This window comes from Hyaena hyaena, unplaced genomic scaffold (genome assembly GCF_003009895.1).
Source record: "Hyaena hyaena isolate Hyena2069 unplaced genomic scaffold, ASM300989v1 scaffold_429, whole genome shotgun sequence".
Lineage (NCBI taxonomy): Eukaryota > Metazoa > Chordata > Mammalia > Carnivora > Hyaenidae > Hyaena > Hyaena hyaena.
The window spans coordinates 372,001-442,594 of record NW_024081060.1 but is presented as its reverse complement, the minus strand read 5'-3'; the positions used below and the strand labels follow the sequence as shown (position 1 = coordinate 442,594).

The window sequence follows — 70,594 nt, the reverse complement described above, 5'->3', positions numbered from 1 at the left end:
GTGTGTCTTTGTTGGTGTCTGAGAAAGCCATGATTTTTTTTTAAATGTTTTATTTATTTCTAGGAGAGAGAGAGAGAGAGACAGTGTGAGCAAGGGAGAGTCAGAGAGAGAGGGAGTCACAGACCGAAACAGGTTCCAGGCTCTGAGCTGGCAGTCAGCACAGAGCCTGACGCAGGGCTCAAACCCACGAACTGCGAGATCATGACCTAAGCGAAAGTCGGACACTCAACCGACTAAGCCACCCAGGCGCCCTGAGAAAGCCATGATTTTAAAAATTCAGTTAATTAAGAGTTCTCTCAGTTTTCCCCCCTTTTTCTGCCCTTTTTGTTCATATTAAAGCAACACTTTTTTAAAGTTTATTTATTTTGAGAAAGAGGGGGAGAGAGAGCATAAACGGGGGAGGAGCAGAGCAAGAGAATCCCAAGTAGGCTCTGTGCTGTCAGCACGGAGCCCAACGCAGGGCTCAACACAGGACTCAAACTCACTAACCAAACTGTGACATCATGACCTGAGATGGACACTTAACTGCTTAACCGACTGAGCCACCCAGGTGCCCCTAAAAACGACTCTTGAGTTACTTGCTTTCTCCCTCCCTGGATCTCAAGGAAGATTATGTCACTGTTGTTATCAAGATAACAGCTCCTTCCCGCACTTCTCTCCACTCCCATCTGAGCCTGAGAGCCTATAAAATGTACAAACTTTGTCCTCTGGAGTGCAGCTCTTGACTGGTGGTAAAAAATTAAAACACTGGCCTGACACCTCGATTCCATGAGCGCTTTTCCGATCTAAGTCTGAAAGCTGTTCCTTCTACCCCTCCTAATCTTAGAAGTTCCCAAAGTGTTCTCCGTAAGAGGGAACTCTCTCCTATTTTCCTAGGGTTTCAAGTCTGCAGGGACACGTTTTTCCCTTAGCTGAAATAGTTGTGGTTCTTCCTAAAAACTTTGCAAGTTTCCTGTAGACTTGGAAATTCCCTTCTTGATTACAGCTCTTAATGGATGCAGAAGCGGCCTGGCCTGGTCCTGTCTTTCCTACTGATATGCTCGCTGTGTGACGCTAGGAGGTCAGCCTAAACTCTCTGGGCCTCGATTCACAAGGATTTCCTTAACTGGGGCAGATTGGAGAATAGAAAGGTTTTGGGAGGATTTATTTTTGGAGGACCTTGGAAGAAGAGATTTATAAATGTCTCTATGGTAAGAATAGCCATTTGGGGAGCTAACAACCCATTTATATTCCTCCTCTTGAAAAAAAAAAGAGTTTAATAATTTCCACTGCTAATTACTATTCCCCACCCTCACCTCCATGCCTGCCTCCACTCCCAGCTGTTGATTGATGGAGTAGATAAGCTGTAGTCTCCTTCTGCCAGCTATGCACACACTTCTGACAGGCCCTAAATAAATAGGAGGCAGAGGCAAGTCTGCAGAATTATTATTATCATTATGATGATTATTATGCTTTCAGCATGAGAAACAGGAAGTGAAACTGACTAAGGCATCCAATGATAAATGCCTAGCCCCATCTCCTCTGCCAGACCTAAAGGCAAAGAAGAAGCCAGCCAAAGAAAACTGTGGGCCCCTCCACAGACTCTGTCAACCCCCAGCGTGCGTGTGTGTGTGTGTGTGTGTGTGTGTGTGTGTGTGTATTACAAGGACTGTCTTTAAATAACTAGTTTCCAGGACTTGTGATCTTTTACCCTATTCTAATACCCATGCTTCCTTCTTCACGTAATACCCTCAGGGGCCTTTCTGACTACTTCCTTCCCCATTTCCTAGAGAGAACTTCCCATGGCTGTCAGAAGATGTTAAAAGGATAAGCCCAGTGAGTAATTGGTGCATCTGTACACACCTTGCCTGCTGAGGTCAGGTCTGAGCCCTACACCTTTCTCTGTAGCCTGATTTGTCCCCACAGCAGACACATTTCCTGTGCCAGAGGCCTTTCTTCCCTCACCCTTCGGGGCAGCTCTGTTTTCTCTTCTGACCTGGCCACCTGACACTCCATCTGCTTGGCTGATTATTCACATCCTTTGTCTTTTTTAGTAATCGATTGTGGACAAATGATAGTCAGAAAACAGGGCATCAGGGCCAATGTAATTATCCCAGGTTGACATTTCCATTTGCAGCACCGTGGCCTCTGGAAACTCTGAAGAATAGTGAACATGGCCTGATTTTCATACTACCTTGTTAGCTCAACTTCCCAGGGAGGAAAGAGCAGACAGCTGTGTGGGGAAGAAACGAACCAAGCTGGTGTTTCAGAAATACCTTCTCATTTGGGCACTGCATAGCGAACAGATGAGGAAGATGCCTCAAGGGGAGGTAGCAAAGACAGAGAAAGAGTGGGCAGTGCTCTTGTGCTAGTCCTGGGGCCCATGTCTTTTTAATGGCTTTTGTACCAATATCTTGAGCCAGATTAATAGAGTGTTGGAATTTTGGTTTGGGAAAAACGTAACCATCTTAGTCTCCTTACGATTTAATAAGGGCCCAATGACGCCTAACCAGGCGGTGGGTTAGCAATGAGGTCATGGCAGGGTAACTGATAGAAGAAGAAAACTCCAGGATAGAGCTCTATACCCCAAGCTGTGACAGTTGTCTGCCCCTGGATGGTCCCTTTCAAGCTGGCCTGGACACCGTGGTGCCTAGAAAGACAGTGTTGGGTCCTGGCTTCCTGTTCAAACCCCCATTCCAGTCATTCCTATAAGTCCCTAAAATTCACTGGGCCTCAGTGTCCTCATCTGGACCCCTGGAAGGATATTAGTAACACCAACCTTATAAAGCTGTTGTGGAAACTGATTGAATTAACACATGGAGAGCTTTAGAAACCCCATCAGGAAGGTACTAAACACTCAATAAATGGGAGCCGTTATCATGATTTTGTCTCCATGTGTCATTCTCCAGTCCATCCATCCAGCAAAAATGTAAGTGTCACATTCTGTGACAAGCATTGGGTGAGTCACTACGGATGGAAAGCTTGCAGAACATAAATCTCCTTGGAGTCTTCAATCCCTCTGCGGGTTTCTGTTACTTCTTAACACAAAATAGGTGGTTGCCACACTGACTCCGATTCTTCCTGGTTTCTTGACCCTGTTCGTTGTCTGTTTGCCTTCATTTGCTGCCTCTGCTCCCCTGCTCCTTCTCTTCCCAACTCTGTAGAAGATAGGTCCCAGATGTCTCGGCCAAGGAAGTCCCCCAGGGTCCCCACAGGCTCTTCTCTGACTTGTTCTGGTGAGGGAGCCCTGGGAGGGGCAGGGCCCCAGGGAGTGTGCTGGTCTTTCCATTCAGCGGCTCCCCCTTCCCAGGCCCTGGGCTCCTCCGCACACTCTCTGGAGAAGCTGGAGGAGGGCCACCAGGCTCTGTAATAACCACACTTCTTCATGGTAAACAAGAACCAGATTCCTGGGGAGTGACGCGGGTGGGAGCTCTGTGGCCGATCAAGGCAGCTGTGTGACTTGAAGGAACACCTCTGCTTGGCCCTGACCTGTCTGGGGGAAGGTCCAGGGGAAGGCTGCCCACATGCCCCTCTTTACTACCTTCGCAGCCGTACTCTGAATTATGGGGGCCTTCACACCAAATGGCTCTACCGACTTGGCCCTGGCATCCTGACTCACTCTCCTAACCAGGCAGCATCTGCCCCGTGTCTCCTTTGTCCCGATTTGTCTCACTCTTTTCCCTACTCCTGTACCTAGCTCCTACCCTGGCTGCCACCCCCTCCCCCCTCCCCCTGCCTGAGGAATTGTACTCTTCCCTCACTGATGTCAGAAGACTCCCACGCTCCCGGGAGGATGGCTTGATCCCAGGAACCCAAGAATGAAGGTTGCAGTGGAGGCTGGGCCAGCCCCAGGGCTGCCTGGGCCTTCTGACTTTGGGTGGCTGGGCCAGGGCTTTCCTCTTAACAGCGTGACTTGGGAGTTTAGGATCCTATGTCTCAGGAATGGAGGCCAGACATGGTCCCTGCTAGCTCTAGTTCCTGGGTGGAAGGTTGGATTGGCTCAAATACCTCTAGAAAGGGCTCCATAAGAAACAGGGGGCAGAGAACTGGGAGGGGTCAGTTTATTATATGTCTTTTTGGGATTTTGCATTTTGTTCCATGTGAATGTATTAAAGGTTCCAAAATTAAAAAAAAAAAAAAAAAAAGAATTCTGTGAGTTGGTAAATCTTCTGTATGTTAAGTTATAGAGAAGCATCCCTTGACCCTCTCCTCACGGCAGAAGGGACTGTGAGACAGCCAGGTACACTGGGGAGACCTGATTTGGGTCTGACTTCAGGCTTAGAAGGAGCTGTCAGAGGTGGGTGGCTGCTCAGGTCTGAGATTTTCTGAGTGTCTGAATGACTTGCAAAGTTGCACTGAAAGGAGAGGCATTCTGAGTGCATTGTTCCAGGGGAGAAAGGATGGGCCTGCTGTGTACCCTCAATCCCTCCAGGTCTGGAAGGCCAGGACTCTTCCACCTAAAGGGCCGCAGGAGCCCCGCCTCACCCAGGGAGGACAGCCAGGGTAGGCCAGTTGTGCTGTCCTGTTACGTTGGTCCCTGGGGGCCCACAGGGAGGGGGTGGGCCAGTGCCAGCACCTTGGGGACCCAGTGTCTTCTCTGGCATGTGCCAGAAGCCACCTCAGTTTTCCAGGTGCTGTGTATTAGTCTTAGTACATTTGTTTCTTTAAAATCATTTCTCTCCTAGGGCCACCTGGGTGGCACAGAGAGTTAAGTTCTGACTTCGGCTCAGGTCATGATCTCATGGTTCATGGGTTCCAGCCCTACATCAGGCTCTGTGCTGACAGCTCAGAGCCTGGAGCCTCCTTCAGATTCTGTGTCTCCTCTCTCTGCCCCTCTCCTGCTTGTGCTCTGTCTCTCTCTGTCTCTCAAAAATAAATAATCATTAAAAATTTTTAAAAAACATTTCTCTCCTTTTTATTCTTAATCCTTACATTCATATAATGTGTTGAAATTTGCATAGCACTTTCTCATATATTACCGATGGCTCCCTACTGCCCCAAGTCCAAAGTCTTAGTAGAATTTCTAGTCTTTAGGGGCGCCTGGGTGGCTTAGTCGGTTAAGCGTCCGACTTTCGCTTAGGTCATGATCTCGCAGTTCGTGGGTTCGGGCCCCGCTTCGGGCTCTGTGCTGACTGCCAGCTCAGAGCCTGGAGCCTGTTTCAGAGTCTGTGACTCCCTCTCTCTCTGACCCTCCCCTGCTAACACTGTCTCTCTCTCTCTCCTAGAAATAAATAAAAAAACATTAAAAAAAAAAAAAGAATTTCTAGTCTTTATACTTGCCTCCTACCTCACATCTTGACACTTTCCCATATACATCCTATATTCCAGCTCAGGCTGACCACCTGCTGCTTCTACAAGTCACGCAATGTCACCTTTCTCTCCATTCCATCATTCAGTGCTACCTCTTTCTCCTCCTCTTCCTGGGGAACTCTTGCCAATCTTTAGATGCCTCAGTCAAATGTCACCTCCTCAGTGAGGACTTTCCGGATGAATCTGTCCTATTTATGAGCTCAGGAGTACCATGCATAAACCCCCTCAAGGGCACACCTGGTAAGGCGGCTATTACCAAAACCAAAACCAACAAAACCTACTCTAGAAAGTAACGAGTGTTAGTCAAACGGAGAGAAATAAGAACTCTTGGCACGGCTGGTGGGGATGTAGAAAGATGCAGCTGCTATGGAAACAGCACGGGAGGCAGTTCTTAAAAAGACTGAAGCAGAATCAGCCCATGATCTAGCAATTCTACTTCTGGGGACAGACCCCAAAGAATGGAAGGCAGAGGCTCCCACAGATATTTATACATGCGTGCTCACAGCATCATTATTCACAACAGCTGAGTGTGGAAGCAAACAGGTGTCCACTGAGAGAGGGATGGATAAACAAAAGGTGGTTTGTACATGTAACAGTGCATACCTACATAGAGCCTTATACAGAAGGACATTCTGACACACATGCTACAACATGGATGAATCTTGAAGACATTATGGTTGGGGAAATAAGCCAGTCACAAAAGAACAAATACTATATTTGTATATATCTTTGTGTGTGTGTGTGTGTGTGTGTGTGTGTGTGTGTGTGTGTGTATGTGTGTGTGTGTTTATACGCATTCTTCTCCAGGCACCCAAAGCCTGTCAGGGCCTTAGGGCATCCTCATTTCCAGCACAGTACTTGACCCTAATTGGTGCCCAGTCCGTCTTTATTGATGTGAGAAGGGGTACAAAGTTGATGACGGGGGTGGGGGGGCAATCGGCAGGCAGGTCTCACGCTGGCCCACATTCTAACTCACCTCTTCCAGCACATCCAAGCTTCCCCTGCACCTGCCGCTCCGCTGGAGGAGGGCTCTAGCTGTCTCTCCAGCACCGTGGGGAGACCCTGGCCATCCCTGTGAGCGACCGGGAGTGACAGGGACCGGGAGTGACATTGCACTTGGCCTGCAATGTGTGCCACGTGGGTCACACAAAAGGAAAAACTTACCCTCATGGTATACTGAGGTGCCGGAAGTTCTGAGAGTGTGAAGTTTTCAGGGTCACACACCTACCTCCCTGTATGATGCTATAGTTGTGATTTCTGGAGGAAGGAGACAAATGAGGTGATCGCCATATGTCCTTTTCATCTCTACAGTGTTACAAATTTCATAACCTAAGAAGATAGGTGGGGGGAAAAATTAGCTCCTACCTCTGTCGTGAAATGAGCAAAACCAAAATAAAACATAGTATATATACCTCATATATTTAGGTCCTCCCTCAAACGTTATACATGCTAGGATCCCAAACTCATTAATGCCTCAATGACTTTACTCAATGCCTTTACCTCTCTTAGAGGGAGGATCTTTGGAATGAGAGGAAATTGCAGGTTGCAGACAGTGTGTTTCCTTCTCTTGAGCCATGCACACAAGCTGGGATGGCTTCCTGGGAGAGGCCCACCAGGGGTCAGGGAGCTGGACCACTTACAAGAGCATTTTAGGAACACAGACTTTGACGTATGTGAGGACAGCATGAGTTTGAAGTCTGGCTCTTCCCACTCCAGTGAGATGACTTCAGCCAGGCATTTAACCTTTCTGGGCGTCCATAGTTTCTGTGATAACAAATGGCAGAAATACTACTACTGACAGCCTTGTTGAGAGGATGGAAGGAGATAATTGGCATGAGAATATCTACTGCTCATGTTTATAGAGGCCAATTACTATGTGTCAGTGACAGTTCATAGTGTTTCATGTATATTTAACTTAGGGAATTATCATCCCCTTTATTATAAAAAGTGAGTGTTGAGGTGTAGTTAATATGGCAAGTGGTAAGTGGTAGAGGTAGGATTTGAACTCAGAATTTGACTCCACCATGCTCTACTGCCTGAAAATTATGTTCTCATGTGAACTAATATTATCATACTCTTAGGAAACCACTAGACTTTCCATATACACACCTCTTCTCCCCTTTTTGTACCCTCCCACTTCCATTTATTTTACTTTGCTTGTTGTTTTTTTTAATGTTTACTTATTTATTTTTCAGAGAGAGAGAGAGAGAAAATCCCAAGCAGGCTCCATGCTGTCAGTATGGGGCCCGACACAGGGCTCAATCCCAAGAACGGCAAGATCATGACTTGAGGCAAAATCAAGAGTCAGACACTCAACAGACTAAGCCACCCAGGCTCCTCCCCATACACTTTTCTTAAGTGAGGGAAGGAGTAAAAAACAATCCAGGGGACACAAGATTACCAGGCAAAGATGAAATGACTTCTTGGGTTGATACACTCTGGTTGTATCCCTGGATGTCCCCTTTTCTGGTCTCCCTTCCCCCCAGGTCACTCTCCAGGCTGAATGCTCATCTGAGTTACAATTGACATACTCAATATAGGCTAGTCTGGAGGGGCAAGGCTTTGAATACAGGGACAGGGACCACAGCCTTGGGCCGTTTTGAATGCGGTAGAATATTTACCTTTTCCCTCCATTTCCCATATTAAGCTGCAGATTTTATAATTAGACATCTTGTAGTCCTAATTAGCCCCATTTATAGTCCCTTTGGACCATGTTATGTCTGTTAATGTGCAGAGGCTAAGTTTCCATTCCCCTTTAGGTACTTCCTTCTTTCTCTTTCCATTCCTATTCTTTCACTCTGCTCTAGCTGCTCTCTGCTATGGCATTAAACTCTCAAAGGTTGAGGTACAGACAAGGGCATTGGGGGGTGGGGGAGCAGAGCATTTCTTCCCCTCTGAGAAGCTCTCAAGTAGGACAGCATTTGCTTTGGGTAGAATTTCTTGCTGTGGACCAGCCCTTAGCATTTTCAGAGATTTCAGAAACTTTTATAACTAATGGTTCTTATGTATCTGTCATCTGTACATTGAAGACTCTCATTTTATCAAAGAATTACTAGCCTATGACATGAAGATTCTTTATCTCTCCCTGGTCCCAAGTCATTTTCCTTCTCAAGGGTGAGTTTTCAGTGGACAGATCTTTTTCTGTGAATCACACTCCCTTCTTGCAATGTTCTGCTTTTTGTCATGCTAGCATTAGATACAAAGTCTACTTTATCTGTATGCCTATGTGTATCCAGCTGCCAATGATGATTCTATCTCATCAAAAGAATGCTATCTGAAAATTTCTAAGAAATCCACCTCCGTGATCCCTATTCTCTGTCATCCATTCATAATGTTACAGCATAGTAAAATAGGAGATGCTTCCTGATGGTGCGAAGGCAGGGTAGGGGAAGCTTGAAGAAGAGGTTTCCATGAAGTCATGATTTATTCCAAGATATGACCCAGCTATGCAAATTAACTTATACTGGAAGGTTGAAGGAAATTGAGATGTGGGAGATTTAAAGTTTATTTAAAATGGAAAGTATAGCCCATAGCTCTTTGGGCCATTCTTGCCCAGAAATGGCATAAACTATATTTCTGGCATCAAGAGGATTAGTGGGTATATGTCTGCTCAGGGTTTAGACTGGGGGCCATGATCATGGACTTGGGTTACAGAGACCTGGGTCGTGTCCTTTGCTAACTCTGTCACCCTAGAAAAATGATCAATTTCTCTAGGACTCAGTTTCCTTTCTTACAAAATAAATAAATGAGGATAACAATACATATCCCATAAGGCTATATAATAGGTAGGATAACTAATAGTTAAGATTTGGTTGGGAGTGATAGAAAACCTAGTACATGAGTTACTGTAACAAGAAGGACATGTATTACTCTTTTATATAAAAGTCTGTGTAAGTGGTTTGGGGCTGATATGATGGATGCATGCTCACCAGTACGTAAGCTGCTTTTATCCCTTTGTTCTGTCATCCTCAATCTATGGCCTCTACTTCATGATCCAAGACAACTCCTCAAGCTCCAGCATTACATTTTCAGTTCAGCCATCGGGGAAGAGAAAAGAGGAGAAAGAGAAAAACTACCTCTACCTTTCAACCCTTCTCATTTACAAGTCATTGGCTAGGACTTAATCTCATGAACACAACCAGCTGTAATAGAGGCTAGGAAATGTAATTTTTACTCCAGGCAGTCATGTGCTTAGCTAAATATTGGAAGGTCTTTACTATCAAAGAGGGGGAAATGGGTATTGGCTCAGATAACTAGAAATCTGCCACAGATATTTATGAGATTTAAATAAGATGATGTGCATAGAGGGCTGAGCACAGAGTAAGCACTCAGTCATCACCCACTACCATCACCATCACCATCATCATCCCCATGAGAATGTGGGGAATGCTTTGAAACCCATCACTAGCTGTTTCTTTATTTTAACCTCACCTTGTTAATAATGTCACTCTTATCCACCTTCCTTTTAAGGAAGGTGGATAAGAGTGACAATTACTTTTTTCTTTTATGAAGGTCAGACACTTATACCTTATGAAATCAAATTATGGAAAGCAAGGGAAAACTAAGGAAAACAAGGGACTGGTGAACAGGGATTCTAAATAATGGTTCTTTGATTGTGGAAGCAGAGGTGGGATGGACTGGGGATGGAGGAACCACATAGTTATTTCATTGCCAAAACCCTCATTTTTATTTTGGGCAGGAGATTCACAGAAGACTCTCGCATAATTAAAAATAATGAATAACCAAATAAAAGCAGAGATACCTGGACCAATGATCTAATGATGAGGCTGTGTTGTGAATCAACGATTATAATTAATCTGACTCTATCTATGCACATGAGGTCTTTAAATTGTACAGTATCACACGTTGCATACATGCACAGTATTGCATGTGTGTCTGTATGTCAATAATAGACAAACATAGTACTTTCTATCTGTATAGAGCTTTAACTTCTGAAGTGCTTCTACACATCCATAAAAACTGCTCAAGAAATTCATTACGCATGGTTGAGAGCTATACAAATAGAACTTTGGACTTGTGCGTCCTTAGGGAAAATGGTTTATTTTATTCTTACAGTAGCTCTACGAGGCAGTCGGGACACATGTTTTATCACTATTTCATAGACGAGAAAGAAGGAACCAAGAGGGCAAGGGCTCTCAGTGAGGTTGTATGGCTAGTTGGTCGGCAAGGGAACTTAAGACTAGATCTCTTGCCTAGTGCTTCTTCCTTTAGTCCAGTTCACTCCCAGTTATTATGCATCTGTTAGGCACTTATTCTGTGTTATATGCAAGGCACACCATGCTGATGTGTTTGTGTTCACGTGGGTGCACGTTTTCTGGGTACCATGTGCAGTTTATGTGATCTCTGTGCACATGCACACATATCCGCCCTTGTTGGCCTTGCGTGCCCCGAGGCCTAAGCGGCCCATGTCTGCCTGGGAGGAATCCCCAGCTGGGGTTTCAGTTGTCTTGTTATTCCTGGGTCACTGGGCTTCAGCAACTCTCCAGAGTCCCAGCTAGTTAGGAAGGCAGCTTTGATCTCAGGGACAGATCTCCAGGCAGTGGGCACAGAGCACGGGAACCAGCCAGCAGTGGGAGAAGAAGGAGGAGGAGGAGGAGAAGAAGAACTATTTCCTGATTATTTCTAGTTTATGAAGAGTTCTCATAAACACGATCTCATTAAATTCTCACGCAGCCCTGAAGTCCATGTTAATATTTTCCTCATTTGCTCAGACACAAAGAGAGGATAAATGGCTTGCTCAGGGTAACTCAACCCTTGGACAGACTGGAACTCAGCTCGCTGTCTCCAAATTCTTTTCTCTTTCTGCTGTGCCTTTCCATCTCTGCAAAGGCAAAAAGACCTTATCTTCCTTCTAGCGGTGTGGGGAGCAGGTGAACGCTCCATGCCAAACAGCAGAATGCCCCCAGTGTCACCCTCTGAAGACAGAAAAGGAACAACTCAGAGGGCGGAGCAGCCCCAGACCAGGGACCTTCAATCAGCAGCTGGAACTTTCCACCTCCCTCCATCCTCCCTGCTCAGTCCTTGAGCATCTCTGGTGTGTGCCTCGGGGAGGCGACAGCCATACTACCGAACTGGAAAGTGAAGGTGTTTTCCAATCTCTGTGGCCTTAGTCTCACTGTCTTTGACAAGTCAGGGGGTTGGGAGAACCCTCTAGCCACAGGCAGGCTTGGCTACTGCAGCCCCAGGTGACTCCCTCTGCCTCCAGCTCCCAGACCTGTGTCTGTGCCACTTCCGCCAGGCTGTGGGCTTGTACCTGCCTGTCTTCTTCACCCATCAAGGCCATCTACCAACTGCAAGGCTGAGTATGGCATCTCATATACAGTCCAGTTGTACACTAAATTAACTCTGCTTCAAAAGAGCCAATATTTATGTTAGAGGGACTGCTTCTTTCCTGGCCCCATGGAGTGAATCTTCCTCCCCGCGCCCGCCCCCGCCCCGCCGCCCCCTCCAAGGGTGATTCCTGCCTTTTGCTCTACCTTTTACTCCTTCCCTGCCTGGGCTCCGTCCCCTTTTTTTCTCCCTATGCTGGATCTCCCTGGACAAGGGGGCTCTGGAGTATTGGGGGGGGACATATTAGGAGCCATGAGTGGCCATAGCTCAAGCCCCATTTTTAATATTTTGTTTTTGTTTATTGATTTTTTGAGAGGGAGAAAGAGTGCGCCCGAGAGTGGGGGAGGGGCAGAGAGAGAGAGAGGGAACCCCAAGCAGGATTCAGGCTCTCTGCCCAGGAGGTTTGATCTCACCAACTGGGAGTGAGATCATGACCTGAGGCAAAATCAAGAGTTGGGTGTTTAACACACGAGCCACCCAGGCGTACCCCAAGCCCCACTTTTACTTTTGCATTATCAGTAATCAAGCTGAGGTTTGGGTTCACCTATCTGGTCCCTTTGCCTTATTTCTCAACTGCTCTTAGTCAGAACTGGGAGGAGGTTATCAGGGAAGTATTAGATGATCATCCCCCACACCCATCAGAATGGGTATCCAGGCCGTCTAGCAGCTTACAGTTAGGGCCTCCCCAGTCGTCTCCCCCCTGATCCGGGCTGCTCTGAGCCCAGCTAGATCCTTGGTATCTTCCTCAGAGATACGGGGCGAAACTGGACTAGAACTCGGCTTCTTAAAAATACCCACTTCTCCTAATGGCGTAACCCAGGGACTAACTTTTCCACGCTAGGAATCAGAACCTGGTCTCCCGACCGTCCCTTTTTGTTTCACGGTCTTCGCGAATTCGCTCCCACAGCGCCGCAGAAAGGTACTGCTCTCCCTCCCACTGAGAGAGGTGCGACGGCTGGCTCAGGGTCACACAGGAGGTCTGAAGGTCAGTCTTTCCTTTTCCCACTCGGTTTCCTTTCATAGCTAATTTACATGAGAAAAAGTTCAAAGTTGTAATTGCTACATGGTTCGTAATTACACAATGACTAAATCTTTAACGGGCAAATTTGTGAGGAAAGAAATGCAGAACTCTGAGGAAAATGGTCCAGCTAAGCCCATGTTTAATATTTGCCTCACACCTATTTCCAGGAGGAAGGGCCTCTGTAATTGGAATTCAAGCTCGCCCCGAGGTCGCACGCCGCTTACGCTTACCTCCTTCAAAATACACCCCTTCTTCCAATTGGCTGCTGCTGTCTGAAAGAGCCAGACGATTGGAGAAAAGTGAACTTTCTCTCTGAATTATGCGCCTGCTCATACGCCTCCCACTTCTCTTCGCTTGCCCCTGATCAATTACGAACTAGGGTTTCTCGGCCCCCACTCCCCTTTGGCCACCGCGGCCCCGACCATCCACACTCCCCATCCACACTCGGGAAGGTTCGCGTCCTCCCCTTTAAGGCCAGCTCCGCCCCCACGCCCCGCCTCCTTGGCCCCGCCCCGCCTCCCCAAGCCCGGCCCCTCCGACCCTCCCCTTTAAGGACCGGCCCCGGACGCAGACGAGGCTGTGACGCGGCCACCGGCCCCCGGGCTGGGTACATTGTCGCGCGGCCGCTTCCCCCCGGGCCGGGCCCCCGCCGTCCCGCGGTCCCCCGAGCGCCAGGCCCCCGGGGGGAGGGTGGGAGGGAGGGAGCAGGGCCGGTAGGCGCCAGCGGCGCACGGCGGGACCCACGGAGCCCCGCGACCCGCCGAGCCTGGAGCCGGGCCGGGGCGGGGAAGCCGGCTCCAGCCCGGAGCAAACTTCGCCGCCGGGCGGGGGGTGGCGGGGACCCCGTCCGGAGCCGGAGGAGGGGGCGGCCGCGGGCCCTCCCACCTCTGCTCCCGCGTCTCCGGGCACCATGCTGTCCAACTCTCAAGGCCAGACCCCACCGGTGCTGTTTCCCAGCCCGCCGCCGCCGCCGCCGCCGCAGCCCCCCGCCCCGGCCCAGCCTCACGCCCCGCCGCAGCCGCCGCCGCAGCCCCCACAGCAGTTTCCCCAGTTCCACGTCAAGTCGAGCCTGCAGATCAAGAAGAACGCCATCATCGACGACTACAAGGTCACCACCCAGGTCCTCGGACTGGGTATCAACGGGAAAGTTTTGCAGATCCTCAACAAGAGGACCCAGGAGAAATTCGCCCTGAAAGTAGGTTCGGGGGCCGGGGGAGGGCATCGCGGGCACGGGGCGGGGGGCTCCCGAGCGGCCGAAGCGCACGGTCGCCCGGCCGACCCTGCCGGGACGCGGCGTCCGTCTGTCCCGGCCGCGGAGGAGTGGCCGCGGTGGGGCTGTGGTCCCGAGCGCCGGCGGGGAGCCGAGTGCGCGGCCGGGGGCGGGCGCGCGGCGGGGAAGGTCGGGTCCGCGCAGACCTCGCCGCGGGACCGGGTTTCCGGTCACCTCCGATGTGAGTGGCGGGACCCGAGAGGGCTCGTGAGGACTCTGCCATTTTGGGGTTTGAGCGGGATCCAGCCGGGTCTCAACGTTTGGCCTCGGGACCACTTCTGCTAATTTCACCCTGGCTCAAGGAAGTGATTTTCGAGGGTTGTGGTTCCCCATCCTCTCCTCCCTCCTCTCTGTCTTTCTGCGGGCACAAAAGGCCCATTACTCATTGAGCTGGTTGGTCGGTTAGTTTGGAGAAGTCGGATCTCAGAGGTTTATTTAGCCTCGCTCCTTATTTGGGAGCCGGAATGTGTGATTTCACTTCCCTGGGCCTCCCGAGCGCGGCCATGCCGCCTTGGGGCGCGCCGGCCCGGGAGGTGCCAGCCTGGAGATTCCGCGGGGACACCGCCCCCTGGGCGCGGGGGAGGGACTGTTTTGATCCGAGAGCAGGCCCCCTCCTACCTTCAGTGTCTGTGAGGCTCCAGATGGGAGGCCAGCAGGCTCCGGCGCGATGTCTGCTGTTTCCATAGCTCCATTGATCATTGTGAACCGAGTCTGTAAACCACGGCTTGGCCGGGTGCTGATTCCGCAAATCAGAGATGGCCACTTGAGCCCTGGACGTGGGCGATTGGTGGACAGTAGGAGGGAGCGTTTTCCTTGAGCTGGGGAAACCCAACCTCTTTTTTTTTTTTTTTTTTTTTTAAGGGGGGGTGTGGTGGTTGTGGGGCTTGGGCAGCGAGGACTTAAGTGAGAATACCTAGTTCAGAAGATAAACAGGACAGACTTGGAGGCCTGATGAGGTGGGTGGGTCCCCCCTGCAGTGTGAGCCTTTGTTGAGGGTCACTTAAAAAGGTTTTCCCCTCGACAGGTTTCAGATCAAACCACAGCCCCGAAGGTGACACATTACGCCTGTTTCCCCTGGGGTGTCTAAATGATTGGAGGAGGAGAAAAATACTTCCTGTGTTATATTTTTCTCTTCCCCCTCACACCTCCCCGCCTCAGCTAGCTATATGTCAGCTGTTAATAGAAAACTCGGATAGGTGTGAGTTGTTGGAACTGCTAGACTATATAATTTAATGTGATAAAAGGCTGGCACTTTGCAGTGGCGTGTCCAATTTCCAGATTTTCAGGCCTCTGAAATTATTTTCCTGCTGCTTGCATCCGCTTAGGGGAGAGCTTTTAGCTAGCCCCAACACTGTCAGATTTCTTTGGTTTCTACTCTAAGCTGTTGCTGTGGGCTTTTGGCCACTGTGCCTTAGACCACTTTTCCTGTACAACTAATGGGGACAGGGAGAAGGGGCGGTGGATTCACTGTGTCTCTGACCTTGGGGAATGGAGTCTAGCGAATACTGTTTGACCACAGTTCACTTGTACAGGTGAGGAAGTGACAGACGTCCTTTCTGGGAGAGTTTTCTATCCCTCCAAGAGGCCATCTGCCCTCACCTATCAGCAGTTTGGGGACGAAGGCTGCTCGTCATTCCCTTGGATAGTTGGAATATTGTATAAAGACTTGAGAACAAAAGTTCTCAACCTCTTTTTATTCTCTTTAATGACACATAAAACTACACTCTAAAATGTTTTAGGGTGGCATTTCAGATTTCTGTTATTGTAATTAATAGAAGAGAGATTCAGATATATCCCCCATTTAGTTTTGAAAGGAAAAATCCAGCAGCATTTTAAATAACACTCATAACTTATCCCTCTCGGGTTGGAAGTGGGGGCAGATTGAAGTCAGTCTGTTTTGACAGGTTGTCTGCTCCCAGATCTCATAAGTTGGCTCAACTGTTAAACTGCAGATTCCCACACATCTTTGTGTAAAAACTTAATAATAGAGGAAGAAAGAAGGTATGAGACATTCAGAGACTGACAGTGTCAACAGCACTTCTGTGTCCAAATATTGGCTAAGACATAATTACAGCTTATAGGGGGAATCTGGTCCAATGAATCCTGTTAGAGACACACACCAAAGAGATTTCTAGATCTTGAATCTTGGTGAAATTAACCTTCGGTGCTGAGTGGTGAAATGATTTTCAAAACCAGAAGTGGTTTGACTATAAAGCAAGGGGAGGTAGGTGCTGTGGGTGAGGACCGATTGCCCCATCAGTAGGTGCCTGAGGAAAAAGGGATCAGACCTCCACTCTCCACAGAGTGTTAGGCCATTCCTCCACACAGTGCCAGGAGTTGTGGGGCTGGAGCAGGGCCTCGGGTGGGGGTTCTGATGAACTCTGCTGTTTCTCTGCTCTGGAAATTAATGAGAGGAGGCGGATGCCCAGGTGCCCTCCTCCGTCTGTGGTCTGGTGACCTCTTAACCCTCTTAAGTGAAATCAGTGCTTCACCAAAAAAAAAAAAAAAAAAAAAAGTCTCAACTCACCCCGCTGCTTCTCTCCCTCCATCTCTGAGAGCTAACATCTCGGTGCTTTTAGTGCGTGCCATGACCTTACCTCACCATCTCTCCTGACTGCTGTTGCTAAGTTCTGAGTCATACCCATACTTCGTCAGAGTCGGAAGGGACTTCAGAGGTCATCTCATCTAACCCCCTCATTGTGCAGATTTGAGAAAACCAAGGCCCAGAGCAAGGACTTGCTTGAGGTAGCATAGCCATGCACTTGGCAGAGACAGGATTAGAACCCAGGATGCCTCACGCCCTGTCTCAGGCCTCTTCCTACTTTGGAACTGCAGCAACATCAGTAGGCTCAGACCTGGGGTTGGCTGCTGTTCCAGCCTAGGGAGCTACTCTCTTACCCCCCTGACTCTTGGCCAGGGGGTGCTGGATAGGGATGTATTGCCTCCCCCTCAATAACTCCCAAAGATGGGGGGGGTCAACTTATATACCAACTCAGCAGCTCCATGAGTTTTAAATATGGTAACAAGCTTCTCAAAAATAATTTTTTATGCCACCTCGTCCCTTTTTAGGGAGTGTTTGATATAAATCTAACTTATTATTTTTTGTAGAAGAACATGGGAGTTCTATTAACTATTTCTTTGATAAGGACACCTAGTCTCAATCAGCTTGTGTAATCCACTTGTATGCCTCGTGGGGCTCCTCAGCTGCTTCCTGCTTCACCGTGTCATGGTGACTCTTGGGTATTAGCCGAACAAATTTAATTAGAGCTGGCACTGTTGTCCCCCTCTACTGTGTGACTCTGATTAGGTGAAGCACATTATTGCCTTACAAAATAAGGGCGTGTTGTCATACCTTATCTCTGTTTATCTTTCCATTGCGTGGATTAGAGAAAACAAGGTCCTGTGATGTCTTCTCCTTTCCTTTCTCCAATGGTCCTCCTTCCCCAGGTCACTTCGTGTCACTGCGGTGTGGCTTCCTTTGTTGTTCTGAAGGCGAGATCATCAGAACCGCTTATGGTTGGTGTGAACACTGTTAGAGGAAAACACAGGAGCTCCCGCAGTCCCAAAGTACAGGCAGCACACCTCATGCCGTGTCCCTCCTGGGGAACAAGATAGGTAGCATAACTGCGTGAGGAGCAGTGTCCCGAGATGGGGTTTGCTGGATGGAATCACACAGTGGGAAAAGTTTCATTGGCTAATAAATCAGCCTCTTTTATATCCACTGAGACTACAGGTAGTTAACGGTTTGCTGAGCATTCTATCGTATGCTTACTTGCGTAGGGGAGACAGACCTACAAAGCGCTATCAAATTTAGGGGGTCAAGAAGCCGATTTGGAGAGGGTAAAATTAACAAACTTGGCTTGTACTGTCCAATATGGCTGCCAGTACCCATGCATGGCTATGTAAGTTAAAATTAATTAAGCTAAATCAAATTAAAAATCAGTTGCTAGCTACATTTCAAATATTCAGTAGCTACACTGGCTAATGGCACTGAATAGAATAGTGCAGAAGAATATATTCATCCTTGTAGAAGGTTCTACTAGGCTTTGCTGGTCTAGAGGTTAAATCATGTGATTGGGAATAGAAGAGCTTTAGAAGGGAAATCTGTGTGGACCCAAGGAGCCATGATTGGCTCATTGCTGGGCCTCTGAAGTATGAGTAGATCTGTCGGAGGAGAGGTGACCCTGGCTCTGAGGGGAGAACGGAAGATGAGGTTGGCAAGGAGCATGTAGGGCTAGTGGCTCAGAATTGAACCTGACCTAGCTTTGTATTAAAAGCAAGTTTTAAAGTATCTGAGGGACATGAAGTAAATGAACAGGCTAACGTAAAGAAGGGTGACAAATCACTGAGGTTTGGGTTAGGAGGTTCTAGTTTCTGGTGTCCGAGAGCCCCTCCCTCTCTTGGGGCCGTGGCCCCTGTTCACTGCACTGGGCTCTTGGCATTCAGTGAGAAGGGATCAAAGTTGGGTTGGCTCATGGTCCTTTTTCCCTTGTGAATTCTGGGCTTTGATGGAGTTGAAAATAATCTCCAGCTAAGATCTGGGGTCAGTAGCTGACGGAAGTGGGGAGAAAAGCAGCCCAGGCCTTGAGACCAGATATCAGTGGGCGCCTGGGAAATGAAGGGGCTCCTTTTCAGGAGGACGGAGGTATTGGTTCCCATGATTAAGATGTTTTGACTGCTTGGGCCCAGAGGAGTTGGCTCATCATCCATTGACAATTCCCCTTAACCAGGTACAGGGGCTCAGGGAGAGGCCTGGAGCAGCCAGGTTTCAGGACTGCAGACTTATTCTCTGGCCACATCCTGGGGTTGGCAGAAGGGCCAAGGCTCCGGTCACCCGCAAATCCCAGGGATCTTTGGTGGCCTTGCCGGGAGGAATGTCAGCCACAAGTGGGGAAGGACAGGGCACTGGCGTCTGCATTTGAGTCCCTTCCACGATTCCCAAGAGGCTCTTGCATGCTACGTCAGGACTCTCCCTTCTGGTTTGAGGTCCTCTCTTCTGCTGCAGGCCCTTCTGAGGGTCATTTGAGGTCTCTTTTCTCCTCTCTTCCCCGTTCTGCACCAGTACTTCGGTGTCCAGGAGGGAGGGGGGCAGGCAGGGCAGGGTTGGTGTCTGCTGTGTTCAAGGGGCTGCAGGTGCTCTCCGTGATGACTTAAGGTCCAGTGGTACAGAGACCCACACATCACGGCCCCTTAGTGCTGACGTATTCCCCGTCATCTTTCTCGACTCCTTCCATCCCACCGGCACGGGAGGCGAGGCCCGTCAGGAGGGCATCAGCGGTGTGTCCAAGGCTTTACCTGGCATCAGCATCAGGGACACCGTTCCCTGGGACCCCCTCTTAGGGTTTCTTTGGTTTTTTGGTAGCTAGATATAGTAGTGCTGGGAGTGTAGACCTGGCAGCAAAACTGAGCTCTAGGCACTAGATTCTTCCTACATTGGTCATCTTATAAATGGGGACATTGGTAAGGAAAAGGGACCATGCCAGGTATATGACCCACATCAGATCTTTGTATCTTTTCTGGTCTTTAGAGGAATACTGATATTTTGTATTTTAAGATGTACACAGTTACAAATTTTTAGAGATGAGCCTGTTACAGTTGGTTACATGTTAGATGAGAAAGCAAAAAATGGGGTCCAGTCTATGTGCCCTGCTCACTAAGCCTGTGACCCGGACTGGGTCAGTTAAATATTCCAGGTTTTGGTGCATGTGGCAGAGGTCAGGCCACCACTTGCTCCTGAGCACTGGCATGGGGGGTGGAGGCTGTAGAAGGCTGGGCCAGAGGCAAGAGGCAACGAGCTGGCCAGATGGCTTGCTGACCAGCCCCATGTCTGACCATCAGCAGCGTCTGGGCCAGAACGGATGCCCTTTGTGTAGGCTTGATGCTGGGCTCCAGGGTAGCCCGTGCCCAGTTAATTAAGAGTCCTCCCTGACCGAGCATCATTTCTCTTGTGTGAAGACCTGGAAAGTGTTCCACCTAGCGCCTCGGCAGGGAGGATGGACCAAATAACTCAGTGGGATGTGAATCTGTTCTTACCTTGAAGTCAGAAGAATCTTAGTGTAGCAGTGTCTCAGGGTGGAGATGAGGAATTCTTTATGTTCCCCATCTACAACTTCTGTCCCAGTTGAGGTATGGGGCCAGGCGTGGCCACTGTGATTGGAGTGCGGGATGTGCCCTGCACAGGGGCACCCAGCTGAGGGAGGGAGTAAGGGCTGCAGTGTAACCTACTGTCCGCTGGTGAGGCTTTGCATTGGCTTGTGGCCGGATCCATCCAAATGGGTGCCTTCTAATTCACCCAAAGATATGGTGTGGGCTGGGGACTGATTCCTAAAGCTGATGAGGAAATTAGGATTTACATCCAGGTGCCACTCAGCAGCCCCCTGGGGCTGGGTAAGACTGGGTATCTGAAGTCTAAAGAAGCAGGGGGAGAGAGGGATGCCTGGTGATGTCTGTTCTCTTTCTTTTTTTTCCTGCTCACTAGATGCTAAAACAGTGGTTTCAGCCCTGGAGCTTTGGACCATGGAGTCCTGTGCCCCAGGCCATCATCGGTTGCTGGAGGAAAAAGAGACACAGTGGAAAGGGGGAGGAGTCTCTGGCAGTACACTTGTGGGGGGTCTTTATTCTCTGATCCAGTAAACATCTCTGTGTGCTAGCTGGCAGGTGGGAGTGGCTGGGACATGGCCCCAAGGTCAACCCCCATCAGTAACTCATGTTCCCTCCAAGACTGGCCAAGCTGTGTGTTTATTCTGCTAGGAACATGAGCTGTTCTAAAGGGTCATATGAAAGGGCATCTTACTCTTGAGGGACATTTCCAGGCATCTCCCTGGCCAGTGTCCATCCAGCACTCATCTGGAAGGTGAGGAGTGGTGACTGAAGGGGGAAGCTATGTGGCTACCATTCGAAGCCTTTTCTGTCTCAGACAAGTTGAGGGTGACAAAGGGAGCTGTATTGCTGATGCCTTCCCTCTGCTTGGCTTATCTCCATATTCTTCTTTTGAACCCAAAGCAAAGGCGAAGGGGACCTACTGACAAGTCCCTGCAGGTGCTTCCACCTTCATGCTCTTATGGGGCACCCTGCCCCCAACCCTTCTGTGGCAGGTGACTGAGTCAATCACTTTACTGCCATTGTGACCATCCATATTGTCACTAGGCTCCCAGCCCACACTGGACATTTGCAACCTGGCCTCCCGCCCAGGGCCTCGACCTATTACTCAGCCCCTCTGTCCCAACAGCTAAAAATAAACCTGCCACGGCTGCAGCCCCCCCCCACACACACCGCACCACCCAGCCCTGCTGTCTGCCCCAGCGCTTCCTGCCACACCGCTGAGCTGACCCTCTTTTCACTTCTGATCTCCCCATTTGCCCTCTTCTCTTGTATCCTGAGCTTGAGAGGTGGTTGGGGGCAACTCATGTTTCCAAGCACTGGGAGTGAGATATGACACCCAGAGCAGCACCAGGCTCGGCTCACCCCTGGTGCCCAGAAGCGTGAGTTGCCCCCCAGCCACCTCCCAAGCTCAGGCCACAGGAGAAGGGGCAGTGCATACAAAGGCTCTGTGGAGCCGCCTTGCTGCTTCCCCACAAGCCGAAGGGTTGGGGGGAGGCTGCATAAGTTCCCAGAGTCACTGAGACTTTCCCGGGTGCTTGTCTCCCGCTCTGGCTTCCTCCAGGCTGCACCGGCAAGCCGTCCTCCCAGCCGGAAGGGACACACGGAGCCCAGCAGGAGAGCACTGCCTGAGGCTGCCCCGGGCCCTCACCCCGACTGCCCTGTGACTGAGCACGCTCCCTGCCCTGGGACTCCTGCCCTGCTGCTGAGCTATACTCTCCACCCCTGCAGCGTGGGGCTTCAGGTTACCGTGTTCACAAGAGTGACCTCATCCTGCTGGCTTCCAAGGGTAACTGGGCCCTGGCTCTCGGGACCTCCTTCCCTCCTTCCGGAGTCAGGCCATGGCCCCTCTGGCCCTCCCAGCTTCGCCACCTGCAGGATGTCACAGAGAGCATGGGTCTCTTTGCTCTGAGGACTCTGACTGAGGACAGGAAAAGTGCTGACTGGTGTCCACTGAGGTCCACTGAGGTGGCCTCTTCCCCTACTGCCTAGGGATCCTGGACACCTGTAGGACAACGTGAGGAAAGGGGCTCAGGTGCCTGGGGTACCTGCTTAACTAATGGATACTGGGCAGGCTATTTCTTTTAGCTTGACTTCGGCATTCTCTTCTTACTGATTTTTCTAATCCTTGGACAGGTGTTGATACTGACCATGCACAGAAGGATTCTGTGTCTTTTTCCTGGGATTGGGGTTTGTTCGGAAGAAGGTGTATTGGGGGAAGAGTAATAGAAGCTGAGGTAGGTCTCGGGGGGCCCTCTGGCTTCAGCTAGAGTTACACACTGGACTGTGTCTCCATGGACTGCTTCCTCCTGTCTGAACCTGCGGGGCCCCATTTCCTCTGCAGGGAGAGATTTATCTGCCAAGGCCCATTGGCTTCTGGAGGGAGGAGTTGGGTGTAAATTGCTAACAGTTTATTTTTAACTCTGACAGAAGGAGCCCCTGTCCTTGGAGTAACCATACCCTCCCTCTTCTCTGTCCCAGGCTGCCTTCTCTGGCTTCTATAATTCTTAGAGGAAGGCTCGTAGATTCTAAAGGCCGGGCCTCACAGGAACCAGGGAAGGGGAGCCTCTCTGAGTGAGGAGTCTGCAGGTTGCCCGACAGGCCTGACTTCTGTAGAGCACGGAGCACTGTCGGGGCAGGGGAGTAGAGGGGGAGCCCTGGGCATTGGAGGCCACAAGTGTGGAACGCACAGCATCCTAGGAATGCAGGTAGACTGGTGCGGAGGCCACAGGGGCCTTGGGACTTGGAGGATCCTGTCTGCTCCGCTGTGCTGGGAGGGTGGCAGGGGCCACCTTGCGCCCTTCGTGGTGCCTCTGTGTTTCCAGGCACCCAGATGTCTGAAAGGCAGGAGGCCACGGGGACAGAATGAGTGTATGTGGTAGCCTGCTGTGTAAATGCTCATGTTTACAGAAACCCGGAAGCTTTGTTATTCCCTCTGACTGCCGGGCTCCCAGGCAGCACATCCTTTCCACTGGAGCTCGTGTGGGATTCTCAGGGGTTTCCTACCTTCATGTCCCCCTCCCCTTGGCAGGGCACTAGTCCGCTGTGCTCCTAGGGAAGAGGAAGAGGGGTGCGAGCGCCCCTTCACCTGTGTCTTGACCCTTCTGGTTTCATGGACTTGTTTTGGGTACCTTGCCTTAGATTTTTAAAAAGAACATAAAATTGAGTTTGAGGTATGTATTTAGAGAGAGAAGGGATGGAGAGTAGGGGAGTAGGGAGGGGGGCAGAGGAAACACTGAGCTGACTCTGAGAACCTCAGGCGGGAAACAAAGGTCTTGCCCCTTCAGTCCCTTGGAGCACATGGGGCATTATTTTGCCTAAAGCCCAGCCCTGGTTGAGCAGCTTCGCAGCTTAAACCCTTCAGGGGGTTCTCTTTTCTGAATGACTGCTATGGTTCAGCTTAGGGGCTTACATTTGCTGTTTCCTTAATAGGACACCCCCCCACCCCCGGTGTCACCTTTGCCTGTGGTATGTGTGCCATATGTTCATCTGTATCTTCTTTGCCTCCCTGCCCCACCCCTGTCTGTATCTACCTACTCCACCCTGTACAAATGCTGCCACACTCATGAAAGTCTTCACATCAGAAGTGGGTCTCCCCCACCCTTCCCTGTTCTTCCCTTCTATTTCAGTTGAAGATTGTTTCTCCATATTCAGGGAGCTTCTCTAGAGATTGGATTGTTAAGTCCCCAAAGACTCACATCTTCATTCTTTTTATATTCTCTTATTTCCACGTGACTCTATGCCCTCATTTAGAAAAACTTCATGGAGTATTTTGGCATCATGCATTATACCTAGCTGCCTAATAAAGGTGCAATAACCAAATAATAGTGGACTCTATCTGCAAAAATATAAGGTACGAATAGTGATCCTCAGGGTGGAAGGGGATGGCCCCAGGTGTGGAACAGTATTGGGCTGGGCTCTCTGAGATGGAGCCAAGGGTGTAGTGAAGCCCCCCGAGTGTCTGTCCCTGTTCCCCTTCCTGTCTGCCAAAAAGCCATCCATAGCAGAACAGCCTTCTGGGCATTTCTTCCCTCCACACATTTGGATCTGCTGACTCAAGCTGGCACCTTCTGTTTCTGCTAACGGATTTCTCGTTCTTGTAAGGGCCCTGACCACAGTTTCCCATTGATGCCTCGTGTCTTTCTCCTCCCCACTCCAGAGCCCCTCCTTTTCCTGTTCCACTATGGAGATGACCCTTCTGCCTCTCAGAGAATTTTCACTGGGGGAGGGACAGATGTGGAACTAGCCAGCTCTCCTCCAGCTCTTGGCATCTTCTAGTTAGCTCCAGACAAAGCAGAGACACGCAGATGTAGTCCAAGGTGATCTTACTGCTGGCCTCGTTCCTATGTGAGGCAAGAACACCCGTGTTGAATACCAGGCTGCCAGGTCTGAGGTCAGAGGTTTAGAACCCCGTGGGGCCATTTGACTCCATGCCGCAGAGCCGTAGGAGACACAGAAGGGGAGTGGTATCTGGCTTGTGGTCCTCAGCAGGTCTGAGAACCTGTCTGGGCCTCATTCATTTCCTTATTTGTGAATCAGAGGGCTCAGAGTTGATCTCAGAGGATGCCTGCATTGAATGAAGGGCTTTCTGTATTACTGCTCCTGTAACCCCGCTGCTGAGAATACAGCCCTATGCTGGAAGACATGGGGCAGTCCGTATTCCAGACAGCAGGGGCCATCTTCTCTGCCCTCACTTTCTGCAGGCCAGTGTTCTTTCACCCTTCTCTGGGCCGTAGTATTTCTATTCATTCAGCCACTCAACCAATGTTTATAAACATTTATTCCCCTCCATGCCTGCCTCCTGTCTTCCCTGCTGACTGGCCATCAGGAGGCCCAGATGGCGGGATTAGCCTCGAATGGAGACTAGTCAGGGTCATCCCCTTGGGTTTAGACCCCTTTAATACCTCTGCTATATGAGATGAGAAGAATTTGGAACAATGAAGGCTGATTCTTTCTAGCAGCTTTGACTAGACTCCTGCCTTTCTAAGCAGGATTTGCCTTAGGGTGCCTTCTATCCCTCTGAGAGCCAAAGCAACTTACTCGTCAAGAAAATTAATTAGCAGTGCTGAGGATGACTTTGCAGCCTCCCTAAGGATAGATCTGAACAGCAGATCGACTTTGATACATGTAACTGTCTCCAGTCTTCTGCCCCATTCAGATCCCCGTTGAAGGGTTAGCAACCCTGTGAAGGGTTTCCAGAGAATAACTAGTCTTTCTTGAGCAGATACTATGTGTCAAGCATTGTGTTAGGCGTCTTATACTCTTATTAATTCCCTACATTAATACTGCAAAGTAAAAGTACTTATAAAATACATTTTACAGAAGGGGAAATATGATCAGACATATTCAGAACAGTGCATTCATTAGCAACCATTTGTTGAGTATCTACTAAGTGCTAAATATCGTGTTAGGCTCTGGGGATACATTAAGTGTACAAAACAGAAAGAAAGAAAAAAAAAACCAACAACCAAATCTTACCTGTGTAGAGCTTAGATCCTAGCAAGAGGAGACAGACAAAACATATATCAATTAAATGATACAGTTTGACAGTTTGACAAATAGTGATGGATACAGTGGCAAAAATGAAGGAGGGAGGAGGCCCTGGAATGCTGAGAATGTGTGTGGCCCAGGGAAGGGTTTACTGGGAAGGTGGTGTTGAGTGCACAGTGGAAATACTGGGATGGGAGGGGAGGAGGCAGGGGGCAGAAGGAGTAGCAGGCGCAAAGCCCTGAGGCTCCTTTGGCTTTTGCAATACTGCCTAATAGTTCCTCTGTGACTCCCTTATAATCTAGGACTCAATTGACCTAGCAATGTATGTTGTATCATCAAATATTTATGGAATGCTTATTTCGTGCAAATCGCCACAATGATCAGGTGCGGGCCTTACCTTTGGGAACTAAAGAGTTCAGAACAGGAGTGAACACCTGTGTGCATATAAAAGGAATGAATACTCCCCCCCCACCCCGGACGGAAGGACACACACGTGCGCGCGTGTACACACACACCAGTCTGGATTGTGCCCTTTCACACACATTCCCATTTGACAATCTCTGGCAAAGGCAGTACCTCTGACGGAGGCAGGCCAGGTGGCCTGATTTCGGGGTTTACACCGGAAGAAAGAGGTTCAGGGAGTTGATGGTGGGGACGCGGGTGGAGTCAGGGCAGTAGGGTAGCCACAGAGGGTACAGAGACAGGGGGTGGGCTCCTCAGGGTGGAAGGGCTCACTTTTGCCTGGCACGGGCAGAGGACACACCATGGACTCACATCTGTGACACACCAGGGGAGGGTAGAGATGAGTTTGGCCAGTGAGAGGGAATCCGAGGGGTAACGGTGAAGCAGTACACTGGGTACTCCTGTCTTCTGTTTGGCTAAGTGGGAAAGAGATGACCTCCTCCCAGGGATCTGGTAATAGGAAATGCTTGGGTGTGGGTTTTGCTCGCTGACCAGGGAACTAGGGAGGAAAGGGGTAATAAAAAAGAGAGGGCCGGGCTAAACCTGGGGCTGAGCTTAGTTTTATCCTCCTTCGGGCCCGAACAGGACTTCTCTCTCGCTGTGAAGAATCACCTCCATCCTGTGTTCAGCCTCCCAGTGGAGGAACGGGCAGGCGGCATGCCGGGTTGGGGGGAGGCTCTCTGTCCCCCCAGCTCTGGCCATCCTTGCTTCCTGCCTCTCAGGAGCCCAGAAGTCAGGGCTCTGGATGGAACCGACCGTTAGCACAGATGGGAAAGTGAAGCAAGATCTGGGGTTTTTTTCCTGAGCGCACAAGTGATGAAGGAAGTTGCAACATCATTTTCTTTTCTTTTTTTTTTTTTTCTTTTTCTTGAAGGGGGAAAACCATCTTCCAGTAAACTTCACAAACAGTATCCAGTCTTTGATGGAGACCACTGCCCCACCCCCACAGTGTTTTTTGTATTTGATCTTTCTTCCATCTTTCCCCCCTGTTCCTCCCCTCTGGTGTTCCACTTCGCTGAGAGACCATGTCCCTGCATCAGGTTGGCTACCCAGAGGCTGGCTCGGTGGCCTCTCCTTGACAGTGGAAGCTGTTGAACTGTGACAGGTGGTTCCTGATACCCCCTGGCCCCTCCTGCTGCCGCATCAGTCTGTGTGTTCCTTTGGTATTCCAGAAGGTTGAGGCCGCGTTTCTCAGCTCAGGTGACCACACTTTGTGGTAGATTCAGAGCATGTGTGTAGGCAGATGCTGGGCAATAAGGGCCTGAAATGTGGCAGACAGGAATCAAGGCTGGGAGACCACATGTGTTCATCTGGAGTCCTTGGTCAGGTTTGACTTTGGCCTCGGGACTGTACCTGGGCAGGGGGTCCAGTTATGTTCGAAAGTGTGCACATGATCTCTTTTGCCTGATGAAAAATTTTGAGATCTGGAAAAGTAGTGGATTTGGGGTTTGTTTTTGTTTTGTGAGATTCATTTTCTCTCTCTTGGATTTCTGTACCCCCAATACAGCCAGAAAGTTCCAGTGAGAGTCCAGCTTCAGTCAACCAAGGGGTGTTCTAGGTCCTCCCAGAGAATGAGGTCCGCCTGCTCTGAGGAAGCTGGGAGGTACCCCACTGTCTGGGCTGGGGCTGCTGCAGGGAAGGGCAAAGTCCTCAGGGGCGAGAGTTTGAGTGTGGGCTCTTTGTTCCCTGGACCTGTTGTCTTTGGTACAGCTGACACAGAGCTCCTCCTTTCCTGCTGTGTTCTTTGAATTTAACCTCTCTGTTGTCAGGTAGTTCACTTCAGGCTGGAAATGAGCTCTGAGAAGTGGTGGTCGACGACCCTGGATCCTATAGGGAAAACATAAGCCCCCTTTCACAGGAAGCTGCTCTGGCCAATAGAGTAGCCCCTAGTCATGTGTGCCTATTGAAACTGAATAAATAAAATTAGTAATTAGTTCCTCTGTAGCACTAGCCTCCTTTCAAGTGCTCGGCAGTCTCCTATAGCTAGTGGGCCACTGTATTGGGCAGCACAGATAGAGAACATTCTATCATCACAGAACATTCTCTTAGACAACGCTGGACTCTGAGGTAATCATTCTACACTGTGGTGAAGATTTATCAAGCTGGAAAGGGGATTTGTGGAAGAGCACAAGGAGAAGTTTGAAGGCCCAGGTGAGACGGTAAAACGAAGGTAATCATTTAGAAGGGACTTTACATGGTATTTAGTTTAGGACTGTTTCCCAGCAAATGGCCATCTAGCTCAGTGGCTCTCAGACTAAGTCAGTTGTGAGAATCACCTGTGGGTAACATTTAAAAATAGAGATTCTTCAAAAGTAAATAAACATTTTTTTAAAAGTTAAAAAAAAAAAGTGGGGGCAGCACGTGGGTGGCTTAGTCAGTTGGGTGCCCGACTTTGGCGTAGGTCATGATCTCACAGTTCGTGGGTTCAAGCCCTGCGTCTGGTTTGCTGCTGTCAGTGTAGAGCCTGCTTTAGATGCTCTGTCCTCCTCTCTCTGGCCCCCATTGCATGTGCTCTCAAAAATATTAAAACAGTAATAAAAATAAATAAACATATTGGTTTTTTAAAAAAACCTTGCCATTAAAGAAATTTTTGCTGTTGTTAAAGTTCTGTGTTTTTTAAAAATTTTTTTTAATGTTTTGTTTATTTCTGAGAGAGAGAAACAGCATGAGCAGGGGAGGGTCAGAGAGAGAGAGAGAGAGGGAGATACAGAATCTGAAGCAGACTCCAGAGTCTGAGCTAGCCATCAGCACGGAGCCCAACGCGGGGCTCGAACCCACAAACTGTATGATCATGACCTGTGCTGAAATTGGATACTTAACTGACTGAGCCGCCCAGGCACCCCAGTTCTGTGTTTTTTGAGTTCAAAATTTGGTTCCTTGAATTTGTAATATTCTTTAGTGCTAGTTGCATTTTCTGGAGCCTCACAGAATGCATCAGTTCCATCTTCTGTACTCAGGCTAATGCAGATATTTGAACACAGCCTGTGACCCAGTGTCAGGGCACATTTTCAGAGTACTTAACCTTCCAAGGGCTCCGGAGAGATGCAAAGATGAGATGCCATTCCCAGGATCCTTCCGATTTTCAGGCCTTGCTGAGAGATTGAGGAAGGGTCCAAGTCTCAGGGAACCCTGTCAGTGGAGAGTCCCAGGGGCTGTCCAGCTGCTGTGGCCCATGTGTAGCCCCCACCCCTCTACACACTGCTCCACAGGAACGAGTCCCTGAGGCCCTGCATGGTTAACTCTGCGTCTTGAGGGCGCTGATCTGGTTTTCTTCAGAGGCACCAAGAGACTCAGCCATCCATCCCTGGTCAGATAGGACCACAAACATCCCTTCTGCTTAGGGACCTTCAGCAGCAGCACCCTCCCTGGCCCCCAGTGTAATGCGCATGCTGCTAACATGGAATTCAAACAAGTGGCTTTGACCTTCCCTCCCACTCCCACGCCTCACACACACTCACCCTTTCAGAGATGACTGCTTCCCACTCTGAGTGCATTCTTATGCTCCCAGATCTTCTGTTGGGCCTTCATCCTTTTATATCCTGGTAGAGTTATAGCTGGCCTTTGAGGCTCAGATTTTACCTCCCCCCCTCCACCCTAATTCCAGGGAGAAGAACTCCCCTGTGCTAGCGGTAGTTCACACTCGCAGTAGGTCTGTGGTGAATTTGAGTCACAGTGACTCTGGTGTCCTTCCCGCTAGACTTTGAGCTCCTTGAGGATAAGGACTGTGTCTCATTTATCCAGAGTCCTCCGGTGCAAAGCACAGTGCCAGGTACCGAGCCGAGGTGTCGTGTGTGCCTACAGAGGTGGGTCAGTCTCTCGCCCGTTTGTTTTTGGGATTCTGAGGAGTCCGCACGGGGAGCTGGAGCCCCTTCCCCAGTGCCAGCTTTCCCTCCGCGGTGGCCTCGGGCCCCAGCAGCTCTCTCCAGAAAAGTGCTGTTTAGCAGCTGATAATTAACAAGCGGGGCTTGGAGCCTTGGCTGCCTCAGAGGCACAACTGGTATTTAAACAATAAAGTTTCTAAAATCAAGAATTAAAGTGTCAGATTCAGAAGCAGCGATATCCAAACAGAAGCCGCCCGGTTAAAATAAATGGAAGGATGAATGGAGCCAACGGGTCTCTAACCCTCTAGGGGCCTGGGGTGAGGGGCGGGAGGGCTGGCTGGGGTGCTGTTCTCTCTAACCCTGCGGGGGGCCAGGGGTGGGGGGGCCTGGCTGGGGTGCTGGAAAGGGATGCTTCTGTCTCTGCTCTCTGGTGTGGGGCCCTGGGCTGCTTCACTAGCCTCAGAGTGCACCTGTCAGCCTGCCCTTCCGCTCCCGGTGTCTGGAGATTAGACTAATTTTGCCAGGTGGTCAAGAAGAGAAATTTGGAAAAATAGGGTAGGAATTGATAATAACCTGGGGGCTTTTTCTAAGATGATAAGAAGCACATTTTTGCATTTCGTGATAAATAGAGACTGTTAGGTACTGCCTCGAGATGTCTCCTGTTGTTTTCTTCCAATGCTTCTAGAGTTGAGAGTTTGAGAGCTCAACCCTTCTAGGTCAGAACCGGGGCATGAGGAATTCCCCAGCCTCCTGCTGCTGCCCAGATACTAACCACAATCGCCCTCCCCGCGGTTCTAAGAAACATGCATACCAGGAACAGCCCGTGGCTTCAGAACAGGGGCAGCTGCTCAAGAGGCGGAGGCTTCCTCTGTGTGTGTGTGCTTGTGTGTGTGTGTGTGTGTACGCGCGCACAGTTGGGGGGGATGTGAGTACCCTACAACCTGTCACTGGGGCACCCGCCTCTGTGCCCAGCTGCAGAGGGCAGTGGGAGATGCGTGTGCATGATTGTGGGCAAAGCAGGGGTCCTACAGAAGGGTCTCTTCCATAAGTTCACCCCGGGTATGTGGCCAACATTAGGGTCTGCCCAACAGATATTTTTTTAGAGGCGGGTGAGTGGGGAGAGACGACTGTTGGATCCAAGAGACAATCTGAGATATACAGTTTGAGTATAAAAATACTGGGCTTTCCCTCTGGAAAACAGTGTGGAGGTTCCTCAGGAAACTAACAATAGAACTCCCCTATGACCCAGCAATAGCACTGCTAGGAATTTACCCAAGGGATACAGAAATGCTGAGGCATAGGAGCACATGTACCCCAATGTTCATAGCAGCACTCTCCACAATAGCTAAAACATGGAAAGAGCCTAAGTGTCCATCAACAGATGAATGGATCAAGAAGATGTGGTTTATCTATACCATGGAATATTACATGGCAATGAGAAACAATGAAATCTGGCCATGTGTAGCAACATGGATGGACCTTGAGGGTGTTATGCTGAGCGAAATAAGTCAGGCAGAGAAGGACAAATATCATATGTTTGCACGTATAGGAGGATTAGGAGGAACTTGACGGAGAACAAGGGGGAGAAGAAGGGCGGAAATGGTGGGGGAAAGGGAGAGAGGCAAACCATGAGAGACTCTTGAATGCTGACAAAAACTGAGGACTGATGGATGTGGGGGGGAGGAGGGATGGGCATGGAGGAGGACACTTGTGGGGATGAGCACTGAGTGTTATGTGGAAACTAATTTGACAATAAACTATTTGTAAAAAAAAAAAAGGAAAGCAAAAAAAAAAATACTGGGCTTTCTGGGAAACGTTGATGACTTATGTGCTGTCTGTCTCTCGTGTTACCTGTCCTTTGCTATCTGTGGTATTGATGGCTGAGCTCACCCACACCACGTGTGACCCTTACGGCGGTGGCCTGTGGTTGTACGTTGAGTGCAGTGACCCAGTTACCTGTATGGACAAATGCAGAACAGTTGGGGTGGCTTAGGAGGAGACTTGGTGAGGGACTAAAACCCACTGTTCACCTGGGGTTGAACCCTTGTTCCTGGTGACATAAACACAGATGATTCACAGCCACTGTTGACTTGGGCGTGTGCGGAGATTCACGTGATGTTCTAATGGTCCTGGCAGAAACTTCTGCACTAGTTGAACGGAATGGTGAGGGTACCACAAGCATGTGTGTGTGCTCCTTCATCTGCCCACGCAGCCGTTCTCTGGAAGTTCATTGAAGGAAAACATGTAAGCAAAGTACTTTGGTATTCCAGGTGGTAGAGGGGCTATGGACCGGGGACTGGGCAAGCGTGGAGGAAAGAGCCACCCATTTCTCCAAGCACCGGACAGTCTTGGAATGTGCTGGTGGAGTGCCGATCCCGAGATGCTCTGTGATCAGATACACCTGGGAAACTCTGCAGTGCACATTAACATTTTCAAGGCTCTGAGAAGTTCTGTAGTAAAAGAATGTATTCGACTTTGTAAAACCTAGTGCTTCTGACATATATAGCATCCCTGTTTCACTTATCACTTATTAATAATATCCTGATAGAATATTGAGAAATGGCTGTGCGGTCTCCCTGCTCTGGGACAACTGTCCACTGATTCAAGAAAAATTCACCTGACTCTAGGGCAGCACAGGTTTGAGAGGTTTTAAAAAGGTGTGTGTGTGTCTGTGTGTGTGTGTGTGTGTGTGTGTACACATATGTGTGCGCATGTGTGTGTGCTGGGGGGTGTGGCAGAGAAGGGCCCCTGCCCGGCAGGTGGCTTCTATTGAAGTTGGCCCTGTCTGCATCCCTGCTGGCTTTGTGCTTCTGGAGAGGGCTTTTGTCCTGGCTTGAACATACTGAATAGCAGCTACATCTGTCATGCCTGGGAAGCGGCAGTTTGCAGCATGGGGGGTGAACAAGCAGTGAGCAGACACCCCAGCTTGAGGCCCAGGCTGCTGAGAGCCCCTCTGTATGGAAGGGAGGGGCTGGTGGTCCAGAGGCAGCTGCTCACTAAGCCTGGAAGTAGAGGGAAGCAAGATTTAGCTCCCTTATCACTGCGTTCTCCTTGTTGGATGGGGGAGAGACTGTATTGAACTTGAGGTGGTAGCTGGGAAGAAACAGGTGGGCAGGGTATTTTCTTCCCTTCACCAACCACAAGACACCTGGAGGGTGAACCAGGGTGGAAAGACACTCAGCTCTCCATTACCCGGGGGGGGGGGGGGGGGGGGGGGGAGGGTCTGAGATGAAAAGCCATTTTGGTTTAAATGTAAGGAAGTATATGTAAACCAACTTGACAATAAACTATGAAAGAAAAAAATAAATAAATGTAAGGAAGATTCAGAATTGTGAAGTGGATTTAGTAAAGTTTGTGGTGTTTTAAAATTGGAGGGTCCTGGCCAGAATTGCTTTTAGGCTGTTGCTGACAGGAGATGGGTATGAGTGATGAGTGATGCCAGTGGCTGGCCTCAGTACCCCTCCTGCACAGCTTTGCCAGGACGCAAAGGATTTCTAAGGAAATTGGCAACTGGGAAAAAATGGGAATGTGCATAGGAATCAATTACTCTTCCTGGGGACCATACATGTCCGATGTGGGTAGACTTCTGTGTAATTAAAGCAGGCTCAGGATTTCCCTGTTTGCACAGATGTCAGTAGTAATATTCTTTTATGCTGCTTTTCCTCTTTTGACCTTCCCAGAGGGGGAGGAGTTAGTTGGTCCTCAGGAACTAAGGTGAGGCGTCCCTTACCTCCCAGCTTGTCCAGCCTTCTCCTTCTTCCCTCGGTTACAGCCACAGATGCCCCGAGTCATTCCGATGGAGGAGGAGCAAACCCAGTCCCTGCCCGGTCCTTGCCCCCGTTAGAGAAAAGGCAGATGCTGTCCCTTTGTCCCCCCTGCACAGGAAGTCTGGGTGGGCCAGCCTTCGGTTTGGGAAACAGGAGTAATAGCTACTGCTGCCAACTGGGGTTGTGTTTGCAGACTCCCAGGCTCCAGAGTCTCCGGAGGGAGCAGCGGCTCTGACCCCCGTGGACTTGCTGTGGTCCCTGGGGAGGGAGCCTTTGCCAGGAACCTCTGAGCTCACTGGAGGTGGGTGTTGGGTAAGGGTGGTGGAAGACTGGGTAGCAGGAGAGGAGCAGGGGATGACTCCCTCCTTCCCCCATCAGCTGGGGATGCATCACCACTGCCGGGAATGCATTCAGGCCACTTCTAGACAAATTGGTCATTATGGAAATTCTTTCTTACCCCATGGTGGGGCTTTACGTGTTCAGAAGAATCTTTAGATGTTCTGGCCATGAGGACCCAAACCCTTTGCCTGCTATCCCCTCAAGGCTACAGGGCGGGACAGTGTCTGAGCCCCCATTCCTGTAATCTCTGCCTGCTCCCCCTTCTCGTGTGGGCCCACCTTCACCTGGGCAGATGTTGAGGTGGTAGCCTGGTGCGTGGTAGGCATGGAGTTGGGGGAGAGGATGGCACCACATGCCTCGCTTTCCTCTTCCCCATAAGTCCTAGCCCTTCGGGCTCCCCACTTCCCGTCAGGGCCTCACTTGCATCTGTGGCACATCTGGACCTAGACAGGGTGTCCTATTGTCCTGTGTAATGAGGATCCCAGACTTCCCTTAGGTGATTTGCCACAGTTATTATTCCAGGGAGGAGCGGGATTTCCCCCACCCCCAAGCAGTCCTGAGACTTCCTCCAGGCTGTGGGCTCCCATTTCTGAGTCTTGACCTCTTAGCAGTCTACTCTCCCATTCCTCCCCCTCCCCCACCCCTCACCCCAAGGAGAAAGGCGGGAAGGAAGTCCTGCCAGAAGTTGTTTTTTGGTTTGTGAGGTAACGGTCTTTGGGTTGAGAAACACACCCTCCCCTTTAAGATCTGAGGCCAGAAGCACTGGGAAACCAGAGTGGGCAAAGCAGGGAAAGAGGGGGCTGGTTATCGGTACTGAAATCTGGGAGGGGCTCCCAGGGCCTCCTGTGCTTTTCCGGGCAATCTGTGTGGTCTACTCAGGGTCCTGGGCCGTAGCCCTGCCTCTGTCACTGACTAGCAGGGGAACCTCGGCAAATACCTCAAACCCTGTGCACCCTGGTTTCCATGTGCCTAAAATGAAGATCACCTTGACTCCATCTGGATTACAGATTCAAAGGTGACCTTATACACAGAAGCGCTCTGGAATATATAAAAATTAAGCACATTTTGAGGTTATATTACCTATCTAGGAAGAATCATGTCAAAGAAACGGAACAGGAACAGGAATCGTATCAAAGAATACAGAGTTAGAGAAACCTCAGACCTCACGTAGGCCACGTGTATGTTAGGTTTTACAGGAGAGGAGACAGTGAAAGTCACTTGTCTACAGGTAGGTACTCAGCAGGCAGCTGTAGAAGTGGGACTAGAACCAGGTCAGCCAGCTTTCTGCAACATCCTTCTATCGCTTGGCAAACTCTAGGATGTGTCCTTGGTAGAGAGCCACAGAGTAGAGAAAACACAGAAAATCTGACCATCTCGTATGCAATCAGATTGAAAGTGTCCGTGCCACCGGGACTGGGGGAGGGAGGAAATTGAACTTTGTGAAATATTCTTGAAGTTCTTTTCCTGTAGCAAATGTATCTCCTTATTTCTCTGGGACTTCCATAACGTTCTGTGTCCCAGAGACCTGTGCGTTGGGGTGGCGGGGTGCCCCCGCTCCCTGATTTGGTGTTTGCCGTGACTGCCCTGCAAAGTGGGTAGCCCACATGCCGTGGGTTGAGAGCTAGTCCCTTTCTTTGGGGACACACTGATATGCTCGCACTCTCCTTGCCTTTTGCCTATAGGAGACTGGCTGCAGTGCACTGACACTGCTGTGGTAGCGTTTGGCTCCTTTGGCTCCCGGCTAGAAACGTGGTTTGCACAGATCGTAGACCATCAGAGCCGGAAAGCACATTAAACATCTTCTAAACTAGTCCTCCGAGTTTCCAGGGGAACGTACCGAGGTCAGAGAGGGGCAAGGACCTGTCTGGGACCAGAGAGCCAGATAGCGGTGGAACTGGTCTCATGGGGACAAGGACTTACGACAGGAAAGGGTCTGAGCGCCAACCCCACATGTGTCCCATCTTAGCTATGATTGCCTGTCCCCAGGTCAGCCGAGCCTTTTGCAATTCTGCCCTTGAGAGGCCCCTGTCCTGGCCAGAACAGTTCCTCTTCTTTCCCTTGCTTTCCTCCCATGACCCCCCTTCAGCCACTTCTTTTTCCCTTGTGATTCCTACTGGCTGTTACTTCCTTCCCTCCTCCCCCACTTTTTATTAGGAAACACTTTAGATATGCAACAAACTTGAAAGAACAGTACAGTGAACGCCCATGTACCCAGCCACCTAGACTGTACTATTAACATTTCACTCCACTTGCTTTCTCCTGGCTTTCACTGTCTTCCCATCCCTCCATCCATTTACCAGCCTTATTTCGGGGATGCGTTTCATTAGTAAGTCACAGACATCAGTACACTTCCCCCTTAAACATTTCTGCACACATAGGCATTAGAGTTCAGTATTCATGCACTTATTTTTTTTTTTGTTTTTTGGTGGTAAAGTTTATGTAACTGTGAAACGCTCAAATTTTAAATGTATCATTTGATGAGTTTCAGTAAACGGTTCCATGTGTGAATTCCAGACCTCTTTCAAGATATAGAACAAACATTGTTTTAAGTTTATTTGTTTTGAGAGAGAGAGGGAGGAGTGGGGAAGGTCAGAGAGAGGGAGAGAACGAGAATCCCAAGCAGGCTCTGTCCTGTCAGCGCAGAGGCCAACACAGGGCTTGATCCCATGAACTGTGAGAGATTGTGACCTGAGCCGAAACAAGAGTTGGACACTTAACCGACTGAGCCACCCATGCGCCCCAGAACATTTTTGTTACCTAAGTGAGTTCCCTCATGCTCCTTCACAATTCTGGTGTTTCTTCACCATAGGCTAGTTTTGCTTGCCTTGGGACATCATATGTATGGAATAATCAGCGTGAACTTTTTACTGTAAAGTTCATCCACATGGTCACCTGTGTGGGTAGTTTGTTCCTTTTTATAACTGAGTGGTGCTCTATTGTATGGCTAGCCTGTAATTTGCCTATCCATTTTTCTGCTGATGGACATTTGGAGTGTTTCCAGCTTTTGGCTATGACGAATAAAGCTCCCATGAACGTGCTTGCACAAGTCATTTTGTGGGCATAATGTTTTCATTTCTCTTGGGTCAATACCTAGGAGTGGAATGGCCAGGTCAAAGGAGGCTATTCCTTCTTGTTCTGCACTCTGCCCTACTCTCTCATTGTATTCTGCACCCGAGATTGTGAGTAGCGAAAGTGCCTTATTGCTCATCCAGATTATTCTCTTCTCCGTGTAGGAATTCCCTGAGAGCCCACCTGACATTCAAGCCTCTGCTTAAATGTGTCCAAGGAAGGGGAGCTTAATTCCTAACAGGCCCCTGCCCTTATAAGACAGCTTATTAATTTCTACCTTGGGAAACCATATAGGACAAGTATAATTTAGTCTCTTCTGGGTAACAGCCCTATAGAATTTCAGGACTGGTATCACATTTCATCCCTCAGCTGCTCCTCCAGGGTTTCTCTTTGTCAGGCTGATTGTTCCAGTTGATTGAACTGTTTTTCAGGTGATATGATTCTCAGATCTTTTACGGTGCAGTCGTCATCCTCTGGAAGTTTAATGCCCCCTTTAAATGTGTTGCCCAGAGGTGAGCCCTGGATTCTGGATGTGGTCTGTGAGGTATGGAGTGTGGCTGGATCTGGACTCCTGTCTTGATCTGGGTACTAGATCCACCCATGAGTTGAAGGCAACATTCACTTCTTAGCAGCCCTGTCATGGCATTGGAGGAGATGAGTTAACGTTTGTAAAAATGACCACAATTCTCAGATGTATTAAGATAGTCCATTTTAAGTCATCTAGAGCCTCGGATATTAATAGCATTTGTTGCGTACCTTCCACTTGCCATCATCCCGTTTACTCTTTGCCACCACTTTATGGGGAAGATACCATTAAAAAGAACTTAAACTATTTGACTTTAAACCATGTTTGTCAGCTTTGGTATCATTGACATTTTGTTGGGGATTGTCCTGTGCTTCACAGGAATTCGCAGCATCGCTGGCTTCTAGCCACTTGCAATCCTATCCGTGCTGCATAAGCTGCAACAATCAAAAATGTCTCCAGGTATTTTCAGTTGTCCCTTGAGGGAGAATATCATCTCAGGTTGAGAACCATTCTTAAGGCATAGAACTTGGTCATTGAAAAAAGTTTAAATAATACAGCTCTTCCCAAAAGGTAACCAGTGTTATTCTTTAGTATGTATATTTCCATATTGTGTCCTTTGTACAGGACAGTCCTTGTTTTTTGCAGATCTGGTGCACATGGATCTCCATTACTACTGAACTAGTACTACTAGTTAAGTAACACTAGTCCCCCAGTACACCACCTGCTGTGGTGTATTGACTCTGAGTAGTTGCACAGAGCACAGACTTTGCTACGAGCTCTTTAGTCCGCAAGTCACTATGTACAGAGCAGATGTTTTTTATGATCAGCGACCAATCACATCCCTTCATTCTGAATCATCGATGTTCACTTACTGCCCATCTGTTGTCAGGTTCACACACAGATAGGGAAGTGTGCCGTAGTGTTGCCTCCTTGTCCCCTAGTGATAAATTCATGTGACCTTTTATAAACACATAGAATCCAAAGAGGGAATTGATCAACAAAGATGACATTTCTGCAAAGAATTGAAAAGTGGTGATGTAGAAATAAAATTGGAGCTGGACATGAATGGAATTACAGAATTAGTAGTTGAATATAGGGATGTCGGCATTGCTACGGAGTCCGTGACTCTATAGATGAAGTCAGAGGAACCCTGGAAGACAAGCTCATTGACATGAGTGATTGTGACGAAAAGGATGAAGTTCCAGAGGAAGTGACGCTGGGGAAGAAACTCCACATTGAAGACAATCTTGAAGGTCTTCCACAACTCTGAGATCACAGAGGATAACATGTGGAAAACTGACCCAAACTTTGAAAGGAGTGTGCCAGTTCGCAAAGGCACAGAAAAGGTGCCCCCTCTAGAAAGCAAGCATTGTCCCAACTACTCTGGATTAGTTTTTTTCACAAAGAAATTACATACATGTTCTAATATTTATTACAGTGTACTAAACACCAGTTTTACTATTTTTTTCCATTTCTCTATTCATTTAGAACTGACAGTAAAAGAGTTCTTAACATTTTGACACAAATTTCTTTTTTTCTTTTCTTTTTTTTTTAATTTTTTCTTATGTGTGTTTATTTTTGAGAGACAGAGAGAGACAGAGCATGAGTTGGGGGACAGAGAGAGAGAGAGGGAGACACAGAATCTGAAGCAGGCTCCAGGCTCTGAGCTGACTGCACAGAGCCCAATGTAGGGTTCAAACCCACAAACCGTGAGATCATGACTTGAGCCAAAGTCGAGATGCTTAACCGACTGAGCCACCCAGGCGCCCCTGTTTTGACACAAATTTCTAAAGGTCATGGAACAATTTTAATTTTTTCCATTGATGATTAAGATTGCATGGTCATTTGTGTGGTTCTGTCTTACTGTGCAAAGCAAAGGCCATCTATATTTAGAGAAATATGGGTAAATGCACACACGCACACACAACATTTCTTTTGCTTTTTCTCTTTTGTTTTTTCAAAACATTACAAAACAAATAGGATCAGACTACATGTATCAATTTGTAGCTTGTTTTTTTTCCATAGAAGATCTCTTTTTTGGAGAATTTCTGATCTCGGCATATCTGGATCTACCTTATTCTTTGTGATAATTGTGTATTACTTTATGTATCATTATAAATGTACAATAGTTTATTTGACCAGTTTTCTGTTAATGGAGTTTAGCTTCTCTCCGGCTTTTTTTTCTCCATGTGAAATAATGCTGAAGTGGGTTATCTCTGGCTGATGCCGTCACTAGCCCCATTCAGTGGATGAAGACATTGGAGATAACCGGGCACGTGGCTGACTCAGGTCCATAGAGTGTGTGACTCTTCATCTCAGAGTCGTGAGTTTGGGCCCCACATTGGGGGTAGAGATTACGTAAAAATAAAATCTTTAAAAATAGGGGCACCTGGGTGGCTTAGTCAGTTAAGCGTCTGACTTTTGCTTAGGTCATGATCTCGCAGTTCGTGGGTTCGAGCCCTGCGTCGGGCTCTGTGCTGACTGCCAGCTCAGAGCCTGGAGCCTGTTTCAGTCTGTGACTCCCTCTCTCTCTGACCCTCCCCTGCTCACGCTGTCTCTCTCTCTCCTAGAAATAAATAAAGCATTTAAAAAAAAAATCTTTAAAAATAAACAAGCAAAAAGAATGTGAAATAACTGCCCAAGTTCAGGCAGCTACTAAGCTTAGAGCTAGCATTTGAACTTGGGACTGTCCAGTTCCAGGTCCTTGCACTTTTAACTACAGTGCTTTACAGATTCTCTTCTCTTTTCTTAGAAATGGCTTTTTAACAACACAACAGCAGCCCAATAGCAAAAAAATAAGAGAGTTTACTGAGCAAAACACAATTCTAATGGCAAATGCATTATTATTCCCATTAACTAAATAACAACCCTACAAGGTAGATACAGTTATTGTCTCTGTATTACACTCAAAGACACTGAAGAAGGTTAGAACTAGCTAATGCAGGAACTGCGTCCCCTCAGGAAGCCTGACTTCAGAGCCTTTGCTGTCACTCCTCGTGTTATATGGATCTGGCTTGAGAAAGATCTCTCTTATCACGTGCTCTGGTGGATGCCTTGTTTTGAACCCCTGACATAGGACTTTGCTTGGGCCCATGTGTCCACCTACTGTAATTATTTAGAAATGTGTTACCTGGCACACCTCCGGGTTTTGGTCACCTACAAGTTTGATGAGCTTGCCGTGTACTCTTTCTTCATCCAGCTTGTTGGTAAAATACTAGGCAAAGCCACAGATGGCATTTCTTAGTTTGTCACTGGAGGTGTTCCTTGTGTTTAGCCAACAAGCAAGTATTTATTAAGTACAGCTGTAATGCCATGTACTGGGCCTAGGGTTTGAAGTCAAAGGTGAATAAGATCTAAGATAACACTGTGTGTCAACTAAGCTTCAAAAAAATGGTGAATAAGATACAGTTCCAGCCTTTAAGAGGCACAAGTTCTGCACAGCAGGGGGAGGAATGGCCTTGTAAATAACGCCAGTTGAGTGTGGAAATAGGAGTTTACCAAGAGTCTTGTGAGAGCAGAAAGGAAAGAGGGGCTGACTGTGCCTGGAGGACATCAGGGAAGCTTCACAGAGGAGATGACACTGCATTGGTGCTTGAAGGATCCAGACATGGAGGTGTGGAGGACTGTCAAGTTCAGTGGCACTCAAGCAGAAAGAATGTGTCGGTGGGGAGGACAGAGATCTGCAGGTAGGAGCCAGGAAAGACCAGGCTGAGGAATTTGGGTTTTGTCCCATAAGCCAACAAGCATGTTTAAGGAAGACAGTGCCCTGCTCCTGTTTGCCTTTCAGAGGTTGACATGAGATGTATTGGAACAGATTAAGGCTACCTTCTAGAATCCAGTTAGAAGGCGCACAAGAGAAAAGGGAACCAAGGAAGTGGCAGCAAGACTGGAAGAGAGAAGATGGACTTTTTTGGAGATCTTTCCAAAGATAACAGCAGATTGGTTCTGTTGGGGGGGAGTGAGAGGGTGAGGACAACTACTTCAAGATTTATATCTGGGAGCCTAGCTCGATGTGATGTCATTGTCATTTACTCAGGCCAAGGAACAGGTCAGAGGGCGCTGAGTTCAGTTGGGTGCACATTCAGCCTACCCCAGATCCATTAAATAGGACTTCATCGTTCGTCACTTAGGACAGCGCTCTGTTCTCTCACCCTTTGTTTCTTTGTCATGTCAAAAGTCCAGCAACGGACTGCCCATATACTGTATAGAAGTCAAGGCCTACTGCATCTGGCATTTCTTGGCCTATAATTTAGTAACTCTGCTAGAAAAGGTACTGAGATGAGATGTGCCACGGCCTCTCTGGGAACCCAGGCTGGACTATGGCCGTCGCCCTTCAGAATCTGTTCTGAGTTTCGCCAGAGACTGAAGTGACATTCGGCAGCCCCTCTTAATAACCATTCTGTTTATGTATCATTTCTTTTGTCCTTGACTAGTCTGTGAGCTCCTTAAATCCCGAAGCGTTTAGCATGGGCCCTGGAGCGTGGCAGGCGCTGAGAGAATGAAAGGTGTGGAAGAGCAGGGTGCCGCCGTCTCCCCCCCGGGACCCTGCGTGATTACCAGCACTGGTTCTGGAAGCACACCTGCAGATCGCTTCTGCATCCTGAGGTGTGTCTTCTGAGATTGGCATCTTGTCACTCCATCATCTTTGGGTGCTTATAGGTTGGTTCTTGGTTTACCTTCCATTCGGAGGCTTCCCTTCAGTGTGTATCAAGGTCTGGCCTGTTTTAATCTGAAGAACTTTCTTCTTGATTAAAAAAAAAAAAAAAAAGACCATATTGAAGATGAAGATGAACATTCCCACATCATCTGTCATTTTTGTAGCTTAGAGCCTCAGCCCCCATGAGGGGCCCTCTTCCTCACTGGGTTTTCTTACAGCTTTGCACATAGGATGAAGACAACCTCCAGTAATTCTTGCGTTTTCACAAGCCTGCTCGCTCTAAGAGCCCACAGGACTCTCCTGGGTCTGTCCTTCTCCAGTATCTGAGCTCATGGGGGCTCCCTGTGCTCTGGACTTAACCATTAGTGGCTGCTCCCTCCTCATTTTCTTTCTCACAGATTATTATGCTTTACATGCTCAGAATCTACTTCAGAGGGGCCAGACCTTATCTTTCTTTTCTTTTCTTTTTTCTTTTTTTTTGGATTTTTTAAAAATGTTTTATTTATTTCTGAGAGAGAGAGACAGTGTGAACAGCGGAGGGTCAGAGAGAGAGGGAGTCACAGACTGAAACAGGCTCCAGGCTCTGAGCTGTCAGCACAGAGCCCGACACGGGGCTCGAACCCACGAACCATGAGATCATGACCTGAGCTGAAGTCAGACGCTTAGCTGACTGAACCACCCAGGTGCCCCCGGACCTTGTCTTTCAAAATGCATTCCCCTTTGAGACCTCTGCTCCTACTACTCCCTTGCGTCAACATCTAAATAGTGGTTTTCTGTAAGTCTACGCTCAACAGTTGTTTTTGTGCCTGGGTTTTTTCTTCCCTCCTTTGAACTCTAAAATGACAAGGTTACTTCCTCCCAATGTGGTCTTCTTGTTGTTATTGTTTGTGCTAAGGTGTTTTGTTGTCCCTACATAATTTACTAGACTTTGCTTCCTGGTCAGAGTCTGAGGAGCATTTCCCTTCCTTGCACCTCCCGCTGTGCGGCAGGTAAACTCTTTAGAAAGGCATGGCAAGAATTTATCAATTGCCATGCTCTTAGCAGAAAAAAACAAAAACAAACAAAAAACTCTCTGTCAGATGCTCTCACGTTCACGTTGGGTGATGCGAGCTCTGTCTTGCGTCTGGACCATTTTTGCTACCAGCGGGGAAGAGTGGTTCATACCTTCTAGCAGCTACTCTCTCATAGGTTATCGCAGGCGTTACTTAACCTCTGGTTCTTCTGCCTTCTCTCCTCACTCTGCTGTCCTAGGCATGTCTTAGGCTTGTGGAATTGTTTCAGGGTGTGTGTGTATGTGTGTGTGTGTGTGTGTGTGTGTGTGTGTGTGTGTGTGATCTGTAGGACCCTTCTCTTCCATTTTCTGTCTCTCACCTCTCTCCGCCTCCCATTAGATATCTTGATGAAGGTGTACATGCCTTGAATCTCATTCCACTTAACAAGACTTTTGACAATGACCTGGTGCTTATCACTTCTAATTAAGAATTTGAATTTGCTTTGTCAGCTGCATGGGGTCAAGTTGCTGGAGGCTGCATAGGTCAGAAGTGGTGCTGCTGACCTCCTTCCATCTTATTTTCTTTGGATAATTTGTCCATCTCTATGGGTTTTTTAAAAGTCATGCCTAGCTACTACAAAGAACATGGCATTTTCTTCTTCCTGCCGCTCAGATTTTGGCTTCAGTCCAGCTGGGAGCGTTTAGTGTGTTTCCTTCCCGCCACTGTTTGCCTCAAGTGCAGGGAAAGATGCCTTGTATCCAGTTGTAAGCCACGGGCTGTAGAGCTGTTCTGATATACAGCCTGCCTTTTAATTGAATCAGCAAAGCATATGTGTCTCTAATGTGCTACTTTGGGCCGGGCAGGTGCAGAGATAAATGCCCTGTGAACAGGGTGGGGAAGGGAGCCAGGGCAACAGTAAACTAATAACAGCAGCTCAGGGTTTGCTTGTCAAAGCCTCGCTTGTCTTGAAAATAAGAGCCTGGAACTTAGTGTCTGAACCGGGTCTGCATCTTGGCTCTGGCGGTTACTAGCTGTGCATCCTCGGCAAGGTGCTTCACCAGGACCTGGTCGCCATACCTGTGCACAGACTCAGCAAAGGACTCTATTCCAGAGGGCTGTTAGGAGGCTTAACTGTAACGTATTTTCTAAATATAAAGTACACCTGACACATGGCTGCATGGTTGGTGTGGTATACATGAACATTCCTCTTTCTCTTTCAAGGTCATGAACATCTGCTAGAAGAAACAAATATCTGTGTCCCCTAGTCTGTCCCCCCAGTTTCCTACCTAAGACTCCAGAGTGTGTGACGTCCACACTGTGTGCGGTGCTCATGTCCATAGAAGTCAGAAGTGGTTGGCACTGGTGGTCTGGGGCCTCAACCTGTTCTTTTTCACATTTTGGTTATGCTCTTCAGGAAGACCTCAGGCCCTTACATCAGCCGGGTCGTCGTCGTACTCAGAGCTGTGGCAGGCCCTCCTTCCTCCTGCGGCCAGCGTGGGGTCTCCTGCATCTGGTCGCTAGCCTCGCTAGTGGGAAGGTTGGCTTGCTTTGGGGCACACAGAGCTGGGTCACCGTCTGAGGCCAGAGTCAAGTAAGAACTGAGGCAGACTGCACCTTAGAATCTAAATCCCTCAGCTTGATTTTTAACAAGAAAATACATGTAGATGGTGAGATCCAAATATTCCAGAAAGACATAAAGTGGAAATGAACCAACTGGGTGCCAGCCCCACATCGGGCTCTGCTGACAGTGCGGAGCCTGCTTGGAATTCTCTCTCCCTCTCCCTCTCTGTCTCTCCCTCTCTGTCTCTCCCTCCCTCCCTCTCTGTCTCTCCCTCTCTCCCTCCCTCCCTCCCTCTCTGTCTCTCCCTCTCTCCCTCCCTCCCTCTCTGTCTCTCCCTCTCTCCCTCTCTCCCTCCCTCCCTCCCTCTCTGTCTCTTCCTCTCCCTCCCTCCCTCCCTCTCTCTCTCTCCCTCCCTCCCTCCGTCTCTCTCTCTCTCTCCCTTTCCCTCTCTCCTTCTTTCCCTCTCCCCCTCTCCCTCTCTTGTACCCTCCCTCTCCTCTTTCTGCCCCTCCCCTGCTCTCTTTCTCTCTCTCAAAAAGTAAATAAACTAAAAACAAATAACAATTAAAAAAATAAAGTGGAAACGAAAAGGGGAAAACAAGAAAAACACAAGTTTCTGTATAGAACCTTCACCCTGGAGGTTAACACTCTTAACATATTGGGGATAAATACCTCCAGAAAAATTATAAGCATCCGTAAGCCCGTATCTCCTCTGCCTTAAAAAACAAAACAATAACAAAACCACCCAAATGGTATATCTTCTATTCTGTGCAATATTTTTTTTTTGAAGTTTAAAACACACAAAAGAAGAAAGCATTACATTTATTACCACCATTTACAGGAAACCATTAATTAACCTTTAGGTGTGTTTGCTTCTTGTCTTCATGACTATACTGTAAAAGTTACTTAAGTCATGCCAACGAAAGTCCATGAAACAGACTAGCATGCTAACGGCAAAGCCCAAGTGTCACCCCGTTCCTTGTCTGCTCTCCCACCTGTTAACACCCTCTTCTCTCCAGGCGGCATACCCGCCTCCCCCCCTCACAGCCTCTGCGCCCTGCCATCTATCTGACCAGCTCTGAAGTGCTGGACGTAGGTCGTTACCAGTTTGGGGGCCGTGGAAATGCTTTAGGAACATATTTGTAGGATGATTTCCTAGCTGGGCAATTACTTCGTCCAAGGTGTGAACATTTACAATTTTGGCAGACACGGCCAGATTCCTCTAAACTATACTATTTATGCCCCTATGGAGTGTGTGAGAGCGTGCCCTTTCCTCTCGAATCTTGGCACAAACCCAGGAGTTTGGTTTTGGTTTTGGTCAAACATTAAAACATTTTTGCCATTCTGGTGAAATTATTATCTTGTGTTTTAAGCACTTCTCTTTTCGTGGATCGCAGGGAGAAGCTCTCATGTGGCCATCTGTGTTCCTCTGTCTTTGAATTGCCTGCTTTTATTCTTTGGCCGTTTTTATATTGGACTGTTAATCTTTTACAATTGATCGGTCAGAGTCAAGTGAGCCTTTTATCTGTCATGTGCTGCAAATATATTTTTTCAAATTGTCGTTTATAGTGTGCCTTTTAAGGTTCTTGCCTTTTTGTTGAACCTTGGTCCTTCGTGGCTCCCTCAGGAAGGCCCTGGACTGAGAGGGCGAAGCACATGGGGGGTCCGGCTAGTCTTCCTGGGGGTGTAGTGTGCTTCCTTCAAAGCTTTTAGGACTGGATTCTCCATTATACGTGTTAGCTTTGGTTTGGGTGAGGATGTTTCCCTGTCACAATAGCAAAAGTCAGTAACGGGACCATTTCTACCTTCTACCCAAATGTTTGGGACTGTGTGTGCCAATGAGGCACCCAGATGCAGTTACTTCTCTGTATCTTCTGTGTCAGTAACCTTCTAAAACTTAAAAAACTCTGCTGTTAGATTTCTCCTTAGATCATTTTCTAGGGCAAGGCCATCACTGGCTCCTCACTGAAGAAGTTCTAGAAGAGGGCATACTCCCCACCCCCACGTTGCCTCGATTTAGAGGAAAACCGTTTCAACCAAGACTTACCATGTGTCATCCCTTACGTTCCTGAGCCATGTCTCCTCCAGGCTGTAAGCAGCTCTCTGTCATGGGGGGGGGGGGGGGGGGGGGAAGGTCGTAGGAGGAGGGGGCTCTGAGAGTCTTCCTCACCACCATGGCTGGTTTCTGACAGCACCCTGGCACCCTATTTTGTTCTTTTATAGCACACAAGATGTAATAAAATATTTTTTTTAACTTTTTCATTATGTGCCTCCTGCATTCAAATGGAGGTTGCATGGTCTTATTTGCTATGTTCCCTGTCACATCCCAGCACTCTCCCAAACAGTGTATGGTGTGTACTGGGCACTGCAGATGTTTGCTGCATGATGGCATCTGGGGGGGAGGGGCGAGCTAACTTCCTGCGCTGTGTCTCCTCCATTTCCCTCCCTGGCTCCAGGTCCAGGGATGAGGGCTTTGAAAGGCCCAGACAGAGGGAACACGGTGTAAGGACAGTCTGTCCTGGCCACGTGGCCTCGTGACCTCCCCACACCTCCCTTTTCCACTAGCATGGGGCTGTGGGGTCCAGTTCCGCAGGCTCCAGGCTGAAAGGAAAGGTGTCAAGAGCGTTGAGCTGACTCATAGGCTCCCTAGCTGGGGAGCTGGATGGCCAGGTGAGGGCGCAGTGGAGCCACAGAGGACAGAGGACGATGGAAGGGGCTGAGCTACGGTTCTCAGTGTCCACCCTTCCCGTTGGGAGGGGTGTGGGCACCTGCCCGTGGCAGCCTGCACCTGCTGGTGTGAGCCACCTTCCCCCTTCCGTGGATGTGGGGAGGCTGTGCCACCTGGCCAGCAGGCCTCTGGTTTACATTTGGAGATCTCAGCTTCTTTCTTTGCCTCTTAAAAAGTACAGATGCCCCCTGTAAATCACTTAGAAAATAAAGATATAAGGGGGCGCCTGGGTAGCTTAGTCGGTTAAGCGTCCGACTTTCGCTTAGGTCATGATCTCGCAGCTCATGGGTTCGAGCCCCGCGTCGGGCTCTGTGCTGACTGCCAGCTCAGAGCCTGGAGCCTATTTCAGAGTCTGTGTCTCCCTCTCTCTCTGACCCTCCCCTGCTCACGCTGTCTCCCTCTCTCTCTCTCCTAGAAATAAATAAAAATAAAAAAAAAAATAAAAAGAAAATAAAGATATAAGAAGGAAACTTAAGTTACTACAGTCCTCCTTTTCAGATAGAGTATGGATTTTACTATTAGCATTTTACTGAGTATGAATGCCCTTCCTTTTACCCCTGCTCCCCCACAGATGGAAATAAATATATAGATAATTAGGCTTTGTAACTTGCTTTTTTCACTTACTGTCAGGTACTATCTGAGGAGCAAATTTAAGGAAGCTAAGATTGGGATTTGTGCTTCAAAGAAAAAAGAATAGAGTGCCACCATTGACGGTGACTGACGGTGACTGAGAGAGTCAGAATCTCTTACCGATGAAACATTCTGTTCCAACATTGCAATCATGATTGTAGATTTTGTATTGGTAAACACACTTCCGGAGAAAAAAAAAAAAAAAGCAACTCTGACTGCTTATTGCTGGGCCTTCGGTTAGCTGTTTCTGGTTGAGGTGACTGATTCGGGACATACCTGAAAGCTCCCCTAGGAGAGTAGCTTAGGGTAAAAGTCTCAAAGTGGGATTTTAGGGTCAAAGGGTTTGTACGTTCAGGCATGCATACGATTTCAGCCCCCACCTTTGGCGTTGATATCACGGGGAGTCTGGGCAGATTTTGTGCCTTTCCACGGGGCGGTGGGAAAGAGGCCCTGGAGCAGTGAGAGCACAGTGAGAACAGGCACCGCTTTCCAGCCCTGCCTCAGGCAACGGCTGGGGGACCTTAAACTGCTTGCTCAGCTTCTCTGAGCCTGAGTTCTCTTCATTTGTAAAGTGGGACGTGCCCTCCCAGCTGGGTACGAGGGTCTCATGTTCAGAGTACTTAGCACAGAGCACAGTGGAGGATGGGGCTCCCTGTCCCCTGCTCCTGGGATTCTGCTCTCAGCCATCCTGCCCACGGCCCCCTCTCTCCCTCTACACCGCAGAGCACCCAGCTAAGCACCCTCCTGTAGTCCAGGAGGGGGTTGGGGCACGACCCATGGGGCCTTTTCCCTGACCTCCTGCTGTGAGTGTCGGAGGAGGTCTGGTTTTCACAACACACCACACACCGACAGACACACCACACACCGACAGCACACTCAGTGCCTGACTCAGACTTTTGCATCACTCTTGGCTCCCAGTCAGTCTTGCGAAGGGATGTCTTCCTTCTCTCATTACGGGTGCACCCCGCCCCCAGCTGTTCAGTCTACATGATGTATGGAGGGAGAGGGAGAGCTCCGAGCTGGGATGCCAAGGACTGCCTCCCTTCCAGTATTCTGGGTCCCCCTCCGCCCAGTGCCTGGAGCTGTTAATAACACCTTACACAAGGTGGGCGGGAGCGGGATCCCAGCTGCCCACCCACCCCAGCGGGACTCTGAGACGACCTGGGTGGGAAGTGGGGGCAGAATAGTAATAGTAAACACGAATGCACCTGTCACTATGCGCCCTGCACTGCTCTGAGTAATTTACACACATTACCTCATTTAATGTAGGCAAGTACTGTTCTTACCCTGTTTTAAGGCACAGAGGGATTAAAAACTTCCAGAAGGTCATGCACCTGGCAAATGTTAGAGCTTGTGAAGGGGATGATCCCTTGGGGCCTGTGGCTCGTTCCTTCCTGTCCACTCCTCGTGCCTGGTTTGCTGGCGAGCCATGCTTCAGGTCCTCGGCTCTGTTACTTCCCATTTCTCTGGTGCAGCCAGGTTTAGGATGCTGACCACTCCTGAGTCTTTTCCTGTGGTCCCACCATGGAAGATCTGGTGGCGGGGGAGATAAGGGGACCACAAGCAACCAGCATCAGGGGCCCCATTCCTCTTCCCATCAGCTTCCCGCAAATTGAGGCGCAGAACAGGATTTGGGGGAAGCTCCCACATCTCCTTCATCGTCCCTGTCATCCTAGAGGTTCCTCCCCAGGCAGCCGGCTCTGTGGTCTTGACCCTGGCCCTTGCCACACTTGGTAGGTGGCCTTGTCCAGTGCATTGCAGTCTAACACATGCAACAGTTAACCTTTTCTATAGTGCAAGACAATTTCAGACGCAGCATACAGGGGGGTGAAGACAAGTCACAGCATCCGCTCCATGCTTAGCATGGGCTTAAAATATTTCACAAACCCTTCCCAGCTTATTGTGTGGTGGCCTTTTGGTGGGAAGACCCTTCCTCCCTTCCTCCAATCTAATCTGGAGCCCTGAGAGCTGTAGACCTGGGCCCTTTGGCCTCTGCTCTCTTTGTCTGTGCAGAGGAGTGAGCCTTTCCTAGGTGACTCTCTTGGCTTCTGGTTGAACCTGTTGGTGGCCCCTGGCAGCACCACAGGAATCCTGTGTCTCTCTCTCTGTCTCTTCCCTGGCTAGGCGCTCAGGCACCCCTCATCCCCCACCACCCCCACCACTGTTCTTTTCTTAGCTCTGTGCTCCAGATTAGCACATTCTTGATATCCTTCCTCCTGGCTCTCCGCACCGCACAGCTGTCTGCAAAGCCTCTTTGGCTCTTCAGGCTCTTTCCCCCATGACATCAGCCCGCCTGCCTGCCTGACCCAGTTGAAGGTCTTGCCTTCATTGCTTGAGTTGGTTTTCATACCCATTCAGGGATTTCTGAGAAACACATACCTGGATGCCAGTCACCAGTCTCCATGGGAAATTCTTATTATGTTTCTTTCAGAATTTAAAAATACTACCCTTTCCGGTTTATTTATTTCACTAAATCTAATCCCGCTTCACAGATGAGGAAACCCCATTCAGAAAGGGAGGTTGACTCAGCTGACCCAAGCGAGGAAGCACAGAGCTGGGGTGTGAGGCGTACGTGGTTCCTGAGGCCAGTGTGTTGTAGGCCCACCAGGTGAAGCGTTGTGTGCAAGCCTGAAAGTGGGATGTGAGCCCAGGCCTTCTGACTGCGAATTCTCTTCCGCCGCATGGACTAACCTGTCTGGGCTTGGAGCGCCAGCTCTGAGTTCAAGGAGGACCAAGGACCAAGCACTTGGGTTTGGGCACTGGTGTGTCCTCACGTAGCACAGCTCTGGTTGGTCAGAGCACGGAGCTGGTTTCCAGGTGGTGGTCACTGGGCCGTGAACGTAAACCCAGCCTGCAGTCTTGCTGGTGACCTGTACTGGTTACATCAGCCGGCTCCTGCCTCTACTCAGAGGCGATGGAGAGTCCCTGTGCTGTGCTCATTATACTGCTGGCTTACAGTGAAGTAAACAGCACTGATAACAAAGCACTCTTAGGGATATCATTTCATGAGATGCTTACAATGGCTCTGTGAGGAAGGGGGCCAGCTAGGCATGACCCCCTAACTTACAGATGAAAGTGTAAGGGCTTAGAAAGGTAATGAGCTCTCTAAGGTAATGCAACCAGAAATTGACAAGTTCCCAACCACACCCAGGACCCTCCTGATTGTAAATCAAGTTGCCTCTGAGTAAATCTGTCAACTCGGCCTCTACCTCTCTGGGCCTCATAGTCATCTATGCACCTGTAGGGGGCGAGAGAGGTCTTTCTTATTTGGCTGTTCTGAGAATTTGTGCTCCTGAACCATTTGAACTTATCACCCATATAGCACGTTATTTCACTGGGTCATAAGTATATTTTGTGTCTGTGTCCCCTAGTACCATGATTCCCCGCATCCCAGCCTGAATTCTTTCAGATTGGGACTCTTCTGTTACATCTTGACGTCCAACACAACTTGGGACCCAATAAGTGTTTGTTGAGTTGAATGACATGCAAACGAAATTGACCAGTACCTCCTCCTGCTTTTTGTAGAGCATGGGGAAGGAAAGTAAACTTTATTCCTGGTCCATCCAAATAAAGTCGAAAGTGGCAGAACTCAGAACATGTGCAGTGTCTCCAGACAGCCACTAGGTGGCAGTGTGACCCCACAGGAACCTTGCCTCCTGCTTGCTCCGTAGGAGACCCAACTGTCTGGGGATTGCCTCTGCAAAGTCAGTCTGCAGTTTTCTGTCTGGAACTGACAAACCTCAGCCTCCAGCTCTCCTTTCAAAGCTTCATGTCACGGAAAAGGCTTGGGCTTTACACCCACCAGGCCCAGGAACTTAGCCCTGGAAACGGTATTTCTCTGAGCCTCAGTTTCCTGATCCCATAAAACGGCAGTTGTTGAGATGAGCACTGGGTGTTGTATGTACGCGATGAATCATGGGAATCTACCCCTGAAACCAGGAGCACAGTGTACATGCTGTATGTTAGTTAACCTGACAGTAAATTATATTTTTTAAAAAAATGTCAGTTGTACAATTAGAAAAGGCCTAGTATATCATGGGACCATAGCATGATGAATTCTAGTTTTCTTGTTGGAAATTCCTGTATTTGCCTTTCACTGCCCTCTGTAATCTGGCTTCATCCCCACCATCTGATCTTTTCTTTCCAAGCTTCGTGCACTTTCCAGCAGGTCTCTGAGCCTTTTGGGCAGCATCACCCATTGACTCCAACTGCACTCCCTCCCAGTCAGTGCCCCAATCCCCACTCTTTTCTCTGCCTGGATGCCCTCCCTTCTGCCTAACCATTTCCTTCTCCGCTTCTAGCCCTCTTAAATGTGCTGTGTGGGGCTAATCTTGACTTCCCACAGAGATGGTAAGTCTGTCTGGGTCTTTGTCTTAATTATTTTGGCATCTGTCCTGTGCATATCGCGGACATTCTGTAATGAAAGTGACAGCTCTGGTTATTGGGCATATACCAGGCACCCTGCTAGGCGCTTTGCAGGACTGTTACATTTAATCCTTACCACTCTGTCCCCATTTTGCAAAGGAATAGATCAGGACGCCTTTGGCTCTGAGCATTTAAAAAAAAAAAAAAAAAACCTTTACTGAAAGCAGTTAAATAGTAAGGAAAGATTCTTATCTTACCGAAAATGAGTCCTGAGGGCTGGCTTTTGGGGTCAGCAAGGCTCCAGGTAGCGAGCTCCTCTCCTGGTTGCTTCCTCAGTGCTTTGACTTATCGTCTAAGGCTGGTCTCCTGCGTGGCACTAAAGTGGCTGTCACAGTACCAGGTGCCATAAGCGGGAATGATGGTGTTGTTTCCTTCTGTTCCCTTTAAGAGGCCTCTAGTGGATTTTTTACAGATCTCATCTTGGCCAACATTGAGGCTTAGGCTCATTCCCAAGCTCCTCACTAATAAAGGACTAGGAATTAATGAGACTGGCTTGGATGGGTCAAGATGCTGCCCCTGAGGCCGGGGAGGGATCCAGGTTCCATTAGTGCCCCTGGCCACCTAGTCTATGGAGGAGGCACAGGAAGGAGGCTCATGAGTCCAGAAATGTGCCCAAGGTTGCAAACGTAGCAAGAGGCAGCATTCAAACCACATCAGGCTGACTCCCTAGGCCATCGGTTGGCTGAACAAAGTAAATCACCGAGGTAGAAAGCACACTTCTCTGCATTTGCTGTGCTGGGTTTTGAGGGATCTTGGCGTTACCTTTTCTTACCGATTCTGGAGTCCCTCCATTCTCCAGGCCGCTCTCTGTGATTGTTTTCATTTTCCTTCGCCTGTCTTTCTCCTCATGCCTCCTATACCCCCTACTCCCAGTGCCTGACTGCTGCCTGCCTTCTAGAAAAGACTCCATGCCCATAGCTAGGAAGGGCCCACCTAGATAAAATGGTCCAAGGGCTGATTTCAGTGCAGTTGTCAAGCAAGGCCCCATGGAGGTCACCTTAAGGTTTCTTTCAGTGCAAACATGGGAGCTGCAAAGCTCCAAGTCAGGATTTAGGGAGCGGGGCCAGAGAAAATGGCACGGGAGCTGGCAGAGGACCGGCGGCAGTAGCAGGGAGTTCACAGCATACCGGCGTGGACGTCAGTGGGCACCTGGGCCAGGGCCTTGGAATAGGTCTGCGCGGGGCGGCAGCCAGCTGTCTTCCTGCAGGGACGGTGCGGTGACTCAGGTTTGGCTTGCAGATGCTTCAGGACTGCCCCAAGGCCCGCCGGGAGGTCGAGCTGCACTGGAGGGCCTCCCAGTGCCCACACATCGTACGAATCGTGGATGTCTACGAGAACCTGTACGCGGGGAGGAAGTGCCTGCTGATCGTCATGGAGTGGTAGGCAGCCGTGCCCTTTCTGCCCTTTGCCCAGCCTGCCCCCCCCGCCCCAAGGCCCCTCACCCTCCGGGGACGGCCCAGGCCTGGACCCCGCAGCTTCAGACATAAATGCTTGATTTCGTTTGGCGGGCAGTGGGGAGGGGTGGTGGATGTTGTACCCGTCGGATCTGACCTTGGCCTTGTTTCAGTCTGGATGGCGGAGAGCTCTTTAGCCGGATCCAGGACCGAGGAGACCAGGCGTTCACAGAGAGAGGTAGACAGGGTCTGTTGTGGGGACGGGCGTTGGCAGTCAGGGGTATGGGAAGGGGGCCTCTGCAGTGCCTGCTCTCTCAGAGACATGACAGCTCCCCATTTCCTGGTTTCCGGGGCGGGTGGCGGATGTCGGGAGCCTGGGGCTGTGCCATGGGGGCACTAAGGATTGGGTTGTCAAACCTAATGCGCACCTTGTGGACCTTCCTGCCCTCTCCCGCCTCTCCCGGCTGCAGAAGCGTCGGAAATCATGAAGAGCATCGGTGAGGCCATCCAGTATTTGCACTCGATCAACATTGCCCATCGGGATGTCAAGGTACCAGCTGTTTGCTGCTGCCCCTCCCCGTGACTGAGGTGGCACAGGGCTGCGGCTGCGGGACCACAGCGACCCTAGGAGGCTTTGCCGGAGTGTCCTGCTGCCTCACTGCCTGGTTCCGGAGGGCAGAGTAGGACAGGGTGCTGTTCTCTGCCCCACAGGGCCTGCCCTCTCTGGGCAAACCCCCAAACCCAGCAGCCAAGCCTCCTGTGGCCGCGCCCAGCCCTGGGGACCTCCTCAGTCAGCACCTCACAGTCACACCTTTGGTTTCCGTGTCCCCGTGGTATTTGCTGGTGGGTGTCTGTGTTAGTCTCCTGTCTCCGAGCGCAAACACCTGGTCGTGTGTAGCTGACGCTCCTGCTGGCATGCCTATCACGGGACAAACGGTTGTCAAATGGAGGAGGGAAGACAGGAATCCTCACCCTCAGATTCCCATAGCTCCTCAGACGCTCAGCAGAGTTGCTAGTTCTCTGTCTCCCTCTCTGCAGCCTGAGAACCTCCTCTACACCTCCAAAAGGCCCAACGCCATTCTGAAACTCACCGATTTTGGCTTTGCCAAGGAAACCACCAGCCACAACTCTTTGACCACTCCTTGTTATACGCCATACTATGTGGGTAAGTCCCGGGGAGGCCTGGGGCGTGCGTCTGCCCCCAGGCCTGCTCTCACACCCTCCCTACAGCTCTCGGTGCCACGGGTCTCAGGGGGGTTACGTCCGTTGACCCTTTCTGGAACCGTTTCTGATGTGACCTGACCACAAGTAGGGCTCGTCAGAGTGAAGCTGGGTTTCAGGCATTAGAGGAAGTTATCTGACAGTAGGGGCAGGGTTTTGTGCCCACATGTAATTTCCCCAAGATCAGTCCTTGCCCTCAGATTCCCAGTGCAGTCTGGGACACAGATTTGGCTCTGGGGCCCCAGCTGACTGGCACAGAATAAACTCCCCACACGCATTTGTCGAATTAAATGGACAGCATGGGTTGGCAAGGCTCTTCAGTTCAGGAATCGCTTCTGTCTCCAGACTCTAGCCCCAGGGTTACCTTGGAGGAGGGTCTGCTCCCCCCATCCCCAAATCCCAGCACTGGGTGATGGCTGCTCCCCTCTCCCCGCCCCCCAGCTCAGGACCATCATGAGGGGCTGAAGGATTGGGAGGGAGAGCATGTTCCGCAGAGAAATGGGGAGATAGCACAGTGCTCCAAGGGCCACACCCACCCACATGGACCTTTGGTTTATAGCTCCGGAAGTTCTGGGTCCAGAGAAGTATGACAAGTCCTGTGACATGTGGTCCTTGGGTGTCATCATGTACATCCTGTGAGTGTGCCAGGGAGGGCGTGAGGGGAGGTGGGGCTGGGCTGGGGCCGAGGGTGGAAGGAGGCCTGTACCTCTCTGGGAGAAGAGGAAGGAGCAAAGGCTAGCATCCCCTTCTCGATGGGGGTTCTCTGGGAGTCCCCTGCATGTCCCCTTCTCTTAATGCATATCAGATTCTGGTAGCTAAGTGGTGGGTGTAAACTACCCAAATGGGCAGGACAATGGGTTTAGATACGTGGCATGTTGGATTCCTGGGCCCTGTTCTTGACTTCCTATCTTGTGCCCAAATCAGTGAGTTTCGATTTCTCTGTGACCTTGACAAGAAGAAGCCTGTTTCTGTCTGTTCCTGGTACAAGGCCCCCTATGTAACACCATCCCTGTCTTCCTACCTCGTGGCTTAGGCTGTGCGGGTATCCCCCCTTCTACTCCAACCATGGCCTTGCCATCTCTCCGGGCATGAAGACTCGCATCCGAATGGGCCAGTATGAATTTCCCAACCCAGAATGGTCTGAAGTGTCAGAGGAAGGTAAGGCCCCACACAAGCACATGTGTGTGTACACATAGGCCTCCGCCTCATGGGGGTGGCGTGGCGGTGGGTGTGTACCTGTGCTCGCACCTGTCTGTGTGAAGGGTCTGGCGCAGGGCCAAGGCCCGGGGGGCTACTATAACCTATACAGTGGGACAGCCAGATGGTCCTCAGAGCCAGCACCTGGGGCATTCGGCCTCCATGTAACACTCCACCCCCAAATCTGGGTTCACCCTGCAAACTTTGGTAAACAGCAGAAGAGGGAGGGTGGCCCCTGAACTGTCTCTGTCCCCTGTCCCCCCCACCCAGTGAAGATGCTTATCCGGAACCTGCTGAAAACAGAGCCCACTCAGAGAATGACCATCACGGAGTTTATGAACCACCCCTGGATCATGGTAAGCCTGGTAGAGGCCGGAGAGACCCGGGTTCATGGGAACCATCCCTCAGGGTGAGGGCTCGGCCGCCGCTGTGCCCCACCCCAGGCTGCCACTTGAATGCCTTTTCTCCCTGTCAGCAATCGACAAAGGTCCCTCAGACCCCACTGCACACCAGCCGGGTCCTGAAGGAGGACAAGGAGCGGTGGGAGGATGTCAAGGTGAGGGAACCACTGGCTGAGAGGGGCGAGGGGAGGCAGCTCCCAGGGGTGCCCAGGTCGGGGTGGGGGACGGCTGAGGGGCGAGGGGAGGCAGCTCCCAGGGGTGCCCAGGTCGGGGGGGGGAGGGGGCTGAGGGGGGAGGGTGCAGGGAGGGGGAGGGGGAAGGAGGAGGGGGCGGGAAGGGGGAGGGGGGCCGGCTGAGGGTTCCGCACCGGGCGTGGCTCCGGTCCCCGGACCCTCACGCCCCGTGCCTCAGGGGCCCAGGCTGGGACACGGACGCGGTGCCGGGGCTCCGCGCGCCCCCCCCCCCCCCCCCCNNNGGCTGAGGGGCGAGGGGAGGCAGCTCCCAGGGGTGCCCAGGTCGGGGGCGGGGGATGGCTGAGGGGCGAGGGGAAATGGCTCCCCAGGGGTGCCCAGGTTGGGGGGCGGTGCTGGCCGGGGGCAGTTCAGGCCTTTCCTCGCTCACCCCAGGGATCTGTGTTACAACAAGAGCAGTGACTCAGCCACTTCCCTGACCAGGCTGTGGGCCAAGGACTCCGCGTCTATGCCCTCCAAGCCCACAGCTCACTAAAAGGACCCGAAAGGTCCCATAGCTAGTGACAGGCTGGAGCTGACCTGACTCCTAATCCAGTGCTCTTTCTGCCTTCCCGTGGGGTTGTTGGAGGGCTCCGGGAGAGAAGCAGTGTGCCGAGGCCAGGCCCCGGTGACCCAGGCCCAGGCCCCGGCCGCTGCCAGCCCTGGACCTGCTAACTAAGCAGCCTGTCCTCTCTCTGCTCCCGCCCGCTGTCGCCCTCACCCTGGCCTCTGTCTCTTGTATCCCATGTCTTCCCCTCGGTGAAACCCACCCCTCTCCCCAGGAGGAGATGACCAGTGCCTTGGCCACAATGCGTGTTGACTACGAGCAGATCAAGATAAAAAAGATCGAAGATGCGTCCAATCCTCTCCTTCTGAAGAGGCGGAAGAAAGCTCGAGCCCTGGAGGCCGCGGCCCTCGCTCACTGAGCCCCTGTGCCCACCCTGCTCCACTGAAGGACAAGCAATAACTCTCAACCTGGATATATTTTTTAAATGAAGAGACACAGAACTGTCCCATTTCCACCCCACCCCTCGTCCTTGGCAGCATGGAGCCCAGAGCCCCATCGGAGGCTGAATCCCGCCTTTGGTTCCGAGTGGCCACCTCAGGGGCGGGGGACGGGGGGGCTCTGGGAGGTTGAGGGCGGCGTGGAGAGAAGGGAGCAAGATGCTCTTGAACCCGTGCTCATTTTGCAATTTTATCAGTAATTTGACTTAGAATTTTTATGAACCTTCTTTTATTGTTCTTTCCCTTACTCTGCCTCCTCTTCCCCAAACCCCCTTCCTCTCTGGACATGAGAGGGTTTGGGGTTTGTTAAAGGGTATTTGTGGAAACTGTTATAGGGAGTGTCTGTGTATGGCCCCACTGCCCTCTCTTTCCCCACCGCAGCCTGAGGCCCCCGCTGGCCGAGGCCTTCTGGGAGCTTGAGGCCGTGTGGGGCCAGGGCTGCGGTGCCACCCACCTATGCTGGAGCCCTCAGATGTCACCAGTGTGGCAGACGGACAGAGGTGTGACTGTGTGTATGTGTGTGTGTGTATGTGTGTGTGCACGTGTGCGTGCGTACGTGTGCCCGGATCTGTGTCTGGGACTGCATTTGAGGGGCCAGGGGCAGGCAGGGCTGCCGAGGGAGGGGCCCTGCTGTGGCCCAAGGACCTTCACCCTCCCTGGGCCTGCCGTGCCCATGTTGGGTCTGTCAAAGTGCCTGAGAAGCCGATCCAGATTCCGGTTAGCTGGCCTGGGAGGCAGAGAGGAGTGCCTTAGGCACTGGCACAGCAATCAAGAAGACTGGGCCACCCTCCATCCTGCCCCCTGCTCCCCACTCAGTGCTGATCCCCGTCCTCTGAGGCGCTTAGCTACCAAGTGGCCTCTCCACTTCTCCTTCCTGCCATTCTTAACCCCTTCTTGTTTGTTTTTCTTACATTTTAAGCCACTTCTTAACAGGCCTCCTCTCTGCTCACGTGGGTGAGCCCGGGCAGTCTAGAAGTGATGCAAAGCTTCTGCATTTTGCCATCTCTCTCCTGGGCTCTGGAGGCATTGGCGGGCTGCCCCATGTGGGCAAAGGCAGCACCACTTACATGCTATGGCGTGGGTGGTGGAGTCTTCACACCAAAGATGTCCCAACTCTGCCCCTTCCCCATTCTCCCCTTCACCCCTACCCCAAGCAGCTCAGCTTCATGTATCCAGGCCAGTGAGGGAGGGTGGGGAGGGCCCTCCCCCAGTATTAATGAGCAGCCTGGGGTGAAGTCCTCTGTGCCATGGCCTTTTGGGGCAGGAATACTTCAGCTTTCATCTCCCGCGGGGGCAGAATGGTGGAGGAGCTCCCTGGGCCTTCTCTGGGCGCAAGGGAAAGGCTCAGAGGGCCTCCAGTGCCTCCCTGTCTCTGATGACGTGTCCAGCACTCAGATTGTTGTAAACTATTGATGTTTTGTATGAGCAAAATTGTCTTTACTAAACAGATTTAATAGTTGAAAGGTTTTCTTGCTCTTCCTTCACGGGACTCAGCCTTTCTACCCCCCATTTCTCTTCTTCCCGCACATGGAGAGTGGTTCTGTATGTTGGGAGGGCAGAGTCTGGGTGTCCTGGCAGGGGAGAGACGGGAGGGCCTCCCGGGTGAGTGGGTGCCATCCCTTGTCCTGCCCAGGGTCTGGCCAGGATGTGTCTGGCGTCGGGGCATGAATGCTGCTGTCCTTCGTAGCAGCGTGGGGTGGCAACAAGGGGTGGGGAGCCCATGCTGTTTTGCCAAATACCGAATCAGGAGTTGAGCGGCTTCTCCGTACCTGATTCTTTGACCTATTTAGCCACAGCCAGGTGTTGGCCTCCTCAGCCTGCTGGCCCGGGATTCCAGGAACTTGGTTCAAACTGGGGGAGAGACCAGGGAGCAGGTTGGTGTAGTTCCTGAAAGTTCCAGGAGGGGGCGATAGGGGTTAGGCTTAAACCAAAATGCTGACGAGCCCTCCGTGTTCACATGACCCATTTCCCCCAGTTCACAGATGCACTAGCAAGACCCCGAGGTGGGATGTTTGGGGTCACACCACAGATTGGCTTGCAGTAGGGCCCAAGGTAGAAATGGTCTGCTGACCCTATTGCTCTTCCTTCCAGGAAAAGAAAGGAAAAATAGTGCACCCTGGTAGTTTACCTTCTCTCACATGGTCGTCAGAGCTGACTTGGGAGAAACGCAGGGCAGAGGGGGTACCCATACTTCAGGAGGAGGCAGCTGACTGAAGGCGAAGGCATGTACTGGAGCTCACGCAGCTCATTGGTTTGGATTAGAACTCAGTATCCAAAGGCCTGGGGTGGGAGTTTTCCATCCTCACACCTGACTGTGCCTGAGGAGGGGCCTGCTGATCCCCTCAGTCACTAGCAGGGTCACAGGTTAGCTGCTCAGGCTGGTGGGCTCAGGCAGGGCAGTCCCTGTTGACCCCCGACCTCCCACTTTATTTATATTTATAAACTCCTGAAGGGATTGTTGAGGCTAGTTCCTACCTTGAGACTCTACTCGTCGTTCTAGAAACCACCGCTCGGGTGAACCATCAGGAGCTTTTGTGTTCAGGGAAATCCGGTTGTGTCCTCTGAGCTTACACAACTATCCGAAGTGAGAAATTGGGGAAAGAGGAACCGAGGGTGGGTCGGAGGGGGACTAGGGTGAGAGGGCAGAAGGACGTTGTCCGCGCGCCATTGTCTGTGGAGGCGGACCCGTTTTCTGTTGAGTCCCTGATCCATTCCATGGCTTAAAACAGCACACATGTAGTATCTTACAGGTCACAGGTCTGATAGGGTCTCACTGAGCTAGAATCAAGGTCGCAGTAGAGCTGTATTCCTTTCTGGAGGCTCTAGAAGATTCCGTTGCCTGCCTTTTCCAGCTTCAAAAGGCTTCTGCATTCCTTGGCTCATGACTTTTTTCTTCCATCTGCAACCATCACAACATCACATCCCTCCCTCTTTGACCTCCGCTCTTACAGACCTGTGTGATGAGACTGAGCCTCCCCAGAACATCCCAGATAATCTCCCCTTCACAAGGCACTTAGCCTTAATCCCGTCTGCAGAGTTCCTGGGTCCAAGGATCAGCATGTGGCATCTGCGAGGCACCTGCTTTGCCCTGAGGCCTGTCCCACAGCCTTCTCACCCTCCTGTCCCCACACATTAACACTTGTGTTGGCTGCCTCTTCCGTGTGTGGCAGCCCGGCTCGGGACATTGTGGCCAGAGGCCACCCAGCATGGAGTTGGTGTTGAGGGAGTATGGCTGGGGTGAAGGGCCCTGAGGGCCCTGGCCACCACGCCTTTGCACTCCTTGCCATGCCCCTTACCCACGCGCGCGTGGTCCTGTGGCTCCCTGTCACTTAACCTCATTCTGCTAAATTCCCATGTGGGATGGGAAAGGGAACTTTGACCTAAAAGCAAATGCTGGCTTTCATGGGTGCCGAAGGCAAAGGGTGTGATTCCCGAATGCTCTTAAGTGGTGCAAAGAGGGTCTAAGGACTTGTCTCCAATTTACCTATGAGGACAGGCAGCCTCGCAGAGTAAAATGTCCCTCCCAAGACCTCAGCAACTAAGCAGAGGTGAATCTCACCTGTGGCTCCAGCTCCCGAGTTCAGAGTTCCTTGAGAAGAACAAATAAAAACAAATACCGCCCCCCAGCCCCCGCCAAGTTTCTTGATAAGGGGAGTGGAGAGGGAGCCAAGAGCGAGACTGGATTCCCTTCCACTGAGTGGAATTGTTTCCTTTTGTATAAAATGGGGGCGACGGCCCTGTGTCCTCTGTGAGGAATTTAATGAGATCGTGGATTTTAATGCGTTGTTAGGTGCTTGGGGGCCTTTATGAATCCCACCGTCCAGAGGACACGGAGCCCTCGGTTTGGAGCAGGGTCACTGGTCTGAGCTGCGTCTATCCTGCCCTCAACTTGGCGTCTGTGCCTTGGGTTGAGGAGGTGGTTGGTTTGGTAAATAATAACAGTAAATTTGGGGTTTTCCTTTGACTTGGTTGGAGACAGGAAGCGCTGTGGAGGGCTGTGAGTGACGAGTGGGCAGAGTGGTGTGAAGGAAATTCGGTTCATCAAGGGAGGAGGATGGGGTGGTGAGGCTGGGGAAAGTGCCTGTCCTACGCAGGTAAATGTAAACAAACCTGCTGGCCACTCCCCAGGTGGGCCCCAGTGGGGGTGGGAGCAGCTCTTGGGGGGCAGCCTCTGTGCCCCTGGCCCCAGGAATACAGCCCCTTCCTGGCTTTGACTCTTGAAGCCCATGGTTAGGCGCTCAAGCACCCTGGGGTGGGGGGAGGGTCTGGCCAAGTGTGGAAGTAGCTCCTCTTCCGAAGGGTTATCAGGCTCCAGCTCTGGGGGGCCTTGGGCAAATTCCTCTGCCTTTCCCCTCCCTGCGCTCAGACCAGTGTGAAGAGAGCACCCAACACCCTACTTCGCTAAACACCCAGACACACACTAATATGCACTACGCTCTGGGAAAAGCCAAGTGTGGGACCCAGGTCCTGCTCAGTGTGCAACCTTGGGAGCCCTTGTCTTTCCTGCATCCACTGGCCTGCACACATACTTTGGGGTCTGAATCTATCCGTTCAAAACTGCTCTAGACAGTGAGGGGTGTTATCATCCGAGCCCAGTTGGCCCGGGACAGCCTTTCAGCACACCAAAATTTGTGACACTGGAGGGATGAGTGAGGTCAAAAGAGGCACACCCTGAATCCGTGTCCTCTGGCCAAAGCCCTCACCTCTGCCTTCCTGGGGGCAGTAACAGTCCACCCCCCGCTGAGGCATGTGCGGATGACCTGCGGCCTTGTCAGGACTTTGGGAAGTAGGAAGCACTATCTGTGGGTGGACAAGGGGGTACAGGCCACCTTTGGAGAGGGGTCAGTGCTTTGGCCTCCTTGGCTCAAACCACTCTGACAAGACTCCCCATCCTTCCAAAGGTTAAAATGCCACGTTCTGACTCAGCTCCTTTAGAGCACCTGCTACACGCCATGCCCAGGGCTCAGGACTGCAGGACAAGAGAGATGCATTAGACATGTGTCTAGCCCTCGTGAGACTCAGTCTGGAGGGGTAGGTGGACAGTCTCGTGACAGCAGGGAGAATCAGTACTTACAAAGCAGCAGGTGGTCATGGTGCAGAAAGTGGAGCTTTTCTCGGGGAGACCCTGGAGCGCCTCCTCCTCTGAGGAGCCCTTGGAGCTTGCTTTAGGAGGACAGATTTGACCATAGACCACAAGAAAAGAGCACGGTGGAGATTTTCCCATCAGATTTCCACTCTGGTCTCGGCAAGAGCCACATCTTGCCTTCTCTGAGTCTAGGTTCACCCCTTCCTTCCGTCTTTTGGTCTGAAGTGCCGGCTGCACCACTTCACTTGACATTTGACCCCCAGCTGTCTGTCTGCGGGAAGTCTGATTTTAACCCCCTCGGTGGGGGCGTCCTCGGTGTTTTTCTGCCCGTTTTCTCTTCTGAGCTCCTCCAACTTGGATTCCTCTCATTTACTATGTTTGCTTCCCCCAAACCAGAATTTGGGAACAGAGGCCTGCTGGGATTTCCCCCTCTGTTCCTCATTAACTTTTAAAGAGGCCTTAAGCTTAGATCATTTTTAGTCACACATTTTACAAGTCATTATACAAAAAGGATAATGTTACATGCAATTGGGGGCCCCTCTTGGAAAATTGGGAGGAATGGTCGTCAAGGATTTCCTTGCTTCCTTCTGTCACTAAAATTTTAATGTGAATAGCTCAAATTTTAATGTAAATAGGCTTCCATGCTTTTTATTTTTCACACACCAACGTCTCAAACCTAGGGTTACCTCAGAATGTATATCCACCCTCTGGTGGGGGGTGGGGGATAATTATTGCTGGCGGGGGAGGGGGGTGGCGTAGAATGGCCACGGAGGGCCTCTGGCTGGGAAGTTTGGCTGTGAAGCCTGCGGGACCTCAGGTGGGTCTGCGGGGTGAGTGGCGGCGGCCGAGAGGCTCGGAACCTTGTGTGGTAAGTCGTTTTTAGGGGTCTGGGCTGCCATGCAAATGCGTTTGTTTGCATAACTTTCTTGCTGGGCGTGACGGGTGCAGTTTCCTACTCCTCGGGACCCCTCTGCCAGGATTTGCAAGTGAAATGCTGGGACTGGCATTTCCCCTTCAGCCCCCCCCTCCAGGAGCCTCGTCCCCCTGGGTTTTGTTGCCGTCCCTCTGGCTCAGCGTGACCAAATCTCGGTCTTAACCTTTCGGATGCTGGGAGAGCAGCGTTTCGGGGGTGCTGAGAGGCACAGTATCTACAGAAGTTACGCAACTGAGTCCCTGGGGTTGGGTGGCACTGGCCCAAGTCCAAGCCAGCGGATGGCCGAGGCCGCTGCCGTCTGAGACCGAGTGAAACGTGATGGCAGCCCTTCCCCTGCCCGGGCAGCTGTGGGGATCTTGTTCCTCAAATAACTCGAGCCTCCAGGGGCTCTGAGGCCTTCAGTTTCAGAATGAGCCGAGTTCTCCCAGCCCTCCCCCTCTGATCTGGAGACCTGTGGTTCAGTCAGAGGTTTGCTTTTCAAAGAAACCACGATCTTCTCTAAGGCTGAGCCCCAGACCTCGGTTAGCTGTGCCTCCAGCCTGCGGTACAGAAAGACCTGCTCTTTTTCAGGAAGACGCAGAAGGGCCTTTTGGTTTTCTGGCACTCAGCTACCTTCCTCTTCAGGTCAGAAACCTCTTCTAAGTAATAATCCTCATAGTGAGACTCTGGCCCTACTGGCTGCACCCACAGCCGATACACAGGGGGCCGCAGGCAGGAGGCAGCAGGCCGTTCTCGGAGCCAGTCTGCGAGGAAGGCAAGGGATGGAAACCAGCCTGATCTGATTACTCCACATCCTGAAAACGGCAGCTGACCGCCCATGGGCGCTCAGATCTGTGCGGTGGACGAATGCCTCTACAGAACATACAACACAAGTAATTCTAGTCATTCAAACAGCAAAGACATTACGTACACATATAATTGTGTATGCGTTCAGAGTGAAACGTGAAAGTTCTTTACAACCTCTCTCCCCACCCAACCGCGCCAGCCCCCTCTCCAGAAATAACTTCATTTAGCAGCCTGGTTTAATGTTGATTTTATCCAGCCTTTCAAAAATGTCTATTAATTTGCCTGCATGCATATACATCCTTATAAACACAGGTGAGAAATTTCTTTGAGGGCTATAACAAGTGCAAATGGAAGCATTAGGCATATTCTACAACTCGCTTTTTTAAAAAAATGTGAAATACCCATGCCATAAAACATTCCATCTCCACCACTTTTAAGTGTCGAGTTAAATAGCATTAAGTATATTCACATTGTGGTACAACTCGTCTCCAGAGCTTTTTGATCCCCATTAATCAACATGCAACTTGCTTTTTAAATTTAGGCTATTTTAGTGAGTATCCATGACTGAACTCAGAACCATTGAATTCTTTTTTTTCCCAGTATTCTAAAGTTTTGTTTATTTACTTTTTTTAGTAATCTCTACACCCAATGTGCAGCTCAAACTCATAGCCTCAAGATCAAGGGTCATGTGCTCAACCAGCTTACCCAGCCAGGAGCCCCAGAACCTTCAGATTCTCAACAGCTGTAGAGTATTCCATAGGATAGATGAATCCCAATTTATTTAACTATCTGCTGTTGATAGACATTTCATTTGTTTCCCTTTTTTTCTTTTTTTAACTATTAGTACTAATGTTGCAAACATCTTGTACAACATCTCTGTGCACATGTGTAAGGGTTTCTGTAAGATCAATTCCTAGAAGTGCAAGTTAGGTCAAGGGATTATGTACATTTTATGTTTTGGTAGGCATTCCCATAAAGACCATTCATTCATTCAATTCATTCAACTTATGAATGAATGCATTTTGCATATTGCTTTCTGAATGACAGGTCTATGAATGGATTTGCTGTCAGCTGAGAATAAGAGGGCATTTGAAGCACTTCCCAAAACATAGATGTATACCCTTGGCTGCACTGTGGGCGACTGGAAGAATCAGATGTGGAGGAGCAAGGGGGATTCCTTCAGTCTCTCCCCACATCAGTGGCTCCGCTCACTCAATTACAGATATTTGCATCAATTTTGGGTGTGGAGGCAGAATGGCTCAAAGACAAATCTGAGGTTCAGCCCTACTCAGCTGGTATTTGGTCTTGAGCATGTTACTTGATCTGCTTCCCAGACTGGGAAGCCCCAGGGAGATGAGAGTGTGCAAATGACTTTGACGTAAGGCAGACGGGCAGGTGCTGTAAGAGAGGCCCCAAGTGCTATGGGAGCTTACCAGAGAGGGCTCTCTCTGGTTAGGGAGAAAAGCACATACTAGAGAAGGTGACACGGGTTCAGGGTTCTAAGTGTTGTAGCTGACAGACTTGCAAGCATTTTTTCTTACTACACAGGAGCTCAACCATATTACCCCCAGAAACCTTTATGGGACACTGATTGTGTGCCCAGCCCTCCACTGATTATGGAGTCTGATGGACCAGGCTTGGGATGTGGTGGTCAATAGCTCCGATGCACTCTGCCCAGGAGAAAGCTTCAGAGTTATACTAAACTGCATTCAAAGTATGTGCAGGTGACTTGACTTCATGGAGCCTCGGTTTATCAACCAGTACAATGAGGATAATCTTTGTGGCACTCCACAAAATTTCTTAATAATCTTTAAAATTATAAGGATGTGCTTCATCGTTCTCCAATTACAGCATAATCACAGCCCCAGCTGCTGTGCTCTGAAGTCCACTTATGCATCTGCAGTCTACGGTCAGGCCATGTTTCCCTCTGCCCGCCCCCAGCCATGTTTGGGCCCCGCAGGGATGCCAAGGTAACCAGTTCCTGGGGAAACTGGGACTCTAGTGATGGCTGATTTTGGTTTGAGGATTCTCTGGCAACTCTGCAGAAACTTCTTGAGACTGCACACCCACCTTTCTCTGCTTTGCTCCTTGGAGCCATCATCTGAGGGCTCTCTCTGGGCTTGAACAGGCTCCCTCCATGTTTTTGTCTCATAAATACATTTCTCCTAAATAAACCCCATGTGTGTCCAATCCCATTCTGGCAGCTCCTTCTCAGAGGACCCAGACTAATACCATGATATTGCTCACCTCATGGGGTTGTTGCAAGGAACAAGTGAAGAATGTAAAAGCTTGAGTATGCTGCCTAGCACATAGTTAGCACATTGGGTGTAGAGATTACTAAAAAAAAAGTAAATAAACAAAACTTTAAAATACTGGGGAAAAAAAGAATTCGATGGTTCTGAGTTCAGTCATGGATACTCACTAAAATAGCCTAAATTTAAAAAGCAAGTTGCATGTTGGTAGCAGTCCTGTTATCGTATTTGTGAGCGGATTGGTTTCACTAGAGGAGAGCAAAGGTGATTTATGCCGCGTGGCTTCCGGTGACTCAGGAAGCAGCTGCATCACTGCTGTCCAGGCCAGTAGGTTTGTGGCTCCGTGACCCAGCAGAGAGGATCCCCACTCACGCTGGGACGTGGAGGAGCTGGATATGTCACTGGAGGGCGTTAGCGGCCGGCAGAGCTGGGGCCCAGGGCATGATGATGGGAAGGCAGTGCGCCCTCAAGTGAAACCGGGGCCATGGGAAGCAAAGGTGACTCACAGGGTTTCTCTCGAAACTCCTAAGCCCATGGCATCTAGAATGTGCCAAAAGTGGGGCCCGCCAGCCCAGCCTCGCCCTGGTTCTAAGAATGTGTGCCTTCCCTCCCCTCCCACAGTTGCCAAAATTAATCAGGCCCCTGATTTCAGCAGTATTATTCTCATAAGAATTTGGCGAAGAAAACCACCGGGTCATACCCCTGACAGGAGGCCACAGAGATCAGGGCTGATTGGGAGGAAACGTGAGAGCCGTTATCTCTAGTCTGGGTTTCTGAACCCAGTCCTCCCTGCTCACACTTGCAGAGAAGACCCAGTTCCAGCGATGTGGGTCAGGCACGTGGGGTGGGGGAGGCTGGAGCCCTGGACTCCTGCAGCCAGACCATGTTCAACCACACACCAGCTTGAGGCCTCCAACTTCTGTAAGCCTCCAACTCCCATTAGCAAATGGTGACAGAAGAGCCTATCACAGTGTTTTTGCAAGAATTAAACAGCTAGTCAGTGTAAATCCTTAGCCCAGTTCCTGGCACATGGTGAATGTAAGCCAGGTCAAGATACTGCCCAGCCCTGCTCAGAGACCCCTGGTGCTCTTCGTGGACGGTCCCTTCTCTTTCCTTTTTTTTTTTTTTAAATGTTTATTTATTTTTGAGAGAGAAAGGGGGAGAGAGAGAGAGAAAGGGAGACACAGAATCTGAAGAAGGCTCCAAGCTCTGAGCTTTCAGCACAGAGCCTGACACGGGACTTGAACTCATGAACCGTGATATCATGACCTAAGACGAAGTTGGGGACTTAACTGACTGAGCCACCCAGACACCCCTCTTTTCTTTTGAATTCTGATGTCCAACAACCCTATATGTTTAGTGGTATTATTATTCCCGTTTTATAGATTTGTAAACTGAGGCTCAGCTTAAGTACCTAGTGAACAATCTCTTGTGATATAGGACCCTGATGTAGCCTGTTGGAACACTTTCCAGAGGCAAAGAGGAGGCAGTAAAAGCAACAAAGGCCAGATTTAGAAGCCTACAGCATTCATGGACCTGGAAGGGCACCACATAGGCCATTCCCCTGCAGCCACACCCCCCTCCCCCAAGATGGAACCCTCCTCCTTCAGATATCTGCACAATTCATTTCCTTTATGTTTTGTTTGTGTATCACGTTTTCAATGATGCCTATACCCTTACTTCCCTATTTAAAACTACAGTCTTTCCTCCTACACCCCACCCCTCACTCTTACTCTCTACTACCCTCCATGGCTTTATTTTTTTTTTAAATCATTTTAATTGAAATATACTTACTTCAGGTTTTCCCTCAAAAATCTGATCCCCTTCTACAAACCTGTGTAACATATTTATCGTTAGTGGAACATAAGCTCCAGGGACACAGAGATGTGTGTCTGCTTTGTTCACTGACTCATCGCCAGTGCCTGGCACACAGTAGGCCCTCAGATACCTGTGGGACGTTGCTGGGAACCTCGCAGCATCCAGTACTCCTCGCAGAGAAGAAAGATACCGGGCCTCGGCCTGTCTCGGCAGCTCTGTGCAGAGCCGCCGCCGGCTGTGCGGGAGTAAGTTTCCGAGGGCGTGGCGGCCACCACCACACGTGTCACCGTGAGCTCAGGCAGGCACAGTCCCCGGAGGCCTGAGACCCAGTCAAGGCCTCCTGGAGGACAGTACGGGGCACCTTGATGCTTGGGACTCCCCTGTCACCTGAGACAGCTTCTCCTTCCCTGATAAAGGGGAAGCCTTCCCTCGGTCAAACCCCAATCCCTCCTGTTGCTGTTTCAACCCATTTCCTCTTGTTCTGCCCTCAGTGGGTCCTGTGGCAGTAACCACACTAACCATTCCAGCCCGTGTCATTCCTCAACCCAGTGTCCCAGCAGTCTTGAGCAGAGGCTGTCATGGACAAATCACCCATAACCTTGTGCAGTCCGTGGGGGGATGAGGAGGGCCAAGCTGAGAGCCCTGCACCCTTGGAGTAGGGTGGGCTCGTGGGGGCGCAGTCCCCGTTGGAGAGCTGACACATACAGGGTGCTCAGGAAATGCTGGCTGAGTGGATGGATGACCCTGAGGACTGAAACAGGCCCTAAGAAATCCTTTTAATGCCCCGGCGTCCGTCTAGGACTTGGCGATGACAGCATTTAAACAAATGTTGGTTATTTTACTTTATTGTCTGTTTGTGTTTAGTATTTTAATTTTAGCCACTCTTCCCCAAATAGAAGCTTCCAAAATTGTATTCAGTGTGGTACAATTTAGCTGGAGAAAAATACATGAGAAAGTCACAGAAAGAAGAAAACAATGAGAAATAAGGAATGGAGTGTAGAGTGAATGGCCCCAGGCATTCCTACCCGGTGCAGCCGAGGGGAGCTGACACCCAGACTTGTAAAGGGCTGCTGTTTAGGCCCCAGCAGGCACGTCCCTGCAAGGAGCTGCTCTGAGTGCTGTCCAGGGCCACAGCCTTATCACGGGCACGGGAACATGTCCCTTGCTCCTGGAGCCTACAGGGGAAGTGGTATGTCTTGATTTTTATGGGGTCCTAGCTCTTCTCTCGTTTCTATCCCATGCCCTCACCCAGGCAAATCAGAAAGCAGCCTGAGTGACGGGCATTTGGGGAGCACCTCTGATTCACAGAAATCTCCAGGCGGGAGACCTACAAAGGGATACTAGCGTTTCTCAAACTTGCTGAATCATGAAACACCAAATCATATTTTTCATGCTTCCCCCCTAACAAACCTTTTGCTTAAAAAGTATCCCTGACCCAAAACACTGAATAAGCTACATGTAGAGCAAAACCCAAGAGAATGTAATTTCTTAAGGTCACAAAGAGGTAACCTTTTATCTGTTTCCACAAACAGCAAATTTGTAACAATATTCTCTTCCCCTGTTCTCACCGCACATTGGTACTGTTTTCAAAGGCTCAGGACTAGAGTCTGTGGACTCTGTAGCTGGCAACACTAGCCCGAGTTTACTTCCTCCCAGGGAGCAGCTCTGTAGCTCTGTAACTCTGGGTAACAACAGCCATAGCCATGAAGACCAGAAACCACGCCCCTTCCCTTTGGTTTGCTCAGGGGGAGGGGGACCCTGAAGAGTGGCCAG

General features: G+C 50.1%; 1 protein-coding gene across 2 annotated transcripts; it reads left to right on the top strand.

Moving 5' to 3' along the window:
* Positions 1 to 13,375: 13,375 nt before the first annotated feature.
* On the top strand, positions 13,376 to 59,408 carry MAPKAPK2 (MAPK activated protein kinase 2). 2 transcript variants are annotated; one of them, XM_039252689.1, is made up of 10 exons: positions 13,376 to 13,856; positions 53,737 to 53,837; positions 54,065 to 54,129; positions 54,362 to 54,441; positions 54,930 to 55,056; positions 55,672 to 55,747; positions 56,146 to 56,270; positions 56,580 to 56,665; positions 56,785 to 56,865; positions 57,723 to 59,408. In XM_039252689.1, exons 1-10 carry the CDS (start codon positions 13,572 to 13,574, stop codon positions 57,864 to 57,866), a joined length of 1,170 nt encoding a protein of 389 aa, XP_039108620.1. In that variant the 5' UTR covers positions 13,376 to 13,571; the 3' UTR covers positions 57,867 to 59,408. The 2 variants fall into 2 exon arrangements, with proteins under 2 accessions (XP_039108620.1, XP_039108619.1); XM_039252688.1 differs by having other exon boundaries at positions 53,737 to 53,876.
* Positions 59,409 to 70,594: the final 11,186 nt, after the last annotated feature.

Excerpts from the sequence above, each read along its gene's own strand:
- MAPKAPK2 (XM_039252688.1), top strand. The coding sequence starts at position 13,572 with ATGCTGTCCAACTCTCAAGGCCAGACCCCACCGGTGCTGTTTCCCAGC. Across the intron at positions 54,442-54,929 it reads TTGCCCATCGGGATGTCAAG|CCTGAGAACCTCCTCTACAC; the intron begins GTACCAGCTGTT and ends CCCTCTCTGCAG. Across the intron at positions 56,271-56,579 it reads GTCTGAAGTGTCAGAGGAAG|TGAAGATGCTTATCCGGAAC; the intron begins GTAAGGCCCCAC and ends CCCCCCACCCAG.